At 39.2% G+C, this 72,089-nt stretch overlaps 1 protein-coding gene across 1 annotated transcript; it reads left to right on the top strand.

The window, feature by feature from the left end:
* Nucleotides 1-14,250: 14,250 nt before the first annotated feature.
* On the top strand, nt 14,251-68,820 carry SKIP16 (SKP1/ASK-interacting protein 16). The gene is made up of 5 exons (XM_089150383.1): nt 14,251-14,699; nt 46,312-47,034; nt 49,938-50,156; nt 63,402-63,508; nt 68,310-68,820. Exons 1-5 carry the CDS (start codon nt 14,496-14,498, stop codon nt 68,386-68,388), a joined length of 1,332 nt encoding a protein of 443 aa, XP_089006509.1. The 5' UTR covers nt 14,251-14,495; the 3' UTR covers nt 68,389-68,820.
* The last annotated feature ends 3,269 nt before the right edge of the window (nt 68,821-72,089 follow it).

The following is a 72,089-nucleotide window of genomic DNA, read 5'->3' as shown; positions in this document are numbered from 1 at the left end:
ATTGCCTCGAGGCATACGCCACTACCTTCCCATGTTGCATCAAAATACAACCTAAACCAATCTTCAAACCATCGGTGTAGATTGTCAATCCTTCAGAGTCATCTGGTATAGTCAACATTGGGGCACATGTCAATCTCTTCTTCAATTCATGGAATTTCTTCTCACAAGCATCATTCTAGATGAACTTCTCCCTTTTCTAGTAAGCTTAATAGTCATTGGAGTAGCTAATATAGTAAAGGTTTCTATGAATCTTTTGTAGTATCCTGCCATTCCCAGAAAGCTTTTGATCTCAATTACAGTCTTAGATTTGTCCTAATCTGCGACTTCTTGACTTTATCAGGATCAACTTGAATTCCTTCTACTGAAATTACATGGCCGAGGAAAACTACCTTAGAAACCATAAATCGCATTTAGTAAAACGAAGATGTTCAACATGCTCTTCTTCATTCTTTGAGTAAATCAGGATATCGTCTATGCATACAATCACAAAATTATCCAATACATCATGAAATACTCAATTCATCAGATCCATAAACACCGTAGGAGCATTTGTCAAGCCAAAAGGCATTACCCTGAACTTGTAGTGACTATACCGACTCCTAAATGCTATCTTGCAGATATTGTTTGGCTTCACTCTAAGTTGATGATACCCAAATCTCAAATCTATCCTTGAGAATACTGTTGCTACCTTCAATTGATCAAAGAGATCATCTATTCTTGGCAGTGGGTACTTATTCTTGATAGTCAACTTATTTAGCTCCTACATAGATGCATGCTACCATCCTTCTTCTTCACAAACAGAACTGAGCTCCCCAAGGAGATACACTTGGTTGAATAAATCCCTTCTCTAAGTGCTCGTTCAGTTGGTTCTGCAGTTCTTTTAACTCAGTGGGTGCCATCCTATATGGTGCCTTTATAGGAGCGGCTCCTAGAATCAATTCTATTGTGAATTCTAATTCTCTTTTTGGAAGCAAACCCGATAAGTCTTTTGGAAAGACATCTACGTACGAAGTCTCTTACCACTTCGATTTCTTTGATTCTCTTCTCTTTCTTGCTTTCATTTCCAGACAAAGCATTAAGTGATGCACTTTCTACCAATGCATTTACTTGCATAACTTTAGTCAGGGTCTTCCTACTAAGTCTTCCTTGATCACCTTGAAATTCAATAGGTGAATTTCCATCAAATTGGAATTGCACCCTTCTTAAAGAGCAGAGAATAATTGCTTTATGTGCAGTTAACCCATTCCCAAGATTACATCGAAATCTTTCATATCTAGGATTACTAAATCAGCTTCCAAGTTTCTCCCATTTGTGGTAACAGGGCAAGCTTCTATTACTTGGTCTAGTTGAACTACCAATCTAGTGGGTGTACTAATCACTAGACTCTTAGGCAACTTCTTTGATATTGTAGTAGTTCTCCTTACGAATGTATATGATATGAAAGAATGAGATGCGCTAGTATCAAACAAAATGAATGCGAGAACTAAAGCGACAAGTAGCGTACCTGTCATGACATCGTGACTTTGATCTGTTCAGTCCCAGTGATACTATACACTTTTCCAGCTAGAGGGGCTTGTGCTGGATTAGCCACAGTTGATGTCGGTTGGCTATTCCTTCGACCGCAAGTAAAAGCATAATGTCATGTTTGATGGTAGAAGAAACAAATTGGATCTTTCTTGTCGTAGTAGTCACTACCGTTGGAGGTCTTTGACTCACCGGCCTTGGATTCGCATAAACTAGCCTAGGGGCTTGAGTAGTACTAATTGGTCGATTGACACCACTTTGACCAAACTGGACAATTTGGCATTCCCAAATCCATGTCCCACACTCCTAGGCTGAAATGATGGAGTAGGGTATGGAGCTGGTCTATTGAACTTTCTATCACCTCTGTCAATATAGCTAGTGCTCTTGCTTTGCAAAGTCCGCTGAAGACCATAGTTCTCCTTTTTTGACTCTTCTATCTTCTTTGAATACTGTACCATATGGGCGTAGCTCTCTCTATAGGTAAGACTGAGATGTATGTTTTGATAGAAGGTCGAAGTCCTTTGAAAAACTTCTTTGCCTTTTCTCTACCCACTTTCATCAACTCAGGAGCGAAGTAGAATAGTTCTTCAAACTTTTGTTGGTACTTCAACACCAACAAGGTCCTTGTACAAGCACCATGAACTTAGATTCCTTGGCGTCCTTAACTACTTCAAGGAAGTAATTCTTACAAAATGCATCCTTGAAGATATCCCAAGTAATTCCATTGTTATGCAAGGCCTCCAAAACTGGGTGAGTTGCGTTCCACCATGCATCTGCTTCATGCTGGAGTTTCTGTTTTGCAAAGATAATCTTCTGAGCTTCTGTACATTGCAAATTCCTAAAAACTTTCTCCATTTCCCAAAGCCACTTATTAAGAAACAAAGTGTCCATAGACCGGTGAAGTTCGACACTTGAAGTCTCAAAAAATCTACATCATTTTGGCATGGGGTACAATTGCATTACCACCTACAATAGGTATGCTAGCTACATTAGGGTTCACTTGGGGTAGTACGATTGTCATTATGCATAGTCATGAACCCAATCATCATTTGGTTAAAGTCGTTGCTCTGCTGTTGCATTATACTCCCCATTATGTTCAGAACATCTTGTATAGTCACAACCTGGGGTGCACTGGGAGGATTTCTAGCAAGTTGATCATTAGGGTGACTCTGGTTTTCAGCAGTACCAAGAGATGCAACTCCATTAGGGTTACTCCCATTCACATTTTGACTAGTTGTAGCATTTCGGTTCCTTGTGTTCACCATGCTATTATTCCAACACCAAGGCAACTAATCAAATTTTCTTGTCAGAAACTCAATTCCAAACCTCAAGCATGCATATAACACTTAACTCATCAATATAGGTCATCAAATAGTCAAACACATGTACGAAATCCAAGACAGTGGTATAAAAGGTTTCATTCTATCATGGCTACTTTGGGTTATAGTAGGTGTAAGTATAACTATTGTGTATACTTTAAAAGACTTCTTGAAGGTTCATTAATATATTTGCTATTATATGTTGATGATATGTTGATTGCCGCTAAAGATATGGATGAAATCATTAGGTTGAAGCAACAGTTAAGTAATGATGTGAGATGAAAGACATGGGGGCAGCAAGAATGATTCTTGGTATGGAAATCAAGAGGGATAGGAAGATAGGGAAGCTATGGCTATCTCGACAAAAATACATGGAGAAGGTGTTGTAGTGCTTCGGCATGCAAAATGCAAAACCTATAAGTACTCCAATTGCATCTTATTTTAGGCTTTCAACTGCTCTATCATCTCAAATAGATGAAGAGGTGAATTATATGTCACATGTTCCATACCCACCCTAGTGTAGTTGATTCTATTATGTATGCTATGGTGTGCACTAGAAGTGACATTTCCCAAGCAATTGATGTGTTTAGTAGATATTTATCATATCTAGGTAAAACACATTGGGAAGTAGTGAAATAGATACTTAGGTATTTGAAGGGGACCTCAGGTATGTGTTTGGAGTTTGGGAAGAATGGTGACAAGTTGATATGATATGTTATCTTAGATTATGCAGGTGATGTTGACAAAAGAAGGTCACTCACAGGTTATGTGTTTACTTTGGGAGGTTGTGCGATTATTTGGAAGACTACTTTACAGGCTACAATTGGATTATCTACAATAGAACTAGAGTATATAGCATTGACTGAAGCACTTAAAGAGCTATTTGGCTTAGAGGCTTGTTTTGAGAACTCAACATGGTTCAGAAGATGATTGTTGTCTATTGTGATAGCCAAATATTCACTTGAATAGATATCAGATGTACAATGAGAGGACGAAGCACATTGATGTTTGGTATCACTATATCAGAGAGGTAGTTGTTGAAGGCAATATCCATGAATTGAAGATTGGTACTAAAGACAATCTAGCTGATATATTGACAAAGCCATTATGTACTAGCAAGTTCAAGCATTGCTTGGACTTGATTGGAGTTGGTCGCATTAGAGCTGAGCCTATGAAGGGGGTTTTTGAAAAGATGAAGATTATTCACTTTGTGGGAGAATTCAGGTAAGGTGGAGATTTCATATGTTTTTATTCGAATTCTTGTACCCGATTTGGAAGATAGACCACATCGACATATTTTGGTAGGTGACCCGAATGACCTGTTTGCAGAGATTTGTGGTGGAACTGGAGGGTTTGGGCTAAAAAGCCTCGGTCTCGCCTACCACATTATTGAGAGATTTGCGATTTTTTATTAGGGTCTTGGGTGAAAGTTCTTGTAACATCGTTCTTGGCGATTGGTTGTGAGATCTCTTTCTGTTCTTCTTCTATATAGTGGAAAGACTCTTCTTCTTCGCCTGTGGACGTAGTATGCCACATCGGTCTGTGAACCATGTTAAATATCTGTGTGTTTTTCGTTTTTGTTTCTTTTTTTATTTGTTATTTTGGGGTGTTTGTTTTAACACTTTTCTTTCATGTTGTTGGTTCTCTCTCGTTTAAAAACTCTTTGATGATGGCAAAATGAGCGGATTTTGAATGACGAAGTTACTATTGAATATGGAAACCAAATGCACAAATGGATGGAGCTGGATCTGGTGGTCTTTGATGTGAGAAGGTGGAGCCAAGGAAGGAGAAAAGGAAATAACCGGAATGGAGATAGAGGAGAGAAAATAGAATAGAATAGAGGGATGAGGGTAAAATTGGTATTTGAAAAATATTTGAATAAGGAAAGGTAAAATTGACATTTCAAATTCTCTCAAATAGACCAAGATCCAATTTTGGGTCATTTCTTGGTGAACATGATCTTCATAATCTCTTCAATCCCTTCATTTAGTGATTACATCATTATTTAATTTTAATTCTTAACAATAGAGAAGCATTTGTAATTGCCTTTCCCCACCCCTTAAGGAGTAGTAGATGTAATTGATTGTAGATCCAAGAGGTCTATATGTAATTTTGTCTAAATATAATAATTCATACTTATTTTTATCTGTTGCAACCAACAACGAGCAATGGTGATGTCCCACGTGCACAATAATACATCCAACGGTTGTAAATCAAAACAAGGGGTTGAGATTTAATTGATTAATTTTTTAATTTTTAAAATTTAAACTCCTTTGTTTTGACTTCAACCATTGGATGTATTAATGTGCTTGTGGCGATATCACATTGTCTCGCTGTTGTTTTTGATTGGATTTGCACGGAGGGGGGGGGGGGGCCCCCGGGGGGGGGGGGGAAGCATGACTCCAAGACCGCCGGATAGAGAAGTGAGAAAGCTTTTGGCAAAATTCACACTAATAGAACATGAATTATTAATTCCTCCTATTGCCTGGAACACCTTTGTGAAATTGCCGACCGACCTTCTCCGATTCATTCAAGAACTTATTGACTCAGCTTTTCACTATACCTTCCAGGCGGCAAGAGGGTTAGCTATCTCCAGCGGCCCAATTGGAACAACCGCTTTAAATATTCAAGGGCAGTTTGGTATTATACCAGAAAATGTTGGAACCCTAAATACGCGGAATGCTGCGGGGAGTAATCCGGGTCGGATTTTGAATCATCCAAATTTACAGGGGTCAAGACGGATCATAGCAAGGGACCATAATTCAAGATATACAATTGGGCCGGGTCCTAAGCATGGATGGGCTCGATCACTTTTAAATCCAAATATGGTTTGTTCTCCTCAATTAATGCAAGCTGGCCCATCAACAATGTTTTCAAATTATGAAGCAACCCAAGCCCACACTCTTAATTCTTTACAAGCAAGCCCATCTTTAGAATTAAGTGAAATTTCCTTGGCAACAGATCCATTAACTCCAGGCCACTTAACAGCACTGAAGGCAACACAGAAACCGGTCCACTCGTCACTTTTAGTTCCTTCTTCTGATTCTATAGATTCAGTTCAATCTGGTGCTCTATTGAAGGTAAATACTGTAGATTCATCATCTTCATTTCTTCTTCCATCATCTACTTCTCCATCAATTGTTCAAGGAGTAAGGTCTAATATTTCTAACTTCTCTCATACTTCTACTCATGGAGAGGATTCTAGTGAGATTTCTGGAATTATGATGGCTTCTCATGAAATTCACTTGTCTGGACAACAACTGATTGCACAAGAAGTACGGTCCACTATTTCTAATCCTTCACATACTCCTGATCATAATTATACTCATGGAGAGGAACCTAGTGAATCTGGAATTAGGATGTCTTCTACTGCAGTTAATTTGTTTGGACAACATAGTATGGAGCGGTTGGTTGGTTTAAAAATTGATGGACTTTCAGATACCTCTCAGGCTATTACTGTAAAATCCAGCCCAAACCTAACCAGGACACCCTAATTTCTTTGAGGTAAAGAAAGACTTGTTTGATGTTAGACCTTAATATTATACTTAATTTCAGTGTTATTATCCTTGAGAGCCTTAGGAGGTTATGTCCGACCTTTCCCTTAGAGTAGATCCAATGTCCCGAAGTGAAGGAAGAAGTCCTTGTGGGCCCTCTTTATGGAAGACATGGTGTTTGACCCGAAACCCATGGACATTGACGATGATACCCCTTACTTGGGTACATTGTCGGTGTTTAGTGAAAATCTGCACACCGAAGAGGGGTGAATTAGTTGAAATACCAAATGAACTCCCGTGCTCAATCCGAAGGTATTTCCCGAAACTAGACTTCTTGATGGACTTGTAGGAGAAAACCCCACTCAATTTGACCCCGTATAACCCTCCGAATCCCTGTCCTGAAGTTGCTGAACTATTTCTGGATTTTCTGCTGAAACCTATTTTGGTCGATGCTCTTTAGTCGATGCCATCAACCAAAGTGCATCGACCAAAGTTGCCCAAATTTGAGTAAAGATGCTATTGGAATATTCTCTCACCTATTTAAGCTAGCCTCTTGTTTTGAGCCCTATTACACTCATTTAGACCACTGAGAACGAGAGTGGAGCTTCCCAAGGCACTCCCTTGGTATTTGTGAAGAATCCTTGCCCCCAATCATTTCAATCATTGTTTCTCTTCTCCAACTATCATCTTCCAAGGTATGATTCTTTCTCTTGCTTTCTATCCTACCCACTTCTCTTCTTCTTTTTACTGATGAGACCATGGCCAAGGTGTTGCAACCTTGCAAACACCTTGCCATGAATGTCTCTTCCCATTTATACTTGCTTTTCCTTCATTCTTACTATGCCTCACTTGCATCTTGATCCTTGCACATGCATTACCATGATTCTTTGTTTAACAACTTGATTTCTTATACTAGACTGAGATGTGGAGTATGATTAGTTTAATCTTTGCCTTGCAAATGATTGTAATCATGTTCCTAACCTAATCCCCAACTAATTCTCTAGATTCCCTTTCAATTACATCAATTTCTCATGAATGCTAGGATTCTTGTCTTTAGAACATAGGACCTCAATTTAGGGGTTTTCATTTGGACCATTGGATTGTGATAATACTTGCTAGGTAGTGTTCTTACATTGTTATTAATCATCCCTCCAAGTTTCGGATCGATCCGAGCCTCGGAAGACCAATTTCAGACCAAAATCCCCAAAACCCACTATTCTATCCTGAAGACATTTTGGTCAATCCTTTTTGGTCAATGTCATCGACCAAGGACCATCGACCAAACTTGTTGCTGACAGCAACCTCAGCCAATTTTGACCCTTTCGACATCCGATCTTCCCGGTTTCTTCTCTAACTTCTTGTTTATGTATGTTTAGGGTCTTAACACTACTTTTGGATCATTCCTTGGTAATTCTTGATTCATCATCAACTCAACCTAAGGTAAGGATGGTTATTGCCATAAATACATAGGCTATGTGCTTATGTCTAGATGCTCATAACTTAGCGAACATGGTTTCTTTATTCTCTTTTGAATATCATAGGACTGCTAAATATGTTTTAGAACAATAGTATTGTGATTTCATATACTCTTGTCATAACAATTTATTATTCTTGTTACTTGTATTCATGATGGATCATTTTGATGTTATGACTTAACTTTTATCATGATGATGTATTAAATGTATGAGATATGATGGACTTGAGTATGCGATTGCTTAGGTATAACTTGGGATTGGGAAGTGTCTTATTGATGCTTCTGTCCTTGGTCATTGGAGGGAATAGTATGGGATGTTCTCCGAAGATGCCTATCAACACTTTTCTGGGTTATTAGATGACATACATAGGATTGTCTAGTTGTTTGGCCAGGATGTCCCTATCGTATCAAACCCGAATCGGAAGGGCATTGAGACCGAATGACCCGTGGTAGCAGTGAGGATTTGTGGGCACTCAAAACCGGTAACCAACCCGTGAGAGGTCATAGATCTCATTGTGGGAGCCATTTATTGGTAAGGTTGCAAATGGATAGACTTGGGCTCACGGGTGCTCAAGACCGGTAACCAACCCGTGAGAGGACGTGAGAACTTCCCGTTTACTATTTGTGGATGACCAATGGGGTTGATGAGTCCGTAATCCGGGATTACGCTGACTCTAGTGTGAAGGATACCGGAAAGGATCCCCCGGGGCGAGGAATGGACGTATCTGGATCTGAGTTGATATGACTGAGTAGATGACCTGCATTGGGCTAGGCTTTACCGTGACAAGCGCCAATACTTATACCAAATGGTGATGTGAGAGAGTGGTGACTGAATCCCCTACCATGGTTTGAGAGGACTTTACCCAATTACTACGGCATTCCCAAGATACGAAATAGGTTGAGGGAGAGTGACTGACGACCCAAAGAAGTATGGTGCTATGACTTAAAGCATGTCTACCTTAGAGACTTGCATTCATAGAGTTAGAATCATATTGGCATCATGGGTTTCATATCATATTGCATCATGTTATGGTTTGTATCATATGGCTTATGTTTTATGGAATAATGCCTAGCTGAGTTCTTTTGAACTCACTCCTTTTTGCAACATCTTTGTTAGACTCTATTGCAGGTACTACTACTGTCGATTTTGGCAATCAACACTATGATGACCAAGTTGATGACCCGTACCCCACTGGTCACGGTGTACAAGTTGATAAAGACTAGTAGCCCGAGATTTGGACTTATCTAGAGCAGTTCAGTTTATACTTATGTGTTAGGGATTGGATATCGCCTCATTCCCTTTTTAACCTTTTTATTTGATTTGTCAAGATTGTAGTTTTGTTTGTTCCCTTGTTATTTTGGGAACCGGTTGTAACCCTTAATTTTAGTCGATCTACCTTCCGCTATTATTATAGGATGGGTTTCCTCCCTCCTTTTCACACTTGACTGTTTATCCTATTTGAATCATTTCCGTACTCTGATGTTATTTGTGAATCCTTCTGAGATCCTTTATTGACTTTTATTATTAAATTATTTGAATACAAAGAATTATTCTTGCTTTTGATTATATTATTGTGCTAAGTGACTATGATTGTTCCTAAACTTGATTGGCGGGACCGTGATTCACTTCCTGGGTAATCCAGATAGGGTACCCCCTTGGTGGATTTAGGGCGGGATGTGACAATTACAGAGACTAGGTCTATAATCATCAGAACAACATCTAGAACTACAACCAATATGGGACCCAACTTACATATTGAGGAAATTTTGGAGCAGCCCCAAACACAATATGAAATTCCTTCAAAAAATAGCAAAAAAAGATCTGCTTCTCTTGAACTTGTCACTATAATGCTGAAGAAACTTCGATTGAGAGAAGAGGAAATTGGGGTTTCTCTTGGGGATCCATTGACCAATGATGAAAACCATCTACAAGGGGGGCATAAAACTATCTTGTGGGTGGGCGATTTTTCTTCAACTTCTGACAGGGTGAGGCAGGCTGCCCTTTTTCAACCTCCTCAGTCTCCATGAAGTTCCTTTTTTGGAACTGTCAGGGGCTTGGCCCACCCCTGACACAACAGTACCTGCAGAAAGTTTGCAGGAAAGCTCGGCCTAGCATGGTCTTGCTAATGGAGACTAAGCAAGGAGATGCTGAAATATATAGAGTTTCAAGGAAATTACATCTTAATAATCATTTCTCTATTGATCCAGTAGGTTTATCAGGTGGAATTGGGGTTATTTGAAATGGTAGTCTCTCAGTCACAATCCTTTCCTCATCTTCTAATATTGTGGATTTGCATATTAATGTTATTTCTTCTGCTGCAGATTTCAAACTCACACTAGTTTATGGTCATCCACAATTGGAACATCGTAACAGGATCTGGTATGAATTATCACAGTTGGGCTCATCTGTAAGTTCCCCTTGGCTTGTACTTGGTGATTTTAATGAAATTTAATGCCATGAGGATAAATTAGGGGGATCCAGAAGACCTCAATCTCAAATGGATGCTTTCAGAATGGCCATAGAAAACTGCAATTTGATGGAAATAAAGTGCACTGGACCAAAGTTCTCTTGGTCTAACAAAAGGCAAGGGAGGGACCTGGTGAAGGAGTGTCTAGATAGGGCTTTTGTAAATGTTGAGTTTCTTGACTTATATGGTAGTGTTCAGGGACATCGTTGTGCCATGGTTGGGTTTGATCATACCCCTATGGAAGTTACTCTTCATCCACATAATAAAAGGGCCATGAGATTTCATTATGAAACTAAATGGGAAGACCACCTTGACCTCCTAAGTCAAGTGTCTCATGGATGGACTAGTCTTTGTTTAGGATCCCAAACCTATCAACTCCAACAAAAAATAAAAAATTGTACCAAATCCCTTAGATGTTGGAGCAAGGCCACTTTTCAAAATGCCTCTTTGGAGATCTCTAGACTTTCACAACTTCTGGAGGAATGTCAACAATGAATCCCTTCGGAATCTTCTGCTAAAGAGGAATTGGAATTGAAAAGAGAGATTGAAGGTAAACTCCTAGCAGAGGAAAAATTATGGTGTCAGAGATCTAGAGTTCTTTGGTTAAAGGAAGGGGACAAGAATACTCAATTCTTCCATGCCTCTAACACTCGAAGGAGGCAAGAAAATACAATAACCAAATTAAAAGACAGTTTTGGCCACTGGTTGACTGAGGAATCCCATATCCAAAATGAAATATGTTCCCAATTCTCTTCCCTCTTCTCCTCTTCTTCTCCCCAATCTCCCCAGGAGTTTCTTTCTTTCACTCCTTCATGCATTTCAGCTTCAGATAATGTTGCATTATGCTCTCCTTTCTCCCCTGAAGAGATCAAGAAAACATTATTCCAGATGAAGGGTACCAAGGCCCTAGGTGTTGATGGCCTCCCAGCTCAATTTTTCCAAAAACATTGGGAGGTTGTAGGACCGGATTTTGTCCATGGTGTGCAACATTTTTTCAATGGGGGTCTTCATGCTTAAGAGTTTTAATAAAACAATCATTTCCCTCATTCCAAAAAGAAGTCACCCCCAAGAAGTCTCTCATTTTCGTCCCATTAGTCTATGTAACACGCCTTATAAAGTCATAACAAAGTGTCTGGCTAATCGATTAAAACCCATCTTGAGGTCTATAATTAGCCAAACCCAAAGTGCCTTTGTCCCTGGTCGAGCCATATCAGATATCATATATCTAGCTCATGAATACCTTTATTTCCTAAAAAAATCCAAGTCAACTGCTGGGTATATGGCTCTTAAGCTTGACTTGTGCAAGACCTATGACAAATTAGAGTGGTCTTTTATTGAGCATACTTTGAGACAACTGGGTTTTGCTGACTGTTGGGTTCAATGGGTAATGCAATGTATTACCACAGTGGAATACCAAATCAAAATCAATGGTGCCCTCTCTAGGAAAATCACCCCTCATAGGGGTATTCGACAAGACTGCCCACTAAGTCCTTACATCTTCATTGTGTCAGGAAATCCTCTCCCAAAGACTTTCATCTAATAGAGGGATTCCTAGGTTGCCTGGCATCAAACTAACCCGAACTAGCCCTGAGATTAACCATCTTTTCTTTGCAGATGACTGCATGCTTTTGGCCCCTGCCTCAATCCAAAATGCTTCTGTCATTAATACCCTCCTACAAGATTATGAGCTAGCATCGGGGTTACACATCAACCCTGATAAGTCTGCTGTTCTCTTTAGTACTAAGACACTCTTGAGTCTTCGTGGAGATATTGTCTCTACTTTTGACATCAAAGAGGTCCAATCTCATGGAACTTACCTGGGTTTTCCCTCCTCGATTGGAAAATCTAAAGTGCAAACATTCTCTTTTGTCCTTGAGAGTTTGGTTTCTAGGCTTTCGGGCTGGAAAAGAAAACTTTTGACCCAAGCTGGCAAAGAGGTCTTGATTAAAGCTGTGGCTTTTGCCCTACCGGTTTATGCTATGTCTTGCTTCCTCATCCCAACTGAATTGTGCAACAAAATGAATCAAAAAATCCGAGAATTTTGGTGGAAAAATGATCATGGGAAAGGAATACATTGGGTTAATAGGGAAACTCTATGCAAGGGTAAAAGGGATGGTGGGCTTGGGTTTCAGGATATTCATTGTTTTAATAAGGCTTTGTTAGCAAAACAAAGTTGGCGATTGTTCACTAATCCAGACTCCTTATGGGCTCAGGTAATGTATGCCAAATATGTCAAGGACAACTTTTTTTTGGATTGTAGAGCCCCCACCACATGTTCTTGGGGGTGGAGGAGTATTCTTGTTGGCAGGGATATCCTTCGCCATGGATTAGTTTGACAGGTTGGGAACGGGGCTAATACACACATATATGGAGATCCATGGATCTCAACCTTACCTTTTAGGGGTATTAGCAGCCCACCTTTGGGCCATAGTCCCACTAGGGTTCAAGACCTAATTTTATGGCCTATTTTCAAATGGAATATTCCATTGCTCAACTCCCTTTTTACCCCTGTGGAGGTGGATGCTATCATTACCATCCCTATTCTTTCTCTCAATACCCAAGATTCATGGATTTGGGGCAAAACAAAAAATGGGAAGTTCATTGTCAGATCGGCCTACTATCAGTGTCTTGTTTTGTCTGATGCTCATGGTAATATAGCCTTCTCTTCTACTTCATCTGTAATTTGGAAGGAAATATGGAAAATTCCCACCCTCCCAAAAATCAAACATTTCCTTTGGCAAGCTTCTCATGCTGCCATGGCAATTGGAAGCTCTCTTTTTGCAAGAAGAGCTTCTTTAGCCCCACTATGTTTGATTTGTGGGGGGGGGGTGTTGAAACTATATGTCATGTTTTATTTCATTGCTCTCATTCAAAGGATTGTTGGAAACTTTCTCCTTTACGTATTGATACAGATGAATTTCAGGGAGAGCACCTTCATTATTGGATTGATTTCATTCAGTATAAATTTAAAGTTCATGACAATATGAACTGGGTGAATCAAATTTGGAGTGCTTTGGTGTGGTGCATTTGGAACACACGAAATGCCGTTTTATTTCGGGGTAAAGATGCTTCTGTGCTTCTTACCATGGCTAACTTCTCTTTACTTTGCGCAGACATTCATAATCACTTTTCAAGTCTAGCAATTGAGAGGAGTAACCCGGTAAGTTTCCTGGCATCGGAAACCTTGCAAGAGGAGGTGGATCTTTTTCAAATGTCCGTCGATGGTTTGTGGATGGCAGGACAAACAAAGGTAGTAGGGGCTGCATTCTATGGGACTCATCTGGAATGTTTGTGTCGGCTCAATGTAAAGAGGGATATGGTTTATCTGCAACTGTTCTGGAACTTGAAGTTGTCAGGGATGGCCTGATTTTAGGACACTCTTTGGGTATTTTAAATATGAGGATTAACTCAGATTGTTTGTTAGTAGTTTTAGCCTTAAGAGGTTTTCAGTCTTCCCTTGATTGGAATTGTAATAGCCTAGTCTTAAAGGTTATTAGGTGTTGCTTAGTTTTCAATTCTGTTTTGTTTTGCTATGTCCCTAGGAGCTCCAATCTCTTGGCTGATTTTCTAGCCAAAGGAACTAGGTGTTTGGATCTTTTTAGATCTTGGTGGCATGTTCCACCAATGTTCATGATTAATTCCTCTTTGTTATCGTCCAGGTTTCCTAGCTGGATCAGTTTTATTTAATAAAGTTTACTCATTTTTGACAAAAAAAAAAAAATATATATATATATATATATTAAAGCTCTATTAAAGATGTAGATGACCGTCATGTTAAAAAAAAAAAAATTCCAATTTGTTAACCCTCTAAAACTTTTGCTCGAAAAACCGTTAGAATTTTTTATTTTAGATGAAAAAACTATTAGATTGGTTTGTTAAATACAGTCATCATCCAAGCGACAAAGTTAAGTACGGATCATGATTTTTGTAGAATTGCTTCAATGCTGTTGTTGGTGACGCTTGCAGTTTATGGTCGAGGTCAAAACTTGCGGTCGAGATTAACCACTTGTTTCGCAGTTGTGGTCGAGATTTCTTTAGGCCACAAGTTTGGATTTCGACTGTGAGCTACAAAGTTCGCACTTAAGCAAAGCCCTGGTTCTTGGCTGTGTTATAATCTATCAGCTGCCCACATGAAGATGCATCATGTGTCTGCTCAGACAAGCGCTATATAGACTGCGACAGTCAGCACCGTGTAAGACAGGTTGAGCAGAAAGAGATGGGTATGGAAGAGTTGGAAGATTTGGCCGTTGACATCCTCATGTCCAAGTTGGGTGCCGAAGGAGCAGCTACTTTGGCCTGTGTCAGCAAGAGGTTTAGCGTTTCAGCCTCGGAGGAGAGACTTTGGTCCGAGTTTTGCTCCAATGATCTCGACCTTGTTGTTAAAGAAGACCCTTATGGCAACCCTCTCCCATCTTTCAAGGTCTCTGTAATGCATTTCTTCCAATTTCTGATTCATTTTATATATGTTTCATTGGTTGATTCTTGATTTTCATTGTCCATTTTCTACAAAATAGTTATCGATGAGTTGAATTTAGTTGTGCGTCGCCCTGTTTTCATTGCAATCGATACTATTAATTGGATTCTGTTGGTATGGTTGAACCTACATGTCAAGTCGGTTTGATCTGTTTTAACGGTAGTTGCAGACTTGCAGTTACTCACTTGGTTTCGGAAACATGCTTTACGAGCTGGACCATTTTGGCTATCGCAATTGCAGCCATCCGATTCTTTAGTATCAAATTTACATTGTTACTGATGTGATCATGCGAGGAACTGGATATCCGGGAACAGAAATTCTATACCAAAAATTCGAGTTCCTTGTGGCATATTAGAACTGTTTGCCTAAGCAAGACTTTCAGTCAATTATTCACTCAAAAAAAAATTCAAGTTTCTCAGATTGAACTTTTTTCCTTGTTTTATCTCCAGTTGTAATGGGCTCTCCTATATTATGTATAGGAGCAGACCAGACTAGATCCTGACCGCCAATCCACCCCTCCAAATAAATAAAAAAGAGGAAAGGGAGAGAGTCTACTGTAGCGTGAGAAGAGATTACCCTGATTTTCTTTGATGACTGACATGAGTGTATTTATATAAGTTTGCATATGGATACAAGATGTTGGAAGGTGATTAATATTTTGAAGGATCAACTTGAAGTCACAGTTACACAGCCCTTTTACTGTTATAATAGATGAACAGTGTAAGTTACAGAAATATCTGTAGGGCAAACAAAATCAATCCTATAGATAATTCTACCCTTGTGCCCATATTACAAAACTCTAGCTCGTGTTGGTGATATCAACCATGTCCAATTTCCCAACATTACAAGTAAAACTTTTAGTGCTTAATCCTCTGGTGAATACATCTGCGAGTTGACCATCAGATAGAGAATGGGAAGTGAAGATAAGTCCATTTTCTGTCTTCTCTTTTGAAAAATGAAAGTGTTGAACATGATTATGAGCTATGCTGGTTGTAGACTTACTATTAAAGCGAAGATGCATAGGTAGCTCCAAATAACTCCTAGATCTTAATGTATCGTTAAAATCAACGATGACTTAGCCCCAAATAATCCACATATCGAGAAATAATATTAAGGATTGAAATTGGTAACCATAAGATAGCTCATAGTTATTCAGGTTCACTGGTTCTAAGGATTCAACAGGTAGGTAACTCTCAAAGCAACGGTAGCTGATACTGGTCTTGAATCAGGTTCGGCTAGAACAAGAGAAGAATAGAAGAAAAAGGGAAAATAGAAAATGAAAGGGTAAAGGTGGTTCAACTCTTTTAGCTAGGTTCCTCAACCATAGGTAGTTAGCTCTCAACAAGAAGGTCCTCACCCTTCTTACCACTCAAACAAGAGACAAGATAATAATGCAAAGGAAAGCTTCATTAATCAATTCCATAGATCTCTGGGCTGAGAAGAGCCTATTACATATTTATAGGGTGCTAGTACTTATTCTCCAAGTTACATATAGATATGGAAACTATGGGATGAGAATATGTTGCTGGTCTAGCTTATAATTCTCAGCAACAAAAGAATAGAAACTTACTAAAATTAAAAGTTAAGAGTCTAGGCTTCATCAATCTGCACACTTGAATGGTAAAATAGAAACTAACTATTTGAAACTTAGGAACAACTAAAATAGAAACTAAATAAGGTCCACTAAAGTCTTCAGTCCTCCAAAGCAGTAGATGCAAGTGGGCCCCATCAAATGTTCCATTATTTGCTCATTAAGATCCAAAACGAAGCTGTGATGCTGTTCACATGAGCAGTCTTTTGGCTCTTTAAGAAACAGCTATGCAACCACTTGGTCCTATGGCCCAAGGGGTTGGTTCAAAAATTAACCAGTCCTATTCTTCTTCACACCTCTGTCATATTTCTTGCCAAACAGCTTGGATATCTGCATCCAATCTTGGAGCAACTCCTTCAGCCACAATAATTCACATATCATGTAAGAGATGGTTCTAAATTCTGCTTCAGGCCTTCATCGCTAGACCTACCTCCCACATTTCACTTCATCCTTCTCCATGTAACTATGTTACCACCAACATAGGTATAATTCCTTGAAGTGGATCTCTGATTATTTGGACCCAAACAAATCAGCATCTGTATAGGACTCTATCTGGAGGTGATCAAGTGAAAAAATCAAATTTCCTTTTCTTGAAGCAGTCATCAGGTATTTTAAGTTCCTATACACTGCATCAAGTGTGAAGATCATGGATCATGTATCTATTGAATAACATAGATGAAAGGCAATATGAGGCCTAGTATGGGATAGGTAAATGAGTCTTCTAATTATCTTTAAGGGTAATTGTCACACCCCACCCACCGGTATCGGTCTCGCCTGACAATCCGTAGGTGCGATCCGTCACAAGATCCATGGTTTACCATCAATAATAATAAATGCAAGCAATAATAATCAAGAGCAAGAGTAAATTCAAATAATTCAAATGAAAAGTTATACAGGAGTCCTAATACTCCAAGGATGAATCAAAGAAAATAATCAAAGTAATATGTTCCAATGTTGATCGAGTTCAGCGGAAGCAAAAATAAAACTAGTTTCGTTTAATTCTTTTAGATCTCTTTAGGGCTATGGTCTTCTCTTCAAATATAGCAATGTAAGGAGCTATCCAGCTTTGCTCTAAAGACTTCTTTGGATTCAAATGTCGAGTCGATCTATCTCTGTGGGTTTGGAAGAAACGTTTACCAAAAAAATTATGATTATGGTCAAATCTGTCGCTGATAGAGGTGGTTCACTTCATGCATCTAGCCGAGGAAGGCTTTCATGAATCATCACATCTTGTGTCGAGATTTCATTGACGCCTACCACATCTTCTTCTTAAGGAGCTTGTCGAAGGCTTTTGACATACATCTTTGCATGACAAAACTTCTCCTGATCCAGTATTCCCATCTGTATAATATAATTAAACATGCAAAAAGGAATGAGTTCTGACGAACTTAGTAAGGAAACACATCTCACATACATATTGACAGTGTATCAAGGTAAGCACATATATAAAGAATGATATGCAAATATATGTATGCAGTTATAAATCTAACTATGCAAGTCTTTATATGGCGGACATGCTTTAAGATATAACACCAACCCTCATTTGGGTAGGTCTAGTCACTTAAATCCCTCACAGACTGATTACCTTTATTGGGATCCTGGGCAAGGGGTTCAGTCCTCATCAATCAACCATGGCTGGGGTTTAGGTCCACACTCTCTCACCATGACCATTGGCATGAGTCCTGGCGCATGTCGGGGTTTCTAATCCAATGCAAAGTCATATAGTGATATACTACATGTAGTCCAGTTACTTCCCTTATAGCACCAACCAACTCGGTTCAATATCCTTCTTTACCTTGGAATGAGAACCCTCATGGACTGGCTACCGTTGTTGGACTCCATTCCCTAACCCTATGGTCATCCACATATTGTTGGGGCGGATGCTCTCATGACCCCTCACGACTCCCGGCCGCTCCTTGGATGTTCATGAGCCCAAACCCTAACATACGCAACCCTACCAATGCATGATCAACAGTGGATCACTGAATCTCCACACGGACTGGTTATCGCTGTAGGATGAAACAAAGTCATGTCACTATCATCACGGGTCATTTGGCTTCAATTCCCTTACCGAAAGGTAATAGCATGTATGGGTACCTAGCCATGCAATCTAGACTCCCTAGGTATGTCATCCAACAATCATAATAGTGCTGGGGGCATCAGTAGATAGTGTTCCGTACCACAACCCCTGATATCCCAAGCAATGGATACCTGCGACCATGATTACAATTGTAATACATTAATCATAATTCACAATTCATAATCAATCATAACTCATATGAACATAGTGGTTACAACAGGTTACAAGGTTACATATGCATTAGAAGTTATAGTAAAATCACCATGGTTCAAGTCTCTCTCTCTCTCTCTCTCTCTCTCTTTCTATATATATATATATAAGAGGGTGTCCTTACCTATAGATATGTAAAAACTACTAAAAATGCAATTAGACCTCACCCACAACAGTCCCAGATTACCTCAGAGATCACCTAAAGATAGGTTACAAAGTTACATTATAGACCGAAGTCAAATCAAAGCAACAACCAACTTCACAAGTCTACTGTGACCCAGCCGGTCGCTTGGGGTGGTTGGTTGGCCAAGCGACCACCCCCTGTTCTAGACTACTTTTAAGTCTGAAATTCCAATTTTTGATCATACAATTTTAATTCGATTTTGGGATGATCTAAATCCAAATTTCGTCCTTAAGGAGCCTACAACACAAGCACGAACCAAAACCCTAAAATTCTAATGGTTCGATATTCTCTTCAATCAGATCTATCCTTTATTCAGATGCAAGGATCTGTTTTTGGATATTATCTAACCAAGATCACTGATGGGGAATGAAACCATCATAATTAACTTACTACCAATCCAAGGAGGATGGTTCCACACCATTCAAAGAGACAAGGAAAGAAAAATAGAGGTTGTGAGATCGACTTACCTCCAATTGATTCGTAAAATTGACGAAGGATTGGATCTTCTTCGCAAATCACGCTTCTCTCACCTTCCAACATGTGTTCTCTGCCTCCTAACTGTCCTCAACAGTAATCTCGAATATAATAATGAGTAAAAAGGTCGAGATTGGCTCTACATAGAAGACTGGGGCCAAATTAGGGTTTAAAATCCTGCAAGTAGACCTGATAGTCGCCTAGTATTTTTCACTACTTGGGTGCTTTGCTCAAGGGGTTGATTCCCAACTCAAACCTAACCCTTTACAGCATGTGGGGGAGTTCTTACCTTGATTCTGGACATCTTCTATCACACCTTGACTCTGACTGGTGATCCACTTTCTTAGTCCATTAGGGTTTCTACAGGTTCTTCTTTGAATTCTCAGTATGACAAGTTTTTCATCGGCAGAATCTAGATCTATGGACTCAGGGTATCATGGACTTCAATCCGGATACTCCACAACTTATTCTAGCTGGACCTTCTGGTACTCGGACCTGCAATACGGATCCCGGATTATAAATACGGGAGTTGTTACAGTAACAGTCCCAAGAATGATTTTCAAGCGCCAATAAAATCAATAGAAAACTCATGCATTCAAAATATAAGCATAACCAGTGAGAATCTGGGATCCAAACCTGGGTTTGAATGGAGATCGTGGAGATCTCAATCAGTCCTCAGAATCTCTGTTGGAACTAAGTTCTCATTGTTGACTGCTGAGAAATAATAAGAGAATTGCAGTAGAAAACTGAGGCTGGATTAGATCTGCAGGGTGTAGAAGGGTCTCTCTTTGGTTGATTGCAGCAGCAGCAGCAGCAGCAGTCTATGGCTAATTGCTGCCAGCTTGCAGCTGTCACAGCAGCAGGGAAAAAAAGGGAATCAATAAAGAGCAAATTACATATACACCCCCTGGGTTTTCAGGCAATTATGTTTACAGTTATACACCCCATGAAATTTATTTTGTTACAAATCTCCCCATGCCTAACACCATTAGTTTTAAATTTAAAATACATATTTGCCCTTACATAAATATCATGGTTCATTGGTTGCTCCTCACCCTTGCCTCCACCTCTTAGGTATTTCTTTCCACTACTCCACCTTCTCTGCTCTTATTCTTCCTCACTACCTTGAACCATCTCTGCTCCTCCATCTACTTCTCTTCTCTTCTTCTTTCTTCTCTGTTATTCTTCATCCACACTTGGACCTACAAACTCCAACTGAAGAGTAAGACTTTGTATTTCTTCACTTCTTCTACTGGGAGTGATGAATTCTCAGGTATGGGTTTGAGATCTCGCTCTTGACCCAAGTCTCTGGCAACCAAAAAGCCGCGATCTGGTAATTTTTCTATGCTCAATTGGAGTGAAGTGGAGCCCCAACTCAGTGGGTTTTAGGGCTCAGTTTGGGCTGGAATTGGGTATTTAGCCTATTATAGGCCTTTTAAAACACAATGGTGGCCTTAGATTTGTGAGAGAACAAGTGTATATATGAGCTCCAATTCAACCCTAACTTTGAAACTGATACTGAAGGAATGGACATGTAGATTTATATAAAACATGAAATACACACAACCATTTCCTTGATATAAATGAAATATGAAAACATAAAGATGAGATCTAAAAAAGTGTAGATTGGTGGAAGATGTTAGACATATTTAATCTGCATCCAAACACCTAATGTAGACCATAATAAAAAAAAAAAGAAGGAATTTTGAAAAGAACAATTACGTTGCTTGAAGATTTCAAAGTCACTAGATTCTGTTGATTAGTTGTTGTAAATGAGCTAAATGAAGTGTTGATGCTACCAATGTTTTTCATTTTGTGAAATCTCGATGAAATTTTGCCAAGAGTTCGGTGTTTTAGTGAACGCCGAAATGAGATCTGCTTCAAGATGAAAAAGTCTTACTTTCAGCTAAAATTTTAGCGAAATTTTCAGAATCTGACCAAAATTTCATTGCGGTAGTCTTTACCCTTATGATGCTTTAAGATGGGTTAGTTGTTTTATGAGGATGTTGCTACCTACAAAAGGGCAGTATCCTAATATACAGAGCACTATTTGGGTTCGATGACATGGGTTGAGTGTATCCACCGTTCACAGAGGCAGGCTTATGTGGTTGAGACGATGGAGCCACCATAGCACAATAACTATTATTAGGTTATTCATAGGTGTGGTGTATTATAAATTTGTAATTTGTAATTCATTCATATACTGTTATGTTATACACTTATACTGTTTTAACGTGTACTACACACTACTGACTTCTGCACAAGCTTCTAAATTTTTGTCATCTTGGTGCTGAAATTCCAAACTTTCATCACTCTTGTGCTTGACTACTTGTATATTGAATTTTAGTTATTGTCTTTTTTGTTGCATTTTAATGAAGATCTTAATATTCTTGTGCATCATCCATATTCACATTGGTTAAATTCATGTTCCAGACTTCCAGTTTCGCTGGTATACAACTGCCACGTTCCAATCAAGAACACTTAGGTAAACATAACACTCATAGTTTGTTTATTGGCCTCAAATTGGGCTTGACACTGAAAACCAGGCCAGAATGACCCAAAAATCCACTGAGATGAATGGGCAAACTTAAAAAAAAGTATTTCAAATTTTTTGCTGTAATTTCCGGAACCTACTGAGATGACCAAGATGACCGAAATTTTGAACCTTGGATGTGACCGGCCCGGCACCGCGAAACCACAGACCGAGGGCAGGCAACGACCAAGAAAGAGCGATTGGACGGAACCGGCGGCGGCGCGGACCGGGGCGCAGCCTAAACCAGCTCAGGGTAACCCCCTCGAACCCACGGCCAGCAGCCTCCAGCCAGTAGCTGTAACCCTGGACCTTTCCCGGCATTGTTTTGTCCGCACCTCAGAGGCTGGTTCGCGTACCATGTCCATTACCCCGATCTTCCATCAAAACCAAGGAGTTGGTCATTGATTTCGCAACCTGAAACTCACCATTACCCCATCTTCAACCCATATAGTAGTGCTCAGCAGAGGAAGTGTAAGGTTGTTAGAGTTGCTCATTGATTTCAGAACCTGAAACTCACCATTTTAGAGAAATTAATCCTCTTAAATCACGGGATATAATAGCTTGACATGAAAAAAAGAGAGATGAAATTGAAGATGATGTTTAAATGACAAAAGGTTGAGGAGATTGCCTATAGGAATAAAGGTAAATGAATGAAACTACAATGTTGAAAAGGAGAGGAAGCCGGCAGCAGCGAATAGTTGCAGCCTAAATCAGAATAGCTTTTATTCTTCCTTTTTCTTTTTTACAGTTTGAGATAAAAAGGATAATTTGAGTTTTTCATAAATATAATAGATGCTGACTTGTCACCTAACATCGTAACCCTATCATTCTAAAAGTAGTGTTTTGATTGATACATAATTTGGAATATTAGAGGTGCAAACATAATAGAAAAAAATAAATTCCAGAGGTTGTGAATGTAATTGTTTGCAAACCCGGGGGTGTATATGTAATTTGGTCATTAGGACAGGGGGAGGGGAAGAGAAGAGTGAAGTAGAAATGGGTAGGGGAATGGGCCATCTTAGCCCTGGGTCTCTCACCCGCAGCTATTCTATATATAGAACATGGATTTAATAGTTTAGCAGTGGCAACATGGCCTGCAAATTTGACTTCTCTAAAGTGTGATATTTTGTCTCAATAAAAGGACCTATTCATAGCTTGGTTATAGCTTTACAAGAACTAGAAACTTCCTATAACTGAAAATATAAACTTAAGGAGAAATAGCAATCTAATGAAAAAAGCAAAAAAATGAAATCTAATGGAAATAGAAACTAGACTTCATAATTCAGGCAACAGAAAAACTAGAAACTGATATTCAGTAATATAGAAAAGTTAGCTTCTAGATCTCCGAAGAAAAAAATCTCAATCTAATAGGATCTTGGGCCCTAGAAGTCATCTAGGAAGATTTTAATTCAAGTCACGGATGGGTCTGTGATACTGTTCATGTGAACCGTATTTTGGCCTCGTTTTGGCCCTTCTAGAAGACCAACTCCGCTGATTGAGCTGGCTTGGTCCACTGCTGGTCCCTTCGTTCCTGGTTCATGGTATTCTTTTGTCAAAAAGATTGCTTTATTCCATACGAAGCACGATGAAGCTTGCCAATTTTCCAGTTTTTTTGTTTTAAAAAAAAGAAAAGAAAAAAGAAAATGCAAAGAAGTGGAATTTTCATATACTTCCTCTTGAAGCTCTGCATGTAAAAAAGACCTCCTTCACATCTAACTGTTGAAGATCCCACCATTGGTTCACTGCACAAGAAAGAATATCTTATACTGTATTCATCTTGGCTACTGCTGCAAAAGTTTTCCTTGTAATCAACCCCATTGGCTTGTGTAAATTTTCAAGCAACCAGTCTGGCCTGGTAGCTGTCAATCTTGCCATCAGTTTTATGCTTGACTATGAAGTATGAACACCCATTTGCATCCTTTAATCCTCTTCCTTGCATGTAAGTGAATAGGTTCCCACTTTTCTTTCATTGTCAAAGTTCTCATTTCTTCATTTATTGCCTCTTTCTTATGTGAGCAATGAGGGCTTGTTTGCCAAATGTTAGGGATAGAACTAGATGACTAGGAGGAAACAAAGGATTTGAAAGCAAGGGATAAGTAGTTATACGGAACCCAAATAGGATGTTAGGTGCATGTCCTACGAGGATTCAAATAGAAATGGGTGAATTCAAAAAGGGATTAATAGGTTGAGTAGACTCATGATTCACAAGGCAATGGAACAATTTTGATGGACTTGAAACTGGTAAATTGATTGGTTAAAATAGACAATGTCGGGCTTCGGAACTTTTTTCCGCCCTTTTTTCAAGTAAGAAAAATAAACTTCCGGTGCAGATAGTCATAGTTATCAAGGGACAAGGCATTGCCTAGGCATCTAGGTTCTTGGTCGGTGCTTAGGCAACCAAGTGTTGCCCTTTTTGTGTAGGAGCCTTGTTTGGTGTTGCCTTGAATTTCTTCTGTTAGAATATCACTTTCTATTTTGGAGAGCCAAAAGACACACGCACAAGCTGTCTCCCTCTTCTCTTTTTCTCCTTCATCTTCTTCAGTTTTCTTCTATTCTTCTTCTTTCTGAATTTCCTTTGAGTCCTTAGGCTAATTGCAGGTGCTGAAATTCTAACATAGTACCAGAGCAGGTTGAATCAACGTAGGGACTGCTTCCTGTCTCTCAATTTCTGATACATATTTTCTTGCTACTTGGCTTGCAGTTGCCTATCACTTTTGTATCCATGTAATTAAGATGCTTCTTTACCAATTTATGATATGATTTTTGTCTATTTAATATTGCTACTTAAAGCACAGAGGACGAAGGTTGTTTTTGCCATTATTTGTTCAGTTTGTGATCTACCTGTGAAAATCCTCTTGCTATTATTTATTCAGTTTGTGATCTGCTGAGATACAGATCCAAGGAAAATTTTCTTCACTTTTCTGAGAATTGACTGCATCTTTAGGAGGTCTTCCTCTTTGCCCGATGGAGTATGAATCTTATCAACAACTTGCATTGACAGTTATTCTTTTTTGGGAAAGCTTCTTTTTCTGCAAATTGCTACTGTCAGACATGTTTTACCTATTACTACTGGTCCCGTCACTACTGTTATTGCTGTGATGTCTTGCATATACTTTAATTTTTCTGTTAATGGCGTTTTGGATATTTGGAACATACTCCTAGTTATCAGCTCTTCCTCTAATATCAGTTGTTGCTTCCCTTACTGCCAAGTGTTTTACTACTTTCACTACTGCCCCATTTGAGTTGATGTTGGTGGTTTAGAATTTTCTATTGTAATGATCCAAAGTTCTTGTACTTGGATTCATCAAGTAACATGGTTCCTTCAAGTACCCAAGTAGTTCCTCGGTTCAGACTTTGAGATATTGGTAATTTGTCGTCATTATTTTTTTGCGTGTAATGCTACATGTGAGGGGAGATTGGTGTTGGGTTTGAGTGTCTTGTATTTTGTGGGTCCATATAATTATAGTTTAGGTTGTATTTGTAATTAAAACATGGTTTGGGTCAATTACTAGTACTGGGTTAAACTTGTAATTATATTGGGATTAAGGTTTTAGGTTTCCTTATAAATAGTCTCTGTGGGATAACTTAGAAGGCAAAGAAGCAAAGGGTAATCCTTTGGAGGTGTGAGAGTGGTGTGAGGTTTCTCTAATATAGTGGAACTTCTTTTCTCTTTGGTGGACGTAGGCGGGGTTTTGCCGAACCACGTTAAATGCCTTGTGTGCTTTGCTTGTGTTCTTCTCTTTTCGTAGTTATGCATCCGTTATCCCTAATAAGTGGCATCAGAGCGAGGTTCGGTGGATCTTCGCCGAAGGTGTGCGAAGATCCAGAAAGGAGATGATAGGTGCCAGGAGAATGGAGAAGGCTTCGACGGATTGATCGAAGGTACAATTCTAGATCTAGAATCGTGAATTTTTTTTTTAATCTTTTTATTTCTTATGATTTGAGCAGATTGGCTCAAAGAGAAAAAAAGAAAAAAAGAAAAAAAAAAAAAGAGAAAGAACAAAACGACATTGTTCGGTGGAGTGGTTTTTTTAAGCTTTTTTTTTTTCTTTCTTTAAGGTGTTTTACATTGGTTTGAAGAAAAAATAAAGTTTGACAAAGTGAAGTGAGTAAGTGAGTGGAGAACGTGGAAGAAGAACTGTAAAGGGAGGGAAAAAAAAAGAGGAAAAAAAGAAGAGACTCGGTGGGAAAAAGACGGAAAAAAGGGATATATGTATATATATATAATTTTTTTTTGTATTATTGGATCGTATCGTACAGATTGTTTCCACAGAATTTTATGTGAAGGTTTTTTGTACGGAGTTAAGTATTCCTAAGGTTTTTGTGTGTTTCGGACTCAGTGGAAGTGATGGATCGAGAAGATTCACTCAGTTGGTATTGATTTTGTGAGTTCGTACGGAGATCAACGAACAGGTTTTTTTGGGTTGTTGACGGGTATGAAGGGCATAAATCAGATGGTGGTGAAAACGATTTCACCTTGTGGCAACAACGGGTGAAGAACATCCTTACGTGGGAAGGGATTGTTAAGGCTCTCAAGAAAAGATCAGAAAAGCCGGAGGTGATGAAGGAAGATGAATGGCAAGAGTTGAGGGATCTAGCAAATAGCACGATCTAGTTGTATCTTGCGGATAATGTTCTTCGTGAAGTCATCGGGGTGGCGGATCCATAGGAAGTCTGGGCAAAGCTGGAGAGCATGTACAAGTCCAAGTCATAGACAAATAAGTTGTTTTTAAAGAAATAGTTATACGGTCTTCGGTTGTCAGAGGGAGCAAATTTTGACAAACACCTGGATGAGTTCAACAAAATTTTGTCGGAATTGTCGGCTCTTGATGAGGAGATCAAGGAGGAAGACAAGGCATTACTATTGTTGGCATCATTGTCTCAGTCATTTGATCACATTGTGACTACATTACTTTTTGGTAAAGATACTTTGAAACTTGACGATGTTATTACTGCATTGCTAATGAATAAAACATGGTGGAAAAATAGCGGTGATAGAGAGTCAGATGAAAGTAGTGCCTTGGTTGTAAGGGGTAGTCATAGTAGAGGAAGATCAAATAGGAGAATGGAGGGGTCTAGCAAGTCAAGGGGTCGCTCAAAGTTTGCTGGTCACAAAGTAACTTGTTACTATTGTAAAGAGGAAGGTCATATAAAGAAAGATTGTCCAAGGCGTAAGGAGGATAGGAAAAGGAAGGATGAGGAGAGTGATGAATCATTTATTGCTGTCTTATTGAGCGATGATGGAGGAGATGATGTCCTTCTGACTTCATCATCGGGTTTGAATACTTCAGATTGGATTTTAGACTCTGGGTGTTCTTTTCACATGTGTTCAGTCAGGAATCAGTTTGCTACATATCATACATGTGAAGGTGGTACAATTAAGATGACAAATAATGCGGAAAGTAGGGTTATCGGAGTTGGGACTGTGTGGATTCGCATGTTTGATGGGATTGTGCGAACTTTCATTGGGGTTAGACATGTGCCAGATCTAAGGAAGAATCTGATTTCATTGAGTACTCTAGATTCTAAAGGTTTCAGATGGTCATCTGAAGGTGGAGTTCTCAAGGTTTCAAGGGGATCAATGGTTGTGATGCGAGGAAAGATGATTGGTAAGTTGTATAGGCTTGCAGGGAGTGTTGAAACATTCCAGTTGACATTTTGGCAAGGGGTATAGGTAGATAGGATTTGCAGCTTGTTCAGGTGCAAAACAAGGGCAAATCTGGAAAGAAAAGAGTGACTTTCGCTTTGGATTTGGTGAGTGGCAGTGATCTCTCGGAGCTAGCTGTGACAAAAGGAGAGATGGAGCCACGTCACGTCGTATAGCGGCAATGAGTTGTATGGGACACCCCAGGTGGGGCGGGGGTGTGCGTCATGCTGGTTTAGTAATGGCGTTAACAAAAGCATCCCTGGAGGGGATGTGGGCCATGCGGTAAGGTGTGGTGGATACACAGAGACGGGTGATTGTAGAGAGACATCATCAACGGTTTTCTTCAAGGTGGTTTGCAGAATTCAAGCTAAGGTGGAGATTGTTGGGTTTGAGTGTCTTGTATTCTGTGGGTCCATATAATTATAGTTTAGGTTGTATTTGTAATTGAAACAGGATTTGGGTCAATTACTAGTACTGGGTTAAACGTGTAATTATATTGGGATTAGGGTTTTAGGTTTCCCTATAAATAGTCTCTGTGGGATAACTTAGAAGGCAAGGAAGCAAAGGGTAATACTTTGGAGGTGTGAGAGTGGTGTGAGGTTTCTCTAATATAGTGAAACTTCTTTTCTCTCTGGTGGACGTAGGCATGGTTTTGCCGAACCTTGTTTAATCCCTTGTGTGCTTTGCTTGTGTTCTTCTAAGTTATCCCACGGAGACTATTTATAGGGAAACCTAAAACCCTAATCCCAATATAATTACAAGTTTAATCCAGTACTAGTACTTAACCCAAACCCTGTTTCAATTACAAATACAACTTAAACTATAATTATATGGACCCACAGAATACAATACACTCAATTGGAGCCTTAGTTTATATCTACTCAAGTCTTTTGAAGAGTATTATTTGTGAAGATCTTTTATCTTCCTAAGATGGTATTCTACAGTAACACCTATCTACCTAAGGACTAATTTCTTGTCCATTTCTGACAAGGAAATGGACCATCCATTTCCTTGTAGATTTGTGACATGTGTCCCAACATCACATCAAAAGGTTGAGGTCCATTTACAAGTCACATCATTTTCTTTTTTAAATTTAATCACAACTCTTTGATGTGACTTATAAATGGATTTCAACCATTTGATGTGATGTTGGGACACATGTCACACATCTACAAGGAAATTGATGGTCCATTTCTAACAAGGAAATGGATTGTCCATTTCTGACAAAAAAATGGATAGGATAAAATTCCATCTACCTACCGGGTCCATAGAAACCCATACTACTTTTTATCTACCTACTTGGTCTATAGTAACCTATACTATTTTTTATCTACTACTTAGTCCGCTGTAACCCATAGTGTCATTTGTCTACCTACTTGGTCCACAATAACTATATAATGTCATTTGTCTACCTACTTTGTAGTAATCCACACTGCCTTTTACCTACCTACTTGGTCCACAATAACTTATACTGTCCTTCACCTAACCATACTTTTAACTGATACTTGCCTTCTTACAAAGAGCTTATATGTGACTTTTGGCTGCACTTGTTATCTTCTTGTTTGGAGTTTCCTCCCTACTATTGGCATTATTTGGATATTTCCCTTAATATAATTGTTGGTGCTATACTTATGGACAGGGTTCATCTTCACCACCGCGGTACCGCCTATTATTCTCATTGTTGGATGGTTCATTCGACATGAAGATTGTTTACTTAAGTTGTTGTTGATTATCTCTTAAGCTAAGTACTATGTACTATCGGCGTCTTTATTGCTACATATGCTCAAGTTTAATGAAGTTCCTTGATATGTTCTTGTTATTGTATACTTCAGCTTGAGGGTGAGCGGTAAAATATCACTTTCTATTTTGACTTAGGTTTCTATTTTTCTTATTGCTTGGTTGACAAGTAATCTCCTTAGGATAGTGTAATTTTTAGTAGATTTGGGACATTCTATGCAATATATTATTTTCCTTTTTGCTATAACTCAGGGTCTCCTTTTAGGAAACTTTCCTAAATTAAGACTTGATTTTACATTATAAATAAAGTATCAGGGGAGAGCCAAAAGACACATGCACGAGCTCTCTCCCTCTTCTCTTGTTTTCCTTCATCTTCTTTAGTTTTCTTTTGGTCTTCCTCTTTCTGAATTTCCTTTTAGTCCGTAGGCTAATTGCGGGTGCTGAAATTCTAACATCTTCCAACACCCCCCCCGGCGGGAAGGGGGGGGGTGGCAGCACTTGCTCATGTAGATGCTGTGACAACTATGGTAGTCTAAGCAGGAATCCTCCCCCTAGCCGAACCCCTAATTTGGGCCCTAAACCCATGCCTAAGTGGTGCACCTAGTGGGCTGGTCAAACTCTACTAGGGGTATAATGGTCATTTACCACTTCTTTTGATAATTATTTTAGTCCAGTAACTTTTATTTTATTTTTGTGAATCCAAATCTGATTTTACTTCAATTGAGTTAGTAATGAGAGCACTAGTTAGAGAGGAAGTCCCAATTGGAATCTATCTTAAATTAAGATTCCTTTTGGATAATTACCTAGTATTTACATCATGTTTCTTTTTCTTTGTGGTTATTATTTAACTAAGTTTTAAAGGGGCTCCTAGTCTATAAAGGATTCCCTAGTTGAGTCAAGATGTGTTTCCAAGTTAGAGTTAAGGCTTTCCCTCCAATTTGAGAGGCTATATATAGCCCACCCTACTCCAATATAGAGGAGGTTGAATTGAATACAAAGAATTTGAATCTTGAGGGAAATCAAGTTATGGCTCTTTCATGGGAGGATCACGGCTGTTTTAGAAGGTCTTCTTCATCAATTTCAGCAAGGTTCTTCCAGTCTCCAACTTCAGTTCAACCATTATGGCAGCTGAATTCTCGACTCCAAGTTAGTACAACGACCCTAGCCCCTCCACTGGCATCCGTCAGCCTCTCCCACCCTCCTCCCTTCTTGCGCAACCCCAAGAACCCCTCCCTGATGTGAACAAAGGCATCCCTGCTGGATGAAGCACTGGAGTGGGCCCCAAGGACCCACCCAGGTGGCGCACCTGGGGCTGGCTGAACCCCCTAAAAAGGACAAATTTTGGTCATTCTATGGCCCTAATTACCTGCTGATTCTTATTTTCAGAAGTTTGTTTTGATTTTCGGAGTTCAATCCTATTTAGAAGTATTTGTTTGAATTACTTGTTTGAGTTCTAGTGTCATAGGGAGTCTCCTTTTTAAGTAGGACTCTTTATGGATGATTAGGTCTTTTATTTCAAGATAAATGCTTTATTTTAATTCCAGCAGCAGTCCAGCATTCACAGCTTTCTCTTCCAATCAAACAAGTACCGCAACCCTAAACCCCTCCCTTACCCTGCGACTCCATAAAGAACCCACCCCCATCCTTCTCCCTTCTTGTGCAAGCATCACCATCCCCCTCTCACCCCTCTAACAGCCCCAGGATCCCCCCCTTCTCTCTTTCTTGCTGTAGCCACTCTCCCCCCTTTTTTCTGTTTCTTTTAATTTTCTGATTTCTTTTTTTCCCCTTCTTCTGAAACTTGCGGCAGAACTGAAATAGAAAAGAAAGAAAAAAAGAAAATCAAGATTCTTTAAAGAATATTGGAATTCTTTCAAGAATCTGGTAAGAACACCCCTCCCCTGGGCACAAGGTTCCCCCCATCCCTTCCCTCCCAACTGCAAGTCTCAAACCTCTCCCTTCCTTTTCCACAAGATCCCCTATCCCTCCCTCCCTTATCCAAGATACTTCCCATTCCATTTGAACACTTAATTCCTCACTTTTCCTTCCTTCATTTTTTTAACATTCTCAAATCTCTACCCATACCAATTTTGTTAACCCTATGATATTCCTTCCCTTTTCCTTTCAACCCTAGGTCACCCCATAAGGCCTTGGGGTATTCCCACAACCAAAGATACATAATCTATTACCCTTTTTCCCCTCTCAAGCCATCCCAAGGGTATCTTTTGTCTTTCAAAATGATCCTATGGGAATTTAGTAAAATCCCAACTTTTTTCTAACAACCCATTACCCTTTCCACATATATTCCTTGTACTTCAGATCAACTGCTAGAATTTTAGAATCACTTGTTGAAAGATTCTTGGCAAACCCTAAATTTTGAATCCATCCAAGAAACTGAACAATAAAATGGGTTTACATCACTCCCCCACTCCTGTGGCTACCCAAAAATCCCTCCCCCACCCCTCTGGCAACCCTAAAGACCATCTCTCACTTCTTCCCAACCTTTTTTTTTCTTTTCTTTTTCGGCTGAATAAATAATTGAATTAACGAAAAAGAAACAAACAAATACAAGGCGGCCTTTTAAGGGGAAGACCGAGAAGAGAGGTTGAGACCCCAGGAGACAACAATAAGCCTGTTCCTAGGGGTATCAGCAATCCGGGGATGGGGAGAAGCTACAAGCCTAGAAGAAACATAAAAATAAGATGGCATTCCAAATCATATCTTTCGAGCGGGATTTGGAGGTCCATCGTCGGAGGTTACGCTCCCACCAAAGATGATGGACAGTGGCACTAAACATGAGTTTACCAACTCGATCGCAAATGGAAGAGCCTGGAAAGTTGATCAAAATCCAGGACCACTCACTAGCAAAACCAAAAGATTGCCTCAAACGGGGCCAAATATGGGATAGGGCTTTTTCCCAGATAGATCTAGAAAAAGGGGAAGAAAAGAAGAGGTGGTCAAGATCCTCCGAGTCATTCCAACAAAGGATGCAGTTTGGGTTAACAGGGATATGGCGGCTAATAAGGAAGGATTGGGTGGGGAGTGTAAGGTTGAGGGCTCTCCAAGGGGTAAGGGAGTGCCGAGGGATGGGATTTTTAAATCAAACCAGGGGAGGCCAAGGGGGCTTTGGGTTATGGGCACGGAGAAGGTTCCAGGCTGAAGAGGTGGTAAAGGTTTTGGAAGGGAGGGGAGCCAGATGGTAGTGTCGCTAGGAGAGTTAGAAATAGAGGGGAGGGATTCCCAAACTTATGTGGGACTAGGGAGGGGGGAGGGGGACCCTGAGCCATCAATAATGAAAGTAGACAAGGGGGTGAATTTGGGAATACGGGAATCATAAATTGCACGGGGGCCAAAAAGGGAAAAAAGAATGCCCGTTGGCTGCCACGGGCCTAAGCCAAAAGGAGGTAGAGGAGCCAATAAAGACTGAAGTGGAGATAGAGGAGAGGGCTCGAGGACGCAGCAAGAGAGTTTTCCTCTAAATCCAAGAAGGGTTGGAGGGCATGGGGGCCATCCAAATGAAATCAGAGCAGAGGAGGAAGGAGTGGACCCAGTTAACCCAGATGGAATCTTGCTTAGAAGCAATTTTCCAAATGAGTTTGAGCAGACAAGCGGAGTTAACATCAGAGATTCGGAAAATGTCGAGGCCACCTTCGGAGGTTGGGCGACAAATGGTTGACCAACGAATAGGGTGGATGAAGCGGGAAGCTTCACGTCCTTTCCAAAGGAAGGTAGAGTAAAGGGATTCCATGGCATAGATAGTGGATTTCGGGATGGATAAGATTTCACACCAGTAGACATAGGAGGACTGGAGGACTAAGCGAATGAGCACCACTCTACCAGCAAAGGAGAGAAGCTTGCTTTTCCAAAGTTGGATATTCTTACGAATGTGGTCAAGCATGGGAAGACAGTGATGGCGAGTGAGTCTACTAGGGATGAGGGGAAGACCGAGATAGGTGACTGGGAAGGATCCGTGCTTAAAACACGAGAGCTGAAGGAGAGAGGCACGCATCTAATCAAAGACCCCAGAGAGGAAAATAGTTGATTTATCGAGATTGACCCGGAGGCCAGAGAGAGATTCGAACAGGGAAAGGGCAGAGAGGATGGAGGAAATGGACAAGTGATCGGCTTTGGAGAAGATCATAAGATCATTAGTGAAAGCGAGGTGGGTGAGCTTGAGAGATTTACATTTGGAATGGGAGAGATGAGGAGTTGGTCCGTAATGGATTGGAGGATACAAGAGAGGGCCTCCAAGGCTAGAGAGAAGAGATAAGGGGAGAGAGGGCAGCCTTGGCGAATACCAATATGAGAAGTGAAGAAGCCAACGGGGGATCCATTAATAATAATGGAGAATCGAGGGGTGGAGATACAAATCTCAATCCAGTGGATGAAAGGAGGGGGGGGGGAACCCATGGAGAAAAGGGCATTGCTGATAAGTTCCCAACCTTGTGGCACCCCTCCCCTCTCTTTCTTCCATTCGGCCCCCTCCTTTTCCCTTTTGAGTCTTGTGGCAAGTTCCGAATTTTCAGAACAGAAAAAAGAAGAAAGATAGGGAAAAAAACTGAAAAAAAAAGAAAGAAGAAAGAAAAGAAAAAGAGAGAGAGAGAGAGAGAGAGAGAGAGAGAGAGAGAGAGAGAGAGAGAGAGAGAGAGAGAGAGAGAGAGACTCTGGGTATCTCAAACCATCCACATGGACTTTGTTAAAACCCCAATCGATCCAATTCCAACCTATATCAAATGAGCTAAATCCTAAGTTGTCTCTAGGATCTTTCTTAAATCCTAACTCATCGCATATCCCCTTAGTAAAACCTTAAACCTATCCCATTTTCCTTTGTTAAACCTTAAATTCTTTTCTTCTCAATTCCTACAACCTATTGAAATTTTTGTTAATCCCAATCTTTTTCTCAACACCTTAATTTCCCCCAACTTAACCAACCCTTTCCATATCTGCTAAGAATCTCTTATTCTTTAGTTCTTTATTTGCTGGTTCAAAAGGCCTGGATTCTGGCCGAACCCAAATTCTAGGGAAACAATCACAATACCCCTAACTCTAGAATTGTGGATACATCATATGTGACAATATAGGCTGATGAGATTGCTCCCCTTGAACTACTGAAACCTACTCCCCCACAACCAATGTTGTTATTCTTGTCCATTAACTCCATCTTCAAGATCTAGTGGAGTAGTTAACAAGGGAACCTCTTCACTGAAGCTAATCTGATGTAAATTGTTTCCTGGGGCAGCATAGAGCGTAGGGTTGCTCCCCCAAACCCTATGGCCTGTAATCACACATTCACACCAGGGGAATTTTTGGTCAAATTTATGGAGTCCAAGTTAGGGTGTCACTGGGTCCAGTATTTTAGTGGGACGCGAGATATATCTTAATTTTTGCAATTGAGTCATTATTTTGTAAGTCATTGAAGAGTCCTTGGAGTGTTGGATTCTTAAATTGTGAAGGAGCCCCTTAGTTTCAGTCTACTTCTTGAAGGGATTCCATATCTACTCTCAGATTCCCAATTGGATCCTTCTAGAGTGAGTTATGATACATTGATAGCATCCTTGTTCCAGTTAGAGTTATTAGTCAAGTAAGAGATTTAATTAGAATTAGATTGCTAGTTGGTATCCAAGTTGGTTGAGTCCTAGTGTGTTTTCTTTTCAAAGGCTACAAATAAGCTTTCATTCTTTGTAATTGACAAGTTGGTTTGAATTAATAAATTTGAGATTGAGCTTGGAGGCAAGTTAGGAAGTCATGTGCTTCTATAGGGGGCTTGTGGTGCTTTAAGAGTGATTAAAATCTGCAGATTGTCTTCAATTTCAGCAAGTTTCATCAACTCCAGCAGCTCTATTCCTTCCCCATGTAAGTACTATAAGCCCCAGCCCCAGCCCCAACCCCAACCCCAATCCAATTTCTCTTCTTTTCCTTTCTTAACCCATGTACCCATCCCCATCTCCTCTTCTGTCTCATGGCAGCCGTGTACCCCTCCCCTTCAAACCCTAGATTCCCAATCCATCCCCTTTCTTCCCCTTAGGATTGCACCCTTCCCTACACTCAATTCCTACTCCTAGTTTCCCGAATACACCTTCCTTCATTGGGTTTTAAAAATTTCTACACTTCATCTTCAACCTCTAGAAACTAAACCCTCGTTTTACTAAAACTCCTATACTCCTACACCCCTTAACCAAACTTCAAAGCCTTTTAGGATTAGCTTCTCCTACATCCCCTGTACCTTCCCCTTCAACTGTAACCCCATCCACCACCTCAAGAGTCACACTCCGAGTTGAAAACCTAATTTAAAACCCTTAACCTATGGAACCAAATCTGAAATTATACAAGAGTAGCAGTAGTCTAGAATCCATTAAACCTCTCAATTCAGTTCTAAAATCTCAGTTACAGCAGGGTTTCAAGCTTAAAACCCTAAAGTCCAACATTCCTAAGCCTGGCCGAACCTTACTAGACCCTTGCCTAATCCTTGTAAACCCTGAATCCACTGAGGACCCGTTCAGCCAAAGGCTTTCACATCCTTAGAAGACTGCTGGTTCTCAAGGAAGAGGATCCTGAAGTAAACCCTAGAATTTGATTCTAGGGCATTATTCCAACAACTAAACCCTAGAATTTGGTTCACATCATAATCTTACCCTGAAGAGGTCCGGCAAGGTAAACAGGGATTTGCTTCTAGAAAACTATATCCATCGTAACAGATAGCTTGCCAGTAGCCGGATTATCCTTCTGTCTTTGCAGATAACCAAGAAATGCATCGCAGACCTCTTGGGTCAAGTCTTTCCTTAAGATGATGACCACGAGAATAAGAAACATGCTCAAAAACATGAGGAACTGTGAAAGCAGCTGAACCAAGGAAAATCAAGGGGGCAGTGCTGTTCCAACATTGCTTGGGCACCTGATTGATCAGGTAAGTAGCTACGATTACATACTAGTAAACAGTAGGGAGCCAGCAAACTTGAGGAGATGGCGATTCTTACTTTTAACCATAGTACTAAATTTCGCGAGATTCTTCTTACTCCTACATTGGAGTTTGTGTAGGAACTATAGGGAGAAAACTCTTGATTTCTTGAGGGTTCCAAACCTCAGACGTATATGAATCAGTCTCCTATCCCTGCTGCTGTCGATCTCTTTCCTGTTCAGCTACAGAGCAATGCACAGCAGGATCTTTCTCGGGACTACCGTCCCACCTCAGTCTCCTCTTGTCTCTTTCCTTTCATTCAGAGATTGGTTACGCATTTCCCCATGAAGGATCTTGGTGATCCTCATTTCTTCTTGGTAATCAAAGTCAAACGTACATTGACTGGATTGCTCAACAGGAACAGGGTGAACCACTGCTATATGGTGACTGTCCTCTGAGTTTAGAATATTGTAAGCTGCTCAAGAGATGAGATGGGCTCTGGGTAAGCACATTGGCATGGATCTGTTCATACTCTGCTCAAACCAGCTAGAAAATCATAAAACAAAGTTTGTCTTGCCATTTCCGTAAGGCTGTAGCATTTGTGGCGTAACTTGTAAGTCGGAGTAATTCTCCTATAGAAATCCAAGGTCTGCTAAACATGCATGGTTTTGTAGTTTTGAGTGTGAGCCAGCCACTTTACTTAAAATATGAGATGAATAGTGCATTGTTTATAATGGACTTTATTTTTCTTTGACAAATAAGCCAACAGTCATTGATACTTTCCGATATTTTACGTTGACCTTGCTGAGATCAATAGTCTTGTCGGGGCAATTTCAAATGTGAAGTTCGCCTCCGTTTCCTACTGGTGATATTGAACATTTAAACTTCAACAAATCCTCTGCTTTTATTTTGTTCTCTTTTTTAGCTTGAAATAATTGAGAGAAATGTATTTCTTTTTACTAGATAAAGAATTCTATGTCATTCTTTTCTGCAGAAATGGGTTTACCAATCAGTAGTAATAATGCCATACCTTTTAATCTATCATACAAAACCATCTGAACTTATTTATGTACTGCTTTTATTCTTTTTTATTTATCAAATTAATTTATATCAGTTCATTCCTAGATTGAATTGATATGTCAATGAGTCCTGTGTCAAAATTTAATGTAAAAATACAGGTTTTGTGAGAGTGAGACAGCCACTTTATCTATAATATGAGATGAACAGTATATGTTACAGCCTGTATGGCAACATAAATAAACCTTATGTAGACAATGCTACCTGTACCCACATTACAATAGAAGGGAACTCTCTAATTCAGTTTAGTGACATAGGTTTGTCAATCTAGTTGATCATCCATGGCTGACATAGTTTTGACTTTTGAATACTTCAAAATTGGTCATCTTATGATTTCTTTAAATAACATTTGGCACCCTAGGGTTCCTTTTCAAAACCGAAGGGAGCTCTAACTTAGGACTTCTTGATGACTGGATTTTTAGAAAGTACATTCAATTCTCTTCCTAGCGTTGGGACTTTTGTACTACATCGATTTTTTTAAGTGCTTTTGATTCTCGTACTCATTAACTTAAATTATTTTATGTTGATATAAATGGAAATCTGTGGTAAGTCAAACTGAAGGCACAAACTTCATTCACCAGATTTAGGGTGGAATACTGGACCAGGACTATCTTGAAGCATTTCTTGCACCATGAGCGTGCGACGTCTGCACTCAAGAAAGTTGAAGTTTCTTATCAATCATAGTAGTCCACTTCTATGCTGTAAAGTATAATCATGGAATATTACAAGCATTGAGCCAAGTGTATATTTGGTGAATTATATTATTATCCTCTAGCTTCTTTTGTCTTATTCTTCATTTTGAGATATTCTGCTTCTTCATGAAGGTTGCAAATTCATGATATGTTAGATTGTTAGCAAACCTTCTCCATTTTGGAATTTCTGAAATTTTTTTATTAGGGAAACTCTGTGTCTAAAAGTTAACATGTGAGTAGGGAACATGAGGTCTACCCGTCCATGAATGTCAGTCCTCTTTAATCTGCCATTTGTGCTTCTTTAGAGACACTGTGCAGCGACTAGAAAAAGCTTATGTAAACAGGTCATTGCACAATTGTTTAATGTTGCTTCCTTTAAATGAAAGTTCATTTTAGACATCTTTTTATTAATTTGGATAAATTTTTCTTGATTAGTGACATTGAGAAATATTTCATTAGGATATGCCTTACAAAGTAGTGCTGTACCATAAGCGCCCCCACAATCATATAGTGGATGGGAAAATACATCCAATCTTAGTATAGTAAATTGTACCAAGAGGCAAGGTTCTAACTTCAGGAGCCGAGGTGGTCACGTTTTGACCAGCCAGGAAACTGAGATTTCCAATGTTTTGACTGAAACCAGATTGAAACCTGGTATTTTCTGGCAAAACTTGACATCTCATGTGCTCTTAAGACTGGTTGAAACTTGATGAAATTGCCAAAATTGATTGAAACTAGGCTGGTCAACATCATTTGGAACCAAGGATCAAGATCTCGGTTTTGTGGCTGGTCGCTTCATCTTCATCATTACAAAGACTTTAGAGTGATTCAACATCAGCATCAATATCATCTAAAGATGTGGACTCCAGAAGGAACTTATGAACCATTTGAATGAGCTTCTCTTTCTTTAGCTTAAGATTTGTTCTGGGGCAATTTTTGGCAAAATGACATTTTTGCCCACAAACATAACATTTATCAGAAGTTTTTCCTTGAGACTTCTTTCGTCGGAGAAACTTCCAATTCTTGCGGGTTCGGTTAAAAAGCAGACCTGGCCTTGAATTTCTTTGCATTAATCTTCTGGGGTTTAGAGGATTCTGAGAACACCTTTGAAGTGAGATTTCTTCTTAGTAGGACACGTACAATTGGAATCTTTGCATTTGATCTGGAGATGGGATGTATTGCAAGAAGTACCAAGTTTGACTTGGATCTTTTCCCATTGCTGCAAGAACGTGTGCTGTCGGCATAGCTTATCCAAAGAGGATAAGATGGCCTGATAAGGTTGGCCAACAAAACTAGAATCAATGGTCTGTCCTTTGGCTGCAAGATCATTGAGAGCATTAGTGCCAAGGGGTTTAGGGAAGGAGTTGACAAAGATTTGCTTAAGATTTTGATCATCAAGTCCACCAAGAACAAAAAACTTGGCTAGCATGCGCTTGTAGTGTTTTTGGAGGTCTTTTCTGTCCAAAGAACAACATTTCATTTTGAGAAAATCCTCTTGTTCTTGAATATTACGTTTAGCTAAGTCTCCAAGAAACTAACTGTATAGGGCAGAGATGAACTGAGACAAAGGAAGTTGAGCCAATTGCAATTGTTAGTATGCTCCAAGACCAAGATAGCATCCTCTCAAGGTACCAGTAGCGTGAGCTAGAAATTTACAGATAGCTATACTATTAGTGGAACTTTCATGTAAGCGTTTTGCTGTAAGCCAAGCATGAAATTCTTGAAATCTAGTAGGCCATTCAGTGATTGGAATATCATCTAGGGTGAAGAAATGCTTAGGCTCATAATTGCCAAAGGGGGCATAAACAGGTGTGAATGGTACTTGCGGAGGGGTTGGAGGAACTAGTTCTTATGCCATAAGATCCTTTGCATCATCCACAATAAGAGGATAATAAACTGGTGTAGAAACATTTGGATTGGACGAAAAGAGGTGTTCTAAAATAGAGGTTTCAGACTCATTGTCAGATTCAAGCTCAGATGAATCAGGGGATACTGGCTTTGTAGAAAGTACCAGGGGTTTTGGAGTTTGAACAAGAGTGTGGGGAAATAAAGTTAACACATTTGAATTTGTTGGAGGTTCAAGGGATCCACACGAAGGAGGTGTAGAAGATTTGGGTGGAGGCTTTCTTTTTGCTAAATTTCATTGCTGTTCACATACTTTTAATAAGAGATCTATGGGAAACTCCATATCATCAGAAGAAGGACTTGGAAAGCCGGAGACTGGTGGGATTGGAGCTGGAGAGGATTGTTGGGCAAAGTCCTGAAGGAGGTCAAAGGAAGGGAAGGAAGGTTTGGGAAGTGGTGGCAGAACATATTGTACGGTGTTTGGACCTTCTTGGGCATATACTGAGGAACTGTAGAGACAGGAGGGGAGACAATTGTCTGAAGCTTTTGTAGCTGCTATTGCCCATGCTGGAGTTGAGATTCATAAAACCGTTTCTCCTTTTCTTTAGCCACCATAGTGGAAGAAACTGCTTGGAAATTGGATTCATGGCAAACTGCATGAGCTCATTGTGTAAATGTTCAACTTTACCGCGTAAGAAACGGAGATTGACACTGACTTGCATAAGTTGTATAGAGGTATTTTCTTGATAAGCAACAAGCTTTTGCAAGTATTGATTTTGAACAAGGGCATTTTTTGCTTGTCAGTTCAAAGCTGCTTCAAAAGTAGAATTCTCAATCCTGTGGTCATCTGGGGTAATGGTGTTGGGAGGAGTAATTCTCCACACATACTTTTAGTGCTGCTCATCTTCAAAGGTGTCAGCCATTGGGAAAGACTTGCTAATAAAGGACAAACTTCCATGCATCATGAAGGATGGATGATAAGGTGGGTGATCTGATGAGGATTCTTTTGGAACCTGGAAACAACCAAAGGGGCATGGTTTCTTGGATCCATATTCAACAATAAACTAGTATTTACCGGGTGTATCTCCAAGAGGGCCCACATTAGGGCATCCTTGACAATAATGAGCCCAAAGGGGATCACGAACTCAGGGGGAAGGGGACTTCTTTTTTGGGTTTAGAGAGAGGGCAAAAGGGGCATCTTCTTTGTAAAGGTAGTTTTGACAATCGCAGGCATAAAAAAACTTATGTCCTGAAGAAGATTTAAAAGCATAAACAAGAGACCCATCTGGAGAAAGAACTTTATTGGCACCCAGAGATAGCTGCGGTTGATGTGGGAAGTCCAAAGGAAGAATCATGAAAGTAGTTGGCTTGGGGTACCGGATCTTGGTTTGTCTTCTTTAAGCTGCCTATATGTTGGATTTGTAGAAGTTAGGCCGGATACTGATTTGGTTCAGCATGAATAGCCTAATAATTGGTGATCCATGAATTAAGAAGAAGCTGTGCAAGTTCTTCACCAGGTATCTGGTCGGGCACTTGAGTGCAGTTACTAACTGGTTGGCATCTACTTTGAGGAAAAGAGCATCTTTGGTATGTCCGGTATCCAAATCAAAAGAGTGATTTTGGAATGTATAACACATTTGGTAATGGAGAGTTACTGCTATGGACCTTGTTGCTTGAGGAGCGCTAGTAATATGTACCAGAAGCTTTAAAGCTTTAGGAAGTAATGGATCTGCCAGCGGAATATTATAATTGGGAAAGATAGTGAAGAACATTGTGCCAACATTTATAGTCTACAGGTGATTGATAATAGCATGCTGGTACTTAAGAAATCTTGAATTGAGAACATCAACACAAGAAATTGCCAGAATACCTCGTATCCCATGAAAAGTGATGGAGAGGCAGAGCGCACCTAGATGAAGGTGTGTATAACCTTTAATAAAGCCATTGCTTGATGAGATCTAGAGACACATCAATAATAAAGTACTGTTCTTTGCCCGACGAATCCACATGAAACTGCAAAAAACTACTGGCTTGAACAATCTCCTTAATGGCAGGTGTCTAACGAAGCTTGAGCAAGGTTTTGATAGTTTTGGACTTTGAATTTTGGGAAAAACAGAATATGGGTTTAAAAGAGGGAAATTAGTGGGATGGTTTGATTTGCGAAAGGTACTTTTTTCCTGGTGAGGAACATAGTTAATCTCATAAAGGAGATCCACCTTAGGGTTTGAGGAAAGTGTGATTGGGGTTAAACTGGAAGCATAAGATGAACAGGAGTAGAATTTCATGGGAGTTGAAGAAGACTCATGGAAATTGGACACAACTTTAAGACAGAAGATGCAGAGAAGAGATCACAGACATAAAGATCAAAAATAGCTAAAAGAGTACTTAAATGTGTTGCCTATCGAAATCAGAGGTGTAGATGATCCGTTATCTAAGATTCCAACTCATTCTAAGCTTAAATAGGGCTATAAATGTCAACAGAAGAGAAGCCCTCCTTTGCTTAAGGACCTTTTGTGGAAGAACCATAGATAAGTAGACCAGACACCTGGTTTTCAAAAGAAACACATTAAAAAAACTTAGGAAGCCATAGAAGATCTAAAATGTCATAGATCTAAACACTGCAACCTCTATCTTAAGAGCTGCGAACAAAATTAGAACATAATAAAAGAAGAAGGATGCATGCAATACCACCCGTCACCAAGTCAGGCGGCAAAGCCGTCTATGTCTGGTTATGTGGTCCGAAATATGCAATGCAATGTATGGCTCTGATACCAAACTATGAATGAATTCGTCTAGAAAACATTCACGAAAGAAATCAAGAAGATAACTAGAAATAAAGAGCACACAACACACAAAGATTTCTTATTTTCTTCAAACTTGAAACTATTATACACTGATAGCCTCCTTTTATAAACAAAGGAGCTTCAAATGAAATGCAGATACAACTCAAACGTACATGAAATGCAAATGAAAGCCATTTAATAATGCGAGGATGACGTCAGCACTTGCATTATTATTACATCACACTTGTACAATATCATGTAATACCTTGCAAGTATACAACACCATCGAAATATAATATACAATGCCGTAAAAGTAACGAACACAAATACTTAATCATAATCTAAGTCCCATTCATAATGTTCATCATCCAGTTGGCTGTCTAGGAAGTCTTCATAAGGATCAATCTAATAGTCATGCCATACAGAGAGTATGTATGCAATATCAGGATCATTAATCACATGATTTAATTCCCATGCATTATCAAGGCCTATTAAATGCTTTGGGATACTGTTGAGATCTATGTTGTTGTACCCAATCATATCCACTTGAAATTGATGCCATTCTTCATGATAATGCTGATCACGCCAGTGTGAGTACAGATCATGGTCTATAATGGCGTAAACAAAATGGCTAGCATGATAAGCAAGATGATGTTTGTGATAAGGGGGAGTTGGTTCGATGAAGTTTGGATGAAAATGGTCTGGGTCATGATGGAATATGATGATTGCATTTTTACCGTAATGGGACTGGAAGAAGGCAAGCCATTGTTTAAGTGGCTGGAATTCTTCTAGGAGTTTGGCAAGATACCCTTCTTGAGGTCTGGGAGGAGGTCTAGGAGAAGTAGCTCCATAATATGGAGGACCTTGGTAAGCTGGTGGAAAGGGATGAGTATCCTGGAGACAGTATTGGAGGTAATGAGTAACAACATGGCAAGGGAAGCAAAGGGCTATTTTGTGCACCACAAATAGATTTTGGAAGAACACATAATATTCTTTTTGGAATGACCAAGTTTGATAGATAGTGAATAGGGTGAGATAGGGAAAAGCTAGATGGCACTTGAACCAATAATCTCTTAAGCCATATTTAGAGATGAGAACTACCGAAGTATCTTGATAAGTGGTTTTACATCGGCTGATGATAGTTTGACAGGAGATGTCACTATAAATTGGTGGAGATAAGTAAGAGAGATGAGGCGGTCCAATGTTATCATCATCAGGAGATTTGCCATTTGGAGGATGCAGAGGTGGTGTTGAGGATGAAGCACCAGGAGTGAACGGAAAACGAGAGGGGAGGACAAATTGGATGCTTGGGGTGGCTTCAAGGGTCTAGATAAGAAATCTGCGAGCACATTATGTTTACCTTTGACATGTTTGACTATAAATGACCATTTACTTGAACCATTGCGCCCACCGAGTAATTGGGAATTTGGAAGCATATTTGGCTTGAATTGGAGCATGTGAGGGAATGCTGTCATATCCATTTCAATTTGAATTGTATGGCCAATGAGGTGGAACTGATACTTTTCAATGCCTCTTTTGACAGCAAGGATTTTTTTTTTGAATTTGCTATGGTAATGACTGTTTAGCTGGAGTGAAGAGGCCACTTTTATAGCTACAAACCTGTCTTTTTCCATGAAGTTCTTCTAAGAGGACTGCTGCCCATAACTTGTCACTAGCATCTGTCTATAAAATACAGGCACCTGTAGAGGGAATTGCCAATGGAGGGAGGTTTTGGGCAATTTGCTTAATCTTCTTGATTGCCTGGTGTGCTATTCGTCCATTCTGGGAGCATTTTTCTTGAACTAACCATACAATAGCTGCGTGTATTCGGCCATGCAGGGAATAAATTCCGTCATGTAATTCACAATGCCAAGAAACTTGTGAAGTTGGGGAACTATGAGAGTGTCAGGGAAGTCAAGGAGAGACTTGCCTAAGAACCATTGCTGATGGTGACACCTAGGAAATCAATGGAGGATGTGGCCAGATTGAACCTTGAGGGAGATAGCATCACGCCTGCTTCTTTGGTGATCTTGTAAAATTGTTCCAACAACTGTACATGCTCTTGAGTGTATCCGAGAACAACAAGATGTCATTGATGTAGATTAAAGCCTAGTTTTCAATGGGAGCATATAGTCGTAACATGGCCTTTTGAAAAAGAGAAGGAGCTGTCTTAAGGCCAAAGGGCATGATTGTCCATTGGAGATGATGACCAGGAACGTAGAATGCCATTTTGTGCCTTTCATGAGGATGGATGCCAAGTTGCCAAAATCCTGCCTTTAAGTCAAATTTGCTAAAAATCCGGGCAGAGGACGACTGTGCTATAAGTGTTGGCCTGTGGGGTAGAGGAAATTTATCATCTACAAGAAACGCATTTAAAGGCTGGTAATCAATGACAAGGGGGAGTTTGCCCCGTATTTGTTCTGCTCTCTTATTGACATATAATGCTTCAAAAGCCCACTGGGAAGTTGTGGGTTCGACCAATTGCTGGGCCAATAGTTGCTGGATTTTTCGTCAGGCCATGGCAAGATGTGTAGGGTTCATCCCAGAATGACTCACTTTAGTTGGATTGACATCCTCATTTTTCGTAAAGGGAACTGGATGAAAAATGCAGAATTATGCCAAAGGGGATGTGTACTCTTCTGGAGGAATTCTATATGATTGGAAGCACAACAATTCTTTAAAAACCCTTGACGGAGATTATCAAATGGGAGAGTAAGAACAAGCCGTGAATGGTGGTCCATGGGAGAAATTGTTTTTTGTAAGTAAGACCTGTCTGACCCCTATGGAGTGATGACAACTTGCTAGGGATATCAAACCCTATAAGAAGATTTTTTCCTGGAAGAGGAGAGCCAAATACAGCATGGTGGAGGACTAGTGTAGGGAAGATTTTGATTTTGATGGGATTCTTGGTTACAAGATTTACAGAGAAAGATTCTCCATTTGGAGCTAAAAGGGGTTGATGGCAAGATTTCCACAAATCAGGAGAAGAATATTAGGGGATAGCATGGTGAAGGAGGCACCAGTATCAAAATATGCATTAACCTTGATGGGTCTTGTCCATGCGGTTTCTTGAATGGTTATTGGGGCCAAAGGGAGAATGACAAGAGCTGATTTGGATTGAGAAGGGAGAGAAGGTAAAACATCAGGTTGAGTTACCGAGATTTGGCCAAGAAACCAGGGATTTTTGGGGGTAAGATTCAACATGGGATGGGCTGGTCGAAACCATTGAAATTGGTCAAAACTACTAAAACTTGTTGAAGCTTGCTGAAACTGCTGAATGGGTTGGTTGACATTGGTCATGAGTCAGCATTTATTGGTTGAAATAATCAAGTTCTTTTAAAATACTCTCGAAAGCTGAAACTATCAAATTTTTTGGGATATTGCTGAAACATGGATTTTTTAAAGCTAAACCATGAAAATCTGGCTTGTACCAAGTTTTTGTCCTGGTTTCTTCAGAAAACGAGATGTATTGGTGGAAACAAGTTCTGCTTTTCTTTTGGCCAAAAAAAAAATGTTCTTGAACTATCCTGGAAGAAATTATGTATGAAATCACAATCACTCCCCTACCATGTGAACCAAAGTGAAATGAAGTTCCACCATTCATTCCACTGGTTAGATAATGAACTCTAGCTTATGAAGTTTGGTCATAGATGCTCAGAAACAAATTCTAGTGGATATTCAATTTAGTAGAATGCTGGTAAGTGGTCTTATATTGTAGCTTTTGAGATTAATTTTTTGAAGGGTAAAATGGAAACTTTTAAGCTCCATATGTTAGCACTCAATGTTTAGTTTGAACCTTTATTTTCTGTACAGGCAACTTATCAGATATGGAGGGAGATGTTTATTATGTATCCCTGGCCCCTTGTTAGGCGGGTGAAAAGATGTTGGGATACACTTAAAAGTTGGATGGCTGCAAATTTCCCAGAGGCTGGGGCCACACTGCAGAAAGGTGCAACTGAAGCTGAAATAAAGGAGATGGAGGATACTCTTGGAGTTAAATTACCACTTCCGACAAAGATTCTTTATCGTTTTTGTGATGGGCAAGCAATACCAGCTTATTCTGCTTCTGGAAGATTGACTAACAGCTCCTTGGGCCTCATAGGGGGCTACTCTTTTTATGATCACATGGTAAATGTGTACCTATTACCTCTAAAGCAGGTAATTGTAGAAACGAAGGCGTTTGTACGACACCTTGGTTTGCCAAACAGATCTATGTACACTGTTGTGGCAGCTTCTTCAGCTTATAGTGACAAGATTTTTCTCCTCAGTTGTTCAAATGCTCAACTTTATGTGGGGACTAAGAATCTCTCTATAGATGGAGAAATGATTCCATGTGTACCTAGTACACTGATAAACACATGCAACAATTCACATGATAGTCACCATCAGGATGCCATGTTGCTATGGTTAGAGGAACATGGGCGCCGCTTACAGAGTGGCATTATTGGGCTTCGTGAGGAAGGAGATGTTAGGAGCATTAATTTATTTCCAGAAACTCAACCCCTCTGTTCTACTGCTGTGACAAAGGGTGTTCAGGTAATTTTTAATTTACTACTGTAAAGCTTCTTATCTCTTTAGAAAATTTTCTACCTTGAGCATTTGAACCTCTTTTCCCATGTGATAGAATCATGTAACCACTAGCCTGACTTTTTGAATAGACGGGAGCTACCATTTGCCAAGGTTTGCAGCCCATCTCATGCTTGTCTTTCATAGTACCAATGAGATTAATTCATCTCCATCTCCATAAACCAAATTTTCTTCAACCTTTTGCCACTAACGGATTTCTAAATAGCATACGCAATGCTCCTAATTCAAATACTATTTCTCTAATGATTGCATGCCCCTATCTTTCAATTATTTCAGTGTTCTAATTTTTTTTTATTTGCCATTTCTCTTTCTGAGAATCATGTTGCTTGTAATAATCTGACATTGGAGCATGATCATTACCATTGTATTTGTTTTCATTTTTAGTTTTGGGCCTTTGTTTTGTATTTTGTGGTTTGGATGTATTGTTGTAGTGCAGTGGCCAAGCCTTGCAGCAATTTCAGTCCTGCTATTGCAACCGTTAAGGTTGTGGATTTGAAACTTTAAATCATGGAAACAGTATATCTACAAAGTGTTTAACTGGGTAAAGCTGCATATATTGTCCCTTCCAGTCCATGCAGTAGCTGGAGCCTTGTCCACTGTGATGCTCATTGGTTTGCTACTTCACTGTAATGATGTAGTTTCAGTACATGCCATTGTTCTTGAAAATCTTTGGGTCTTCAGTTTTGATTTTACAGGCTCTGTTTGTGCAAAAGCCTTCAGCACTGTGTTCACCGTTTGTAATAGTAGTAGTGGGGTGCATTTTCTATTAGTTATGAAGGTTTTTTATATATTTAAATATATTGGCTTAGTATCTTGTGGGTCCTCCTTGTAGATGTTGCTTTTGTTTGGTTAAACGAGTAACTATCTGTAAGAGTCGAATGTTTAATTTCTTAAATTTGTTTCGTTACCTAAGCAGTAAAATTTTAAGAGGATTCTGGTTCTAAAAAACATCCTTATACATACGTGTACTGATCAGTGGAAGAAGATGATTGAAGAATTTTGTTTTCTGAAGGGTTAGCTGCAACTACTCTCTCTCCCCCCCATCATTATTTCTCCTCCCTATGTCAGTCTTTCTTCCTTCCTTGTTCCCATTTTCTATTGGTTCTCCCTCCTCCCTTAACGTTCTTCCCATCTCCATTTTTCTTTATTCTCCTCTGTTTCCCCATTGTATTCTGCTGGAATATTAGATCCAGCTAGTTCTTTAATAACCTGGTTTGTAAGTAGCCCTGAGGCCCCTGATATTGGCATTATCCTTGGTTCCTAACCCGAAATTAGGGTTGTCTGCATTGAAATTCTCATCCATGTCCATCCCCAGATGTTGGGAAACAACTCTTATTAAGTTCAAGATCTGTTTTTCAAACTAAAGTTCAAATCCCTCATTGTTCTTCACATACTTGCATATGATAGATATAGAAGATCTGCCTAAGATCTCTTTCAATTACATGTTTATCAACCATAATCTGTTTCTAGGCTCTTGTCTGATTTTCCTCCGACTGAAGTCTTGGTTGTCATTGACCTAGTTTTTCCTTAAAAGTATTTTCTGAATGTTCCCACTCCTTAGAAAATCCAAAATAAAGAACCTCCAACAAGGCTTTTTTGATGACACTTGATAGGCTTATACCTTGTATTAATCCTTCTGAAACTAGCATCCTGAAGGGTAGCTTCTGTTGGCTCTAATTGCAGAAAAGAATGAACAATGTAAAGGCGGAGCACCTCGGATCTTCCTTTGCTTCTCAGGCGATTCCATTTTAGGTGATGGATAGGATATAATAGCATGCCCTGTCTATTTCAATGAGAGGCTCCTCATCCTACAGCCTTTTCCACCCTCACCAATAGTTGAGGCTGCTTATGCTGCTGGAATTGTTCTAGCATTCATTAGGCACAAATGAGCAATCAAAGTTGTTAAGGACTTAAGGTGTTGTGAGGGCATCCAGGCATTTTGTTTTTGGTGCATGTTGGTTTTGGGTATGTAAGTATGTTATCTTTTTACACCCCTTGATCACCTTGATTTCCCTTGAGCCTTGACAACTATGAGTTCAAATGAGAGAATCTTAAACTCAAAAGTACAGGTGTCCTCTCACCTGCTGAAAACCTGGATATAGAAAACCTGCCTGCGGGTTACTTTCTGAAGAAATGAGATTTTTTAATGACCTAAAAATGGGAAACCAGCATTTTCCCTCCTTGAAAAGGTTTATATATTTGGCGTGGCTACTAGTTAAACCTTTTTCTAATTAAATCAGAGGTTGCTCAAGTCTCCTGCAAACTTGATGCACAATTTCCACTTTGTGGGTGATGAGCTTGGTTATAAAGTGGTACTATCTTGTTTTTATATATTGTAGAAATTGAACATTCTTTTTAGCTTGCATGTAATAAGCAATTAGCCCAACAAATGGGAAGGTTAAGCAATTTGCGTTTGTCATTTTTCCTGTACAGAAATGATGGGTTTGAATAATTTTGTATTCTACTTGAATGTGACTAGCATTCGCTGTTGGTGATTCACCCTTTTTTTTTGTGGGGGGGGGGGGGGGGGGGGGGTTGGGGTTGGGGGTTGGGGTTGTAACTTGTAACCTGCAATTTTATATCTTGGACATGGGGGTATGACATAATATAAGGTGGGGCTTTGCCCTTGGCCTTGAGGGAATTCGAACTCTGACCTTCTACTTGGAGGTGTTTGTGTTTTACCATTTGAGTACTGAGGGGATACCTTCTGGTGATTCACTGTTGCTGTTCTTACCAATTGAGCTCCGAGGGGATTCCCTTCTGGTGATTCACTGTTGCTGCTACTGTTCTTATTCTTCCTCCTGTTACTAATATTGACATTGTCTTCTGACTGATAAAAGCTTTGTTTTCAGATTCGGGCTTCTTCCGTGTTAGTTCCAGAATTAAGTGACCTACAGGAAGAGTCTGAAAAGTACTGGTTTTCATATTGTATTCGTATGCGGCTCCTTCCTGAGGGATGCATTATAAATGGGGTATCTTTCAGCTCATGCCAACTCCATTCGCGGCATTGGATCATCCGTGCCAATGGCACTGTTGTTGCTGAGGTTAATGATGAAGGTGTAATTGGAAAGGTGCACTTGACCCTTTCTGCTTTAGCTGATAGGAATTATTGATTCATTCTTATTGAGTAAAAATATAGGTTTGGTTGCTATCAATGGTCAGATTTGTTATTTTCCTGTTATGCTTCATCCTTTCTCTTTCGGCTTGAGAAGGACACAGCTTCCTTTCTATATATAAACTTTTGATCATCTGATAAATCAGAAACAAACACAGACAAAATTAGCCACATTCCTTTCTGTCAAGCAATAAATCAAAGGATCTGATAAATTGTGAAGATTCAATGTCATTGGAACACTGCAAATACAATCAGCACAACCACTGGACAAGGATGATATGCACAATTAAGAGGTCTACATCTTTTACATGAGCCCCCTCCTATTCCATTGGAAACATGGCACACCCCATACCCCCATGAACTGAAACCATACAAAACCCCTGTCATAGGGGTAAGTATAATAATTTACTACTTTCATTTTCATATTTATACCTTTATATAGATCATAATCATGTTTTATAACATTATTACATCATGTTGCTACGTACATCTTTATGTGAAGAGATGAACCTTTTTTTTTTATGATAGTCTTGCATGTTTATGTCTCTTTAATATTTGTTTAGCCTATAGTAGAACTATATAAGTTTTTTGGTATGCTATTTTTAATTGTGCCACATTTAATAGTTGTATTAACAAAAAAAGACATTGTAATGCCTTGCTCGCCAAGGAGATGCCTTGCGGTTGCCTAATTGCCATGGCGCTTAAGCAGTGCCCCAAACACCTTCGTTGCCTTGCCACCTTCATAACCTTGAATACTTTACTTTGCATTTCTCTTGGCATAGAAGGTTTTGATTTAATATCCATTAAAGACTTGCATGCAAGCCTCATGGCAAACCTTGAATTTGTGCTTCATAGGTACCACTTTCTGGTTCTTATAAAATGAGGCAAAAGGGACTCAATAATAGGAACTTCAGGTGGAATCTCAAGAAATACTGGAGCTTCTTCACTAACACTCTCCCCTTGAAGAAGAGGAGGGGAAAAAGAAAGAGTTATGCTTCTGAAAACCTCATCCGTAAAGAAAAAATACTTAATGAGATTCAGGGTGATAACATTTATAGCCCTTCTGTGTAGGTGGATAACTTAAGAAGATACACCGCAACCCATAGGGATTAAGCTTATCATGTCATGATGGTTACGAACAAAAGCAACTCATCCAAAGACTTTAGGTGGGACTGTAAAGTTGGCGGTTCCTAAAAGAACCTCAAGAGGACAGCGCTGGTCTTGGATGTGAGAGGGCATTCTGTTGATCAGCTAGGTCGTAGTCTGAATAACATCACCCCAAAAACGAGGAGGCACATGCTTGGTAAACATAAGGGGTCTTGCTACCTCTAGGAGATGTCTATTTTTGTGCTCAGCCACCCCATTTCGGGGAGGAGTATCCACACAAATGGTTTGATGGATAATCCCATGAGTAGCAAAATAGGAGGGAAAATCCCACCCCAATATTCAGTCCCATTATCAATCTTGAGAATTTTCACAACACCACCAAATTGGGTCCTAACCATATTATAGAAATTTTGGAAATAGGAAAAAACATCAGTTTTCTAAATTGATGAAGAAGATACACCCAAGTAGTCCTAGTGCAAAAATCAATAAAAGACACAAACCAACAAGTGACCAAAAATAGACACAATCCAAGAAGGACCCCACACATCAGAATGAATAATAGAAAAAGGCACTTTACTATGATTATCAAAAGTATGGTAAACATGTCTAGTTTGCTTGGCTAAAATGCGAGCATCACAACGAAAGTCATTCAAATTGTATCTTTTAACTAAGTTTGGAAATAATTTAGTCAAAACAGATAAAGTAAGGTGGCCAAGCCTATTATGCTAGTGTAACAAAGATGAAAGAGCAAGAGAGGATGATGTAGAGCCTGTAAAAAAACTAATGGTGATCCTTCCAACAAGTAGAGTCCCCTTTTCTATCTCCCATTGCCAATCAAACGCTGGTTTCCATGTCCAAAAAAAAAAATTGAGTAGGAAAGGATGTTATTTTAAAGTTCGAATCATGGGTAAGGGTACTAATAGAAAAAAGGTTAGTGGAAAATTTTGGAACATGTGAGATAGAAGAAAGCATAAGTGCAAGGGAACAAATAATGTAACCCTTTCTAGAGGTAGAGGAAAGAGATCCATAAGCTGTTCTAACATCTTGACCGAATGGAGTAGATGAATAAGTATAAAATAACAAGGATGAGCCTGTCATGTGGTCGGTTGCTCTAGAGTCAATTATCTAGCAGGAATAAATAGAGTTAACACTGTGACAATTGGAAATACGTGGGGGCTTCTGGGTATCTGATGTAGAAGAGACGACAAAGGCTACACTTACACTGGGAGTCGGTCCAGAAGAAACTCCGTCAAGCCTGGTCATCAACTTATGAAATAGAGTTTGGATCTCATATGCTGAAAGAGATGCTGATGTACTTTGGGTGTCTGAAATAACTTGATTAGCAGATACTTGATTGTTGCCCCTACTGCCACTCTTTCCTCCTTCATGAGAACTGGTTGGACACCCATGTAATTTCCAACATTTATCCTTTGTAGGACGTTCCTTCCCACAATACTCACACTAGGGGTTGAGAGTCACCAAAACTAGGCTTAGGATTACCAGAACCAGCAGCTAATGCATACCTATTAGGAGTCTGTGTATGTACCGTAGCTATCTGTTGACTATCCTCTGTATCTACCATGGCATAGGCTTGAGCCAGAGAACAGAAAAGCTCTCTGGAAAGGATCTGTGCGTGAATTTGGTTAAATTTTATATTTAGTCTTGCTAAAAAATCATTAACTTTATTTATCTTCCCATTGTTGATAGGCAATAGCATTTGCAACATTCTTTGGTGTAAACTTCCCATAGAAATCTAAAGTTTGGTAATATCCTCGAAGAGTGTTATAGTACTTAGAAATAGTAAGGTCCTTCTGTTGCAATTGATTGATCTTTCGTCTAATTTCAAAGCATTGTGTGCATCATTGTTTACACTGGAGTACGTATCCTTAGCAACTTCCCAAATAGTTGTTGCATAAAAAACGAGGAGATAATTTTGTGCTTTGCTTGATTCAAGGGAGTTGGTGGGAAACCCTGTAACCAAGCATTCATCTATGTACCACTTGGAAAGTTGTGGACCAAGAGTGGAAGATTTGGTAGAAGTCCCATCAAGATGGCCAGTAAAACCACGGACACCAACAACAAGGGAAATTGAACGGGACCATCTAAGATAATTTGTCCTATTGAGTTTCATAGTGGTCATCTAAAGTGAAGAAAACTCACGATCCCTATGAATGGATGAGATGGGAGACTCTTCAGATGTACTAGACAAGGGAGATGATGTGGAATCAGCCATCGTAGGAACGAGAAAGCACTCAAATTTGCAAACAGCTCCTTAGAACTATTCGAATTTACAAATAGATCCCTAGTAAGATTCAAATTTACAAACAACTTCCTACAACAATTTAAATTTGCAAAACAGCCCTATGGAACCAAGGTTTGAAATGTCGCCGACATTTGGCATTATGTCGGTGAAAAATTGACCCTCGATTTTAGGGTTTAGGGTCATTTTGGCTTGAATTTTGTTTGGTAACCTAACTTGAGGCCAATAAACACACTGTGAGCATTATTTTGGCCTAAAACCTCACATAAACTAATGTTATTAATAGGCACATGCCCGGCTGTATGGGGGCGAAACTGGAAGTCTAGAAAACTCATATAAACCAATGTAAACTATTGAGTATGGCTCATGCTTCACATTCTGTTGCTGAAGGGCATGGGGTCCCGTTCCTCAGTGAGAGAACAGGGGTCTGGGGAGACCGCCCCGATAGGGATGTGGGAGTAGCGCCCCTAGAGCTTGTAAAGGTCCTACATCACTTTGGTCTTCAAAGTTTTTTTGCTGTTTGGGCTTAGGGGTTTTAAGCCCTTACATATATTCTCTTGTAACATTACATTTGTAATAAGTTGTTTGAGAAGAATATAGTGAAAAACCTAATGCTGTACATAGCTTCATATTGAGGTGAACCGAGGTAAAATCTGTCTCTTTTCTTCTTGTTTTTTGCTTGATTGTGTGTGATTGATTGCTCTAATCCTAACACAAACATGCAAAGAGAACACAAGTACACAACTAGTAAATATTGGAGCAAAATAGGGTTAAAATGCAAGAAATAGGAGAGAGAAACTTTGGAGTAGAGAGAGAAAATGACAAAAAATGAGTGAAAATTTGCCAAAAATTTGACCGAAAATTCGACCGAAGTAGCTAAATATCGTTGACATTCTCGATATTTTGCAAATTTTTGAATTTATCATGTAGCCAGTGGTTTCATGTGGGATTCTATCAACACGGCGATATATTGCAGACTTTAGTTCCTTGTGAATTCACAGAACCACGATCTACCTCAAATAGGTAAAAAAATAAGGTTTTTCAGCGAAGGCAAAAATTCTGATCATGGAAGGATGTCTACAATGGCTAGAAACACCCTTGAGAGCCATTGATGAATTTATGAACATTGACAAAGTCTAGTTAGTTTAAGCGATAGGTTCTAGAGGGGCTTTTGAATCATAGAAACCCTTTTAGCAACTATCACAAGTAAGAGGAAGAAGAAGGGAGACAACCAAGAGGTATTTTTGCTTAAAAAGGGATGTTGATCATCCTAGGTGAGTCGCAGATGATGCAGTAAGACTCCTAGGGTTAGTCGCTAGGTGTAGGAAGGGTAGTTGGTGGTTTGATTTAGATTGTAATGGTGTTGGAGGCTTAGGCGATGGTTGTTATGTGTGTTGAAGAGCTGTTGGAGGTGTTGATGATGGTAGGGGTGGAGATTTAGAGGTGGTGGAAGCTTTTTCTGAATTTTTTTGACTTTCTTAGAATCTGTGATGGAGTGTTGGTGCCCTAGATTACGGTGGGAGATCTCGTGAGATATCTCGGTTTTTTTATAAATTGAGAGGAGATAAAGACTTAGTTTGGCGAAATGGGATGTCTCACTCGAGATCTTGCTATGTCTTGCCCCAAATTTCGCCATATCTCGCTGGAACTCTCAATTTTTGCAGATTTTTTGTTGATTTCAGCCGGATTTTAAAAAAAACTTGCAACTACTCTTAGTACATCTACAACATCAAAGGAAGATCAATCATTCTTTGCTTGTCTTATGAACTTATGAGTTAATGACTTATATAGAACATCTAATGGTTGTATAATCTTATTATTCTATTCTCAAAGTCGAGATTGTGATACTCATATGGATGAAATTTTGATGACATTTAAGTTATTCGATACACTTGCTTTTCATTTATATGCCTTAAAGGTTTTATATTGAATGTTGTATAACCTTACACTCCCTCATGCTACAGTATTTTGGTTTCACACTATGGGTAGACTTAGAAATCATACTTAGGGTTTTTTCTCACATATCCAAGGCCAACAGTGTGTTTAAAAGGCCTTACATAGGCTAAATACCAAGTTAAGCCCAATTAGGACCCTAAAACCCACCGAGATGGGCCACCGAGTTGACGCCAAAAAAATCACACATCCCTACTTTATAAGTTCTATGCGTGAAATTGAAATGCTGCAAAATGCAAGGTTAGACAACATGTAATGTAAAGATATCAAGTGATTCAAGTTATCAAGTATCAAATACATTATACATCAAACTGTCAAAGAACTTAAATGTCTTCAAAATTTTACAATCATAAGAAGTTTTAGTAAGTCATAAATCGTAATCTAAAAGTCATAAGTTTATAAGATTGCAAGAGTACGAGACAATCATGCAATGAGAATATCAAATATTGCCATGGGATCAAATCATAAAAATTTTAATCAAGTTCTTTAGCTCCAATTGCTCCACCACCAACTCTAGGCTCTCTAGCATCAGCTCCACAACTAGCTCCAGCAGCACCACGACCACGACGTACACCAACAGCTACATGTCGGCCCTCTATCTCCATGAGGTGGGCTACCATATATTCCCTCACATGAGTAGGGACAACATGACACATGGGTGTATCATAATACCCTCCAGCCAAATGTTGCTTGAATCGGCATTTTCCTCCATAAAGGGCTCTTCCATAGTAGTTGCATATGATCCTCTGTCCTCATGGATCCGCAGGGACACCGTGTTGCCACATAACATCATTGTCCTTTATGCCTATAAATAAAAATACAAAAGCCACATTACATATTCAATTGAAGTTAATAGTAAGGACTCAGAGTACTAGCAAGTAACACAAGTACACAATTGCACATGTAAAAGTCTAAAGTTTGAATATTGAAACTCGATGACTGGTTTACTGGCTGGTATCACTCAACATTTTGCATCAACTAATTCTGAATGGTGGCCACATATGACTTTCAAGTCAACTCATCACTATAGTATGTCACATATTGGTTTATGTGGGGCTGATGTCTCCATGTCAAAACTGGAGGAATAACACTTTAGGGTAACCGCCAATTGTGGGTGGGTGAAACTGTTCGTGCTGTTGTTGAATATATGGGGTAGGGGTTTCTAAACTAGTCAGTCAACAGCCCACCTTCACTCCTATATGTGTACTCTCTAGTGGCTGGGTCTTAAGGAATAGCATGATCTCCATAAGAAGAATACCCAATGTAATATGACCTGGTGCTCTGATCCCCATATAGGGTACTCCAATGATTGCCAACTGGCCAAACTCTACTGTTGTGAACCATTAAGACTATGATTTAGGCTTATGCTTCCCATGTTCAATTCAAGATGCTGTATGCTCGCATCATCATTCGTTTGTCCCTAGTTTGATTTGCTCTTCCTACTTCTAGTATAAGTCCGGGTGACAGGGGAGCCACGGCTCGCATGTGTTGGATTACTCGGACCTAGTAGAGGTGACTCCCTTAGTTGACCTTGACTTCCACTAGCAACACATCCAGCCTGATTGCCTCCATGATTCGATGGGTATCATCGGCATCATTTGAACTCCCACTACTAGACCTTACCTCAACTGTTTAAAGTCGACTACCTGACCAGGTGACTCCACAAATGGTACGCTTGACCCTGCTGATGTAACTATGGAAGCCTGACCCTCATCAAAAAACATGTGGTCAGCTACAACATCTGGGCCCATGGCAGCAACAATAGTAGGATCTAGCTTCCCTCCTGGCCCATCTAGCATTGGGCCACCTCGATCCTTAACCCACTGATATATAACAACATCTTCCTCATCCTTTGCGAGGGGCTCGTGGAATATATCAGTCAACTCAATTGGTTCCCCATTTTTGTCATCCATATCATCTTGTATGTGCCCTACTCTCAACCTCATGTTGTAATGCACATACACTAAGTCCTCAAGCCTCTTACTCCCCAATTTGTTCCGTACCTTACTATGGATGAGTGAGAAAGTGCTCCAATTCCTCTTGTAACCAAAAGATGAGCAATTCTATGAGAGTACTTGGATTGCTATGTTCTTGAGGTTTGGCAAACTAGTTCCATATAACACCCACTAGTCAGCTGTATAACCAAATATAAGAATGCATTAGGCAAGTAAAAATCTTAATACTTATATTAACTTATAGGTTATAGTCTTATGGACTTATTAGTTATCACTTATAGAGTTATAGTAATGGACTATTTACTAGGATCATTTTTTTGCTTAGTTGCAACCGCAGAAGGATTTCCAAAACTCCCTGATCTGTACACCAATTGTTCAATTATTGTATTGTTACTACTGTATATGCACTAATGTAAGAAGTTGAAGTCTTGAAGAAACAATTGAATAAGTTCTCACCTCTCCATTGATTATCCCCTGCATGACGGGATTTGACACGAGCTCCTCCATCATGTCTTGCACCGCATTCATCAACCTTACATTAAGCCCCAGATCATTCTTGTAATGGTACTTTGGTTTGAGGTAGTAAGCTTGTATTGTGGAAATAAAAAATTTGGTTAATGATTTATTTGTTTACTTGTTTATAAATTATAAGCTATAACAAATTAACAATGTAAATTAAAGTATACAACAAAAAATTTAAAGACTTAAGTGACTCATTAGCTAAGTGCAAAGGATGCATCAAGTGCGTCTCCCATCTATCATCGATGATCCTCTCGTAGGATTTGAAGGACCAGGGGCAACCGCTTTAACCAACTCTTTCATTTACAGGAGGGCCGCATATATGTGGGGCATTGTGGGCTTCTTCTCCGAATCCACCATCCTTAAAACAAACACAATAGGCTCTAAAATGCCTACTATGCTATTCAACTGGCTCTAAAAGGAATCATCAACAATGGTTTGTTGGACTATTGTTGCATCAGGATGGCTAGATCCACGCCAATTAAACCACTCCTCACTTGCAAACATGTGCTGTAGACCCACCACTTACTTCTAGAAGCTTTTTAGAGGTACATAGTTGATGGAGAATCTAGTCAATCCATGTCTGACTAGATCACCCTTACAGTGGTTTCTCATCATCTTCAGCACATAACTATGGTTATAAATAAAATTACTGACCTTCTAGCCCTATCAACCACAACATTGATTGATTTTCTCTTCCCTAAGTCCTTCAACATTAGATCAATCGAGTGTGCTGCACATGGTGTCCAAAAGAAGTGGATCTTGCTGCTCTTCATCTTCATCAACATTTCACTAGCTTTCTTAAAGTTAGCACCGTTATATGTGACAATTTGGACGACATTACTTGGCCCTACCTCAAGGACCACCTGCCTAAGAAGCTTGTAAAGGTAGTCAGCATCTTTGATTTTATCTGAGACGTCCATTGACTTAAGGAAGGATGTCTTTCCATTGCAACTCAGCATGAAATTAATGATAGACTGTCTAGTAGAACCAGTCCATTCATCTGCCATCACAGTAACACAATATGTTATCCATCTTTCTTTCAATGAACCAATGTATTCCTTCACCTCTTACTTCACCTTTGGTAAATATTTATTCATTACTTCCCAAGCTGTTGGGCATTTAACCCCTACACTTGCCCTAGCAACTGCATTGATCATCCCCTGATAGTATGGTGTTTTGGCTACATTGGCTGCAATGTTGTTGTAGAGCATGAATTTGCTAATCGCCAACCTAGCTTCCTCCTCCCTACTGCCTTCTCTACCTCCATCAAACGTATATGGAATGCTTCTTTAATAGATGTCTTGATGCTTGAAGAGGGAGGGGTCTTGGTCAAATGTGGTATCATAATTTGTAGTCTTCCTCCTTCTTTCAGTGCTCTCTCTTCCCCACTTCCATAAAATTGTCTAGGTGGCATGGATGCCCCTTACCCCAAAGGCCCAAACCACCTGCTTCTCTTGTCTGTTCATATTGCCTCACATTCTCAAAATGTAAGGATTGTTTGCTAGCTTCCATTTTATCTATCTCCAGTTGGCCTGTGACTCAATACCCATACACCTCCTCCTCTCCTCATTGTCATCTGACTCCTCATCAACGTCAACAAAAGGTCTCTGTAGCACTGTATCCCTTTCTTTGTCAACCTTCGTTTAAAGTTGTTGCAATTGCTTGTTGCATTTCATAAAGAACCTTAGGACACTTGGCAACATCTTTGTAGCCACCAGCCAACTATTGCTTTTTGTTTTGGTTGAACCAGCAGAGTTTAAGGTCTTGGGGCAATACTTGCATCGGGATTTTTTTTCTTGTCGGCAATCAATTGGTCCCCATGTTGCCAAGCAATGTCCTGAGTCCCACTGCCAATGCCGCTACTCCCACTAGTTGTCATTTAAGGTACAAACCTACAACACTCAAATACATACATGAATGATGAATGTTCCAAAATAATCATTAGAATAATTTGTAGATAATTAAAAACATGTAAAAACAACTTATAAAACACCAAAACACACACTTTGTTCTAAGACATATATACAATGCTCAAACAAACATGTTTGTATTTAAAATAATCTACATAATATAAGCATCATTTAAAAAAATTACTTTTTTAATAAAATTGTATTTAATTATTTATAAAAAATAAAAATAAAAAATAAAAAAGCAAGCATGATAATCAAAATATGACTACATGGGGTTGTAAGTTGTAATCCTCTCAATGTAGTTTAATATAAATTATAATCACATTCATATCATAAGTACTTTTTATATTTTTTTAATTTTAATTTTTTCAGATATTATGTTTTTTAAATATGAAAATTATAAAAAAAATAAATTAATAGCAGAAAATTAAATTTGTTTATGTGAAAGTGTAGATTGAAGCTAGTAGATCAACATATATTTATACTAGACTCACACACCCATTGTAGAACATTCTATTTTCACATGGTTCCATCTGAATTGCAGAATACCGCCATTGATCATCTTCTCAAAAAGTGAGTTTCCTTTGATTTTTTTCGTCTGAAACTCTTCATCTCCGTCTGAATCTCTTCTTTCAACCCTTGAATTAAGCCCAACTTCATTCGAACCATATTTGGGATTTTTTTCCCTTCTTACCTACGGTTCTATTAGCCCAAAAACAGAAAGAAATAGAATACCGATGTTTCAGGGGTTTTGTTGGCAAATTTGCATTTTCTAGGGATCTAATTGCAAATGTGCATAATTTCAGGGGCTTATTTGTCAGTTTGCATAATTTTAGGGACTTATTGGTAAATTTAAAAAGTTTTAGGGACCTATGTATAAATTTGCATAGGGTCAAGGACCTATTTGTAAATTTGCATAGTTTTAGGGACCTATTTGTAATTTCAATTTTCCGGGGGCTTATTTGTAATTTTCCAAAAGAAAAAGAGAGAAACATGGTGTTCCTTATATGCATTTTTTGAATCGTGGTTTGGCTATTACATTCTGTGATGTTTCAATTATTTTTGAAAGATTGAAGACTGAAGAACTGCAGACAATCTTTTCAACATGTCAACTACCGATGGTACTACTGCTCCCACTGGTTCTGAACATTACCCCACTCTTCATCCTCTTTTGATAAGATTTGATGGAACAAATTATTTGATGTCCTTTGACTGCCTTTAGTTTATGATTCAAACCAACTAGAAATTTAGACACAAAAATTTCATTCCTCTAAGCTTTAAGCTTCTCTATATCAGTAGTAAGGGGTTGAAAACATTTAACTCCTCCATCATGCCTTTAAAAGAATTATAATAGTCCTGAAGTGATTTATTAGCCTGCTTAGACTAAAATAACTTCTTATAAGTACTATAGATGTGTGTCAAATTCTTGGCTTGGGAATATGTTTCTTGCAAATCTTTCCATATTCTCTACGCAGTTTTGTGGAACATAACATTTGCAACTATGTGAAGTTCCATGCTATTCCACATTGAGATCTTAATGGTAGCATCTTCTTGGGTCCAACTAGAATAGGTTTTATTAGTTTCGGTCTGACTCAATAAATTTGAGCTTACCTTTTGCAATAATATAGACACGAGCAACTTGGGACCATAATGAGTGGTTGCAACTACCTTTCAACTCAATGGATGGGATCTGTACATTCACGTTATCTCCTTGAGGTCCCTTAAACTTAGCAATACTCATGGTGGAATCACCAATTATGACTAACATGAAAACTAAGGGAGATCTTACTGGGTATAAAGGGTACTAGCACTGTGGTGGAAAGCACAATCATAGCATAAACTATAGCCTAGAAGTATGAAGAAAAAAAAGCCCATAACTTGGAGAAAATATCAAACTATATTCTACAGAAACCAGAATTAAAAATACAAGAGAAGTAGTTGTAACTTGTATAACTGAAGTCAATCCAAGTTCTGGGGTCTCTAGTACTAGTAGTAGATATAGGCAGATCAGCTTACATGAATACCTGATCTAAACACTTTATGTGCATCAATAGGTGACTGTGCAACAAGAAACAAAAAACAGTACCTCTCTCAAAGGATCTCTATTTGAAGAATAATGATTTGATTAAAAGAGCTCTGATACCATGTTAGAAATTAGTCTCTAAGAATTAAATCAAGTGCAAGATAGAAGAAGAAAGCAAGGAAGGAGGAGGAGAAGAAAAAGTAGAACCAGCAAGTAGAAATTGCACCTTGCGATTCTAGATGAGTTTTCTAGAATTGAATGCCCTTTATAGTATTCAATTCTCCAATTACAATCTTGGACGACAAGTGTCTTGTCCTCTAAAAAACGAAACAATTAGTAAAGGAAAATGACAGCATAAACTCATAGAATTTTTTTTCCAAAATAGAAACAAATAGAAATAGGAAGTACTAAATAGAAAAAATAGAAAGCATGCAAAAAGGAGACTCCAGGCTGCAGCAACAAACCGTGCACAAATCTCGACAACAATAACAGCTTGGAAGTTTGTTTTTTCTGTTTTATTTTTTTATTTTTTAAATTAATAAGATGCTGGGTTTTAAGAAGTTTTGTTATTCGATTGGGCATCTCAATTTCAACTTAGTTATGAGTTTTTTTATTTTATTTTATATTAGAGTTGTTAGGCTATGGCTAGGGTCAAGGGCCAATCAGGGCCAGCAACAACGCTAATTAGGGGATAGGGACATAGCCATCTTGTCCCATCCTGGCTTGATCAGGGACAATCAGGGCAGGATAAGGACGGACTTGACCTATCAGGGTTTAGGGTAAGGGACAAGGATCTAGGCCTTGAATGAGGGTCAGGGTGAGATGAGGTTACCTATTAACATTTAGGGCTGGTGTTGGGTTTGAAAAAGTCTGGCCTGGCCTGTCCTCGTTGCAGCCCTACTCTTCCTTACAAGTGCCTCTAACAGTCTTTGTTGGACATGTGAATACCACCTCAAGCGGTACTCTCTTAACTTATCCTGAATTGGTGCAATACCCAAGTCTGATCTAATGTAATTGTTCCTCTACTCCATCTCTCTAGGCTTGCCATGCATCCTCCTCATCTCTGCTACAGTTATCTGTTTCTCTCTTTGTTACCAAACATTCTGCCCCATAGATCATAGCCAGTCTGCTAACTGTCTTGGTCGCCGAAGATTGTTTCTGCTAATATGGAGTGCTATATACTCTGGATACTGTTCAGGGTTGTGCATGGCCTGCATGTTGTTCAAGTGCATTTATGACACTTGAGTATATGAATGGTCATGAGTAAATCTCATTAATGGAAGCTATATTTTTCTCCTAAAGTTAATTTTCTGAAGCAGTGAACATACATGATTCTTGATACTTCTGCAGAAGACTAGAACTTCCTAATTTTGTTGAACTTTGTGCTTATATTGCAAATGCCATGCACTTTTCTCTTCCTTTTCCCTTTGGTTGGTTGTTTTAAAATTTTTGGTTATATTATTGGTTGCAGTATCCCCTTCTAGATACAGATGGAAGAGAGTTTGTCTATGAAAGTTGCACACCGCTGTCATCATCTTCTGGATCTGTTGAGGGTGCTTTCACATTTGTTCCTGGCAGGTACTTTCATTGACTTTGGTGCAAATTTAAAAGCTATTAGTTCTAGAATGTTAGAACATTTAGTTCAAACTACATATATTTCATGGAATCCAGCGTTTTCTTCATATGCATCATTGAGAACATTCTTACAACTTCCTACTTATTTACGGATTGTGCCTATCTTTAACATCTCATGGGCAAATATGGATTGCATGGGTGGGTCAGGTCCTTGGGAAGCAAAGAATATCATCTACGCTCCCCATACTGTAAAAAATCAGATTTTCTGTTGACAGTCTGTGGCTAAAACATCCATCATGTTTATTGCTTATCATTCTGCACTGTACTATTGTGCCATCAGTACCGTATGATACCACTCCATGTAATGTACTTTATTACTATTATGCATCCAACAGAACAATCTTGGTTCCTCTAAAATCATAGCCCCTCCATGTCAGGGCTCTTCGTTATTTTCAATGTTCTCATGGACCAGTCATTAGATGGACAAACCAAATAATCTGTGTGGATGAACTAACCATGGACACTCCAACAGTCTGAAGCTTTTAAGAATTTTCCGCTTCCTGAGTCTTGTCTCATGCTTGGGTCATTAGGATGTTAAGACTTTCAATGAATTACCATTGGATATGAAGTTGTGAGACATACCCAGTTGATATAAAATGACATGAATTTGATCATATTTATTGCCTTTGCATTGAAACTTGTGGAACCACCTAGACTCTGCAAGTTTTATGTAAAGGCCTCCAAACCAAGGAAGGATTTTCGGTGGTATTTTTCCATTTTGGAAGGAGGTGACACGAGGTGTACCACCGATATGATATATACCATATATCGGCAAGAAATCGCCGATTTTTCGATTTCTCGCCGATCTTTCGGCAATTTTTCGTCCTCTTTTTTTCTATTTTTTTGGGTATTTTTTGTCATTTATATATGAAATTAGGGTGAAAGGTAAGGTTGATTGACCGAAACACATAAAATAAGTTAAGGTTGATTGAAAATTTGAAATGCATAACTAGAAACTGGTAAGATTGATTGAAATTATAATTGGAAACCAAATTGTAAGGGTGAGGTTGATTGAAACTGTAATTGGAAACAAAGATGTAATTGAAGTTTTAAAGGAAAGTTGACTAAATCTATAAATTTACAATTAGAAATAAAATCATAAGGTAATATTTGTATCTCCTTCTAGTATAATTATATTTATTAAAATAAAAAAAGAAAAAGAAAAAGAAACTTGACTGAAACCCCTGCAAATGTCACCGAAATTCGGGGTTTCACCAGCCAGCAAAACCACAATTCTCACCAAAAAATTCGGCCTTGCTCCAAACTTAATGCTATCCCTTGGCTGTTAACAGCTGAGGGAAGATTAGCATTTTACCGTCAAAGAAAAATGAGATTACAAATGGTATGTTAAATTTACTGTTCTACCTGTACTCTAATCCTACCCTCAGTTGATAAATAGATATAAAAACACTAACTGAAATTCCTATTCTACCAGTTTACCCTCATAGAGGTAGGTGCAGGAATTTCCCTTTTGCCCATCTTCTTCCTTCCTTTCTTAGGTTTCTTGAATTTAATCCCTGACCAAATTTTGTCCCTAAATTAGGTTTCCTGAATTCAATCCATGACTCAGTGTTCTGCGTTTTGCTTTGTCATAAGTGGCAGAGAAAGAAAGAATCTTGGTATCTTCTTAAAAGAGGGATTCCTAAAACTAAAGAAGGAAGGATGAAACAAAAACCATTTGAAGAATCAAATGGACAAGAATGGGAGATAGGCTTAGGCTGCTATTGGAAGAGGGGAAAAGGAAATGGGGTAGAGACTTGAGGAGTTTTATCAACCTGAGGATTGAAGGGTGGACCGCTAAGGAAGAATGCCTGGCAAGGGCCTTAATTACGTCCGTTCTAACCAGCCTACTCCCTCCATCTGTCCATCACCAAAGTTATTGGAAAATAAAAATCCATTTCTTCAGCTTAATTTCTCCTTTGAAACTCCAAACTGGAGACAGAGAAAAGCAAAATGCCAAAACCCAAAACTCTGCTTAGCAGAACCTCAAAAAGAAAAGAAAAGAGAGAGAATGCTGCTGAGAATTTATTGGAGAATTGAAACAAAATATATTCATAATCTTCATAAATTTTGCAATTCCGCTCTAGAATCAGAATGGGTTGTATTTATCTCCAGTAATCTCTCAGAGAAGATCTAGGCAGCGGACACCGGATCATGTAACCAGGCCCAGCCCACATTAAAATCCATCGAGATTTGGACCACAAACCAGGCCCCAAAAGGTGCATCAAGGGCTGGTTGAATTCTTCCCAGGGGTATTTTGGTCATTTCATACCCTGAAGCACCAGACTGTTGTCAGGCATCCATATCTACTTTTATTGTTGAGTTTTGTTTTGGTCAAGTTATTGAAGAGTCTTAATCTGGGTATGAGTCCCAATTAGAGAGGGATTCCCTTGGTTAAAATCCACTCCTCACAAGGATCCTAAATTCACCTTTATTTTCTAATTTCGACTATTCCTTGATGAGTTATTACAGAGTCTTTGTTGGAGTGAGAGTCCATGTCTAAGTAAGAGTCCCTGGTTGGAATCCAATTTTCAAGTAGGATTTCTGGAAGTTGGTTGCTTATTTTGCATGTTAATTTTGATTATGAATCTAGTTGTTTTATTTAAGTTTTTGCCTAATCCAAATTGGATTCCCAAGTAGACTTCAAGTTAGTTTTCTACCTAGTTTAATTTTCCTTTAATGTAAGGCTATAAAGGGTGCCACCCCTCAGATAAAAATCAGATTGGATGAATTGACGAAACAAGCATTGAAGGAAGACTTGGGGGTCTTGAGTTGCTAGGAGGGAAAGCCCACAGCCTGGGTTATTTGAGTTCAATAATACTCTGCAATTTCTAGTTCTTCATCTCTTCCCTAAGCCTGTGGCAGCTGTTAAAGCTTCTGAATTTGTGCAACTTCTTCCAGGAATACCCTCTATAAGTGAGTACAGACACTCCCAACCCTTACCTGTCCTTCCCTACCCTTCACCACCATCCCAAACCCTAAAACCATAACCCTAATGCTTCTATCACCATTTTTTCTATTTTTCTTGGAATTTTTCTGCAATTTTCGATCTTAGACTTAAAACTCAAGGTGAGATCTACAGGCAATCTAACCGTTATATCTGCCCAAACTTTAGGAACATCATTTCCCTAACCCTAATGGCGTCCCCTCCCAATTTCAGCCCAATCAAACCAACTCAAACCCTAGTCTAACCCTAATGCTAGTTCCACTGAAACTCTCGTAACTCCCAAACCCTCAACCAGCCCTAAACCCTTTTAGGATTGACTTTTCCTACACCTTCTCTGCCTCCCCTCCAAACCCTAACCCTAACAAAGAGTCCTAAGCAAAGTAGGAAACCCAGTTTTGAGCCCTAGCCTTAGAATCAGTTGTGAAATTATAGAATAATAAAACAGAATTAATTCTCTGCAGCCCTAATATTGCCTAGCCAAACTCTATCATCCCCTCCAAGACTAATCCCCTCTTATCCCTAGAACTTCTAAGCCTAGATCCAAGGTGTGGAAGTCAAGGAAGCTCATCTGCAAGTCATATTTGGTCAAGTACAGATGCTTTCCATTGAGAGTTGACTAATATCAGACCTGAAATAGTGGGATCTAACCCTAATTGTACTGCTGGTTCTATTTGAGAGGATCTTGAAGACTGGCCCAAACCCTGGGTTACATTACCAGAGGGAGGGGTGGGTTGCCTCAAAAGGGTTTCCTCTGTACCAATTCCTAGATTCTAAACCTCCCGATTTCTAGTTCATTTTTCCCAATCCCATTTCTGAAACCTAAAAACAAGACCTGCAGAGATGTACGTGCACACGTGGCTCTCCATTGTCTCTCCTACTGCCGGAGGATTTGAGCAAGGTTTCGGATAACTCACCAGATCCTTGGAATCAATCGAGGAAGATAAGTGAAGGGGGAACTCCTTCACTCACCTCTATTACTGTGATTAAGTTTGAAAATTAGATGTAAGTTAAGGGGTATTTAGGTCATTTTAAGCCATAAGGGTATTTTTGGTCATATTATTAAAAAATTTGATTTCCAATCATTATCTATAAATGGTCCTTAATGGGGCCTAACATGGAAGATCTTTTCGTAATGTCCTGCAAGTCTGGGGTGCATGTATGTAAATGTGTGTGCTATAAAGAACCTCCCATGCCATGCCAATCATGGCAAGGGATCCCTTTTTGTTAACAAGGGGGTGCTCGGACAGAACGATCAGTGTGGGTCTCACATGATCATGATATTGTGTATGTGTTTCTTTTCTTTTCTTTTTTTCTTTTTTTTCCCTTTGCGGGGGGGGGGGGAGGAGTGTGGTGGAGGGTCAGGGGCGCATAAGAATGTGGTTCATTCCCATGGCTCCTTTGCTGAGATATGGTAGCACATGAATGACCTAAAAGTGTTGATGCCCCCTGCATGTGCTACCAATGGCCCATGCCGGTGTAGAGGCTATTCCCATTCTTTTTTGTTGAACCAATTATTAAGAACAAATCCACCCATTCTTGTATTGCATATCTAGATGATCCATGTTCTATCTTTTTCCGAACTACATGGATCTTTGTATTCCAAACTACATGGATCTGTGAAAGCATTACAAAACTCCCCTTATTTGAGTTACAGAATTGCTTACAAAACTTTTCAGTTGCAAGTAAGAGCAGTAACTTAAGATGTGGATAATCTATGTTCCTTTGAAAGTATACTCAGCTGAATGGAATCTGGTTGATCTTGCTTTTCACAAGCTCAAGTTCTGTGCTTCTTTGTAGGTTGACTAACCCAAAAGGCATGCCATTTGAAGTCCAAGTGGAATGGTTTCCTCTTTGCCTTCCAGACTACGTTTTCTGATCACAGGATGTATAAATCAAAGAAATTTGGTGCAAGCAGGAAGATGTGCTGATCTAATCCTGTACCCAAAACAGGCTAAATGGCCACTTACATTTTCCCCTTATTGGTAGATTTTACGCCATATATTAAGAACATTAACATTACCCCATTCCGGTCACCCACACTTCTAGACTGGTTCGTCACTCAAGTAGCTTTTAAATCCTCCGTTGGAGAATATATCGGCCGCAATAGCCCAGACCCTGATAATCTATGCATTTGCCTATCTAATTAATACAAGTATTTCTATCTTTTTCATAAAAAAAGGATATAGAGATGTTGAATTGCTGAATGACTAGACTTCCTTCTAAACTAGAATATGTCCATCATGGTGGTTGATAATTTTTTTGATGATGTCTGTATCTCGATGGGCTTGTTTCTTCCTTGTGACTGCCCTCTTGCTCCTTCTTGGGTGGTATGTATGAAGATAAATTCCACGTGTGACTACCCATCTTGAGAGAACAAGGAATAGATTTTAACACAGGAAAAACTTGGATGAATTGAGGTGTCCTTTACGCGAACAATCCTCATGCAGTAAAACTTGCTTATACTTTGCACTACAAATATTTTCCCATCAATGGTTGTAACATCTCTTTCCCTTAAGAATGGAATTTGTCTTCGAGTTCCGACGTCTGGGAACTGATTCGGAATGCTTTCAAGGTAGAGTTTGAAGTTGGAAGCCCATTCCAAGTGAGTAAGAATTTCATCTCTCTGGTTGTGCACATGCTCGTTGAGGATTGCATGAGGATGTGGAAGCAAGACTTGGTCTCTCAAAAGTCGAAACTAGTCAAGGAATGTTAAGGTTCAAATCCTTCACCCCGAGATACTGGGTGGATTCGAGAATCAGCAGGTAATTGCAACTTGAGATCTCAATCAATCACAGACGATAGATATTGGCATACCATGTACTTAGTTTAAATAAACTATCGAAGAAACATTAGGACATTAGGCTACTATTATGGCAGTTTTAAAGGACGGGAAATTGGAATGAAGTGAGCATATTTAGACAAGACACTATTTAGGAATACCCTCCCACATTGGATTTGGAACAACTAGTAAAGGTTGAAGTAAACCGTCAATGCAGAGCTGTTCTAGTGGTGAAACCATCATCTCTTAGTGAAGAGGTTGTGGGTTCGACTTTTGCTGAGGCATATTAATATCCCATCCCCAGCTTAATAAAACCCTTTTGTACAAAAAAAAAATGTTGAAGTAAACCTGCTGGAGATACATGTTTGCAACTGCACGATTTATCCTTTATGAAACACCAACTTAAAGATGGTTATGGAAATACTGCATGGTCTTGTTGTAACCCTCATGGTCATTGGTGCTCCCATGGAACGGATTCACCATATCTTGAATTAAAAAGTGATTTCAGCAAGGTAACTGTACCATTCAAAAAGATAAAGAGTCCATGGCCCATTGACTCTTTTAGTTCGGTTGGCGAGCTCTTGAAGGAATAGGGAGTAGTATCCCTCTATTAAAGGGGAGTTTTTTTGCCAAACTGGCTGGAGATGAAGTAAAATATCCCACTTATGCCAATGAATTTTCAGTGTACTGGAAATTAATCAGGAAAATTACATGATTAGCTTCTTTTAGGTTTTCTTTTACAAAAGTAACCACTCAATGTATCACCTAACAAAACTACCTAAAACTGAGTTTACATTTACAAAACTAACCAAAATAGTGATTTTTCATCCATTTAGACAACTTTAACCCTTAAAACTAAATAAACTAAAGAGGGAAAATTATTATTTTGTCCAAACGAAAAAAATCACTAATTTTTCATACCCTTTGGACATTTTCATCCCCATATTGAAATAATCAATTTTAGGGTAAAAATATCCGAAGAGATGAAAAACCACTATTTTGGTTAGTTTTGTAAATGCAAACTCAATTTTAACTAGTTTTGTTAAGTGAAACTTTGAGTGGTTATTTTTGTAAAAAGAAGACTAAAAGTAGCTAATTATGTAATTTTCGCAAATTACTCTCACTTTATAAGTTTAAATCTTTCTTTAAGCGTCTGTTGAATGCAGGGCTACCAGTTAATAGGCCTGCAATAGGGTAGGGCTTGGCCGGGCTTTTGCAATCCCAAGCCTAGCCCTTTATGTTCTAATCTAAGCTCATTCCTGCCCTGACCGTAGTTCAGGGCCAAGGATTGTTGTCCCTAGCCCAAAGCCCTACAGGGTCAAGCCAAGCCCATTCCCGCCCTAATTGGCCCTAAATAGGGCCAGGTCGGGATGGGTTGGCCCTGATTGACCTTGACCCTGATTGGCCCTGTCCTTGACCCTAATTGGCCGTGTCCCTAGCCTTGACCCCTGACCCTAATTGGCCTTGTCCCTGGCCCTTACCTTGATTGGCCTTGTCCCTGGCTCTAATTGACCCTATCTTGGCCCTTACCCTGATTGGCCTTGTCCCTGGCTCTAATTGACCCTATCTTGACTCTATCCCTGATTGGTCTTGTCCCTAGCCTTAATTGGTCATATCCTTGAACCTAAAATATCAAATGTAAATTCATAATAATAAATAAATAAATAAATAAATAAGACATAAAAGTGTCACAAGTAAACTAAAAATTAAATTTGTAGAAATATAAGATAATTCAATCTCCTACAAACAACAACAACAACAACAACAACAACAATAAGCCTTGTCCCAACTAAATGGGGTCGGCTACATGGATTCTTGCCCTCCAATCAATTGTATTCGAGGTCATGCTAGATACAAGGCCTAAGCTATACATATCATTTCTCACCACTTCTCCTAAGGTTATCTTAGGTCTACCCCTAGCTCTTCTAGTTCCTTCAATATGGATTATATCACTTCTCCGTACAAGAGCATTTATAGGTCTCCGTTGAACGTGGTCGTGCCACCTCAAACGACTTTCTCTAAGCTTATCACTTATGGGAGCAACTCCCAAACCAACTCTAATATGATCGTTTCTTATCTTATCCATCTTAGTTTTGCCACTCATCCATCTTAGCATCCTCATTTCCCCGAGTTTACCTATATGATTCTTTTAACAGCCCAACACTGACCGTACATCATAGCTGGTCCAACAACGGTCCTATAAAATTTTCCTTTAAGCCTTAATGGAATACGCCGATCACATAAGACCCCAGACGCACCTCTCCACTTCATCCACCCTATTTTAATTCTTTAGGAAACCTCATCTTTTAAATCACCTCTTTTACTTATGATTGAACATAGGTACCTAAAACAATCACTCTAAGGAATCTCTTTATCGTCAAGTATCACCACCTCATCATCTGCCCGATCATGACTAAAGTTACAAACTAAATATTTTGTCTTTGATCTACTAAGTTTAAAGCCTTTTGATTCTAAAGGTAATCTCCATAATTCTAATTTGGTATTAATCCCCACTTGGGTCTCATCAATCAACACAATATCATCCGCAAAAAACATACACCAGGGGACCTCATCTTGAATGTCTTTGGTTAATTCATCCATTACCAGTGCAAATAGATATGGGCTTAAATTCAAGCTCCTACAAAATGATAAAATAATCAATACGTTGATAGTATTGCTTTAAACATAAATAAATTCACTCCATAACTCTATATTGAGCTTTGAAAGTCTCCTATTGCTTTGGTGATGAAAATTGAAAATCTCTCAGATTACTTTGGTGGTGGAAATTGAAAACCTCT

Source organism: Hakea prostrata, chromosome 3 (assembly GCF_041222555.1).
Source record: "Hakea prostrata isolate BN-2017 chromosome 3, UWA_Hpros_2, whole genome shotgun sequence".
NCBI lineage: Eukaryota > Viridiplantae > Streptophyta > Magnoliopsida > Proteales > Proteaceae > Hakea > Hakea prostrata.
The sequence above is the reverse complement of the archived record's forward strand: the minus strand, read 5'-3'. Positions and strand labels throughout refer to the sequence as shown.

Excerpts from the sequence above, each read along its gene's own strand:
- SKIP16 (XM_089150383.1), top strand. The coding sequence starts at position 14,496 with ATGGGTATGGAAGAGTTGGAAGATTTGGCCGTTGACATCCTCATGTCC. Across the intron at positions 47,035-49,937 it reads CTGTGACAAAGGGTGTTCAG|ATTCGGGCTTCTTCCGTGTT; the intron begins GTAATTTTTAAT and ends CTTTGTTTTCAG. Across the intron at positions 63,509-68,309 it reads TTCACATTTGTTCCTGGCAG|GTTGACTAACCCAAAAGGCA; the intron begins GTACTTTCATTG and ends GCTTCTTTGTAG.